General features: G+C 32.0%; 2 protein-coding genes across 2 annotated transcripts; one reads left to right on the forward strand and one right to left on the reverse strand.

Moving 5' to 3' along the window:
- Window positions 1–28,254: 28,254 nt before the first annotated feature.
- On the reverse strand, window positions 28,255–31,950 carry LOC140442428 (uncharacterized). The gene has a single exon (XM_072533500.1). It carries the CDS (start codon window positions 31,948–31,950, stop codon window positions 28,255–28,257), a length of 3,696 nt encoding a protein of 1,231 aa, XP_072389601.1.
- A 6,289-nt stretch (window positions 31,951–38,239) lies between these two features.
- LOC140442429 (uncharacterized) lies at window positions 38,240–41,935 on the forward strand. The gene has a single exon (XM_072533501.1). It carries the CDS (start codon window positions 38,240–38,242, stop codon window positions 41,933–41,935), a length of 3,696 nt encoding a protein of 1,231 aa, XP_072389602.1.
- Window positions 41,936–72,089: the final 30,154 nt, after the last annotated feature.

Raw genomic sequence — 72,089 nt, forward strand, 5'->3', positions numbered from 1 at the left:
ATTTTATTGACAGCTACTACAAATTACACTATACGATGATGTTAAGGTAACTCTCTTTAATAGACTGTGCTCACATGAGCTCAAATCCCCTTTTTATAATCTCACAAATAATTCATACCTCAACACAGGGGTTATTGCTTATATCATACTAACCAACTTTAAACTATTAGCTTATATTACATTTTAATCTAGGCCATCATTGCAACACTTAGGAAGTGCAATTGGAAAAAAATATATTATTCGACAATTCATTAACAGGTGAATGGACTTTAATTATTAAAATATTACTCGATATCTTCACAATGTTTGAATTATACACGGTGAAACTATAAAATGTTAAGAAGTTAAGAATAATGTGATTACAAATTAAGGGATTAATTTGTGATTGAACAATATGTCCAAACTTACGACAAGCTGTATAAATAAGTGCTTTTATGGCCTCAAATTAAAATGTTTTTTGATGGTTTCTTTAGTTTCTATTGCACAAAAATATATTTTTAATTTATATTAACCGTACAATGCTCAATTTTTAATTTTAGATTGAAAAAAATTATTTGTATAGCTATTTTATAAAGAAGTCCGAAAAAAATACTTAAAAATTTAAAGTTATTTTTTTTTTTTTCAATTTCAGGACATTTTCGGTAATGTATCAATTTTGATACAAACTGCATTTCGACAAAATTATATATATAGGAAATAAAATACTTAAGTACCTTTATAGTATAGGGCTTGCGTAGCGCAAGCGGTAGGATGCTTGCCTCGCATGCCGGTGGTCCGGAGTTCGAAGCCTACCGCCGGCAAGAACAACTAGACATTTTAAAAAATGTCTATAGGCCCCAGGTCGACTCAGCCTGAATAAAATGAGTACCTTGGGTAAAACCAGGGGTAATAATAGGCGGTTGAAGCGTAGCACTGGCCATGTTACCTTCCTTGTATACCGTAGGCCCTAGATATAGCAGACTACCCTGCTATACTCCCAAAGCTGCGAAGCGGTATAAAACGGGAGACTATTATAATATTATTATTACCTTTATAGTATAATATTTTTATTGATGAAATTGAAAGAAACAGTTTAAGCCTTATTAAAACATAAGTGCAAACCACATTTGTCACATTTAACATAGGTTAATTTTTTACAATAATTTTGCTTTTTGCATCGGATTCGATCGCTAGTGTAGATTGGCCAATGTCCTACAGCATCTGTTCAAATATCTTTTGGAAGAATACAGCTTGTTGGCTCTTTCTTTTTCTTCAATTGTATATCCTGTTCAATAGAAATTGTAGATGGTCGTCCTCGCTCATTTTCTGCTGTATCTACCAGTTCTGCTCCATTCAGCTCATCTTCAAATACCACTGGAATGTTTGATATATCTATATTTTCTAAATCTACATCGTTATTCTTCAATATCACTTACATCACATTCATCTTCACCATCATCCCAATTGTCGACTATAACTTGCAATTCTTTATCTGATAAAGGCCTCTTTATATACCAGCTAGATATCTAAAATAATACCCAAATTACATTATGTACCATAAATAATACAAACAAATTTTTTACCATACCTTTAAAAATAATAGTAGATGCTGAATAAAACTAATACTGGATGACTTGTGGACGTTTAATAACCAGAAAACGCAAATTTACACATTCAATTTTCATTAATAATCACCTATAAAAAATTTTCAAACTCAGACGACATTGCCAGGTTACAAAATGTGTATATATAATAGAGTGGTATATATCGAATATGTTATAGAAAATCCCAGAGGTACTTTTCAGTGCGTCACAGTTTTTCGATTTCTTTCTAATGTTTGGGTGTGACGGAAAAAGCGGTAGTTCCGCGATTAAACAGAACTATATTGCAGCGTTAGAATAGCTTACATACATAAGCGGTTCTTTCCTAACCTACGTTTGATTCGTTGATATTTAAATGCGCGCTTTCTCTAGCCAATCAAATACGCCTATTACTGATAGTTGACGTAAAACTTTGTCCATGCTGGCCATTCTTTCGAAGTGTTAAACAGCAAGTGACGGCTGTCGTTCAGGTCAGTATTTGTACATAGTATTGGGTGTTTATGTGTATTTGTGTAAGGCCAAGATGACAAGATATACGGAAAAAAAACAATTAAAATTACTTAGATATTTTCAGTTGGAAAAGGAAGCTGGACAAACATTATTACCAATTTCTGCTGTTCGTGAAAATAAAATTGTTTTATTTACTGTTTATTTCAGCGTGTTGCTGAGGCGTTAGAAAATTCTTCTCTAATTAATGTTTTGCTAGGTTATGGCTGAAACATTTCACCATGAATTCGTCTAAGGATATATATTTAAGGAATCTCTCCACTGGCAGTATTTTTCTATAATTTTCTATTACACTGATATTCAAATTCTACTTTTCAGTATTTTTAATAAACTATTATTATTACGAATTAGTAAATAAATAGTTTTTATGATTAGAATTATATTTTATTTATGTAATTAATTTATAAGTTACCTAATAAATTTTTGAAAACAGTCTTTTTTGTGTAACTTATATTATGGCCAAAAAGCAGTAGTTAGAATAGAAGACATAACATCAGAAGAAATATAAGTACAAAGAGTTATTCGACAAGGGTGTATACATTTACTAGTAGTATTTAATATATACTCGGAAGACATATTAAGTAAGGCAATGGATTAACGAAATGTAGGCATTAGAATTAATGACATGATCATAAATATCCTGAGATACGCTGATGATACAGTTCTTTTAGCTGAATTACATGAAGACCTACAGATACTTCTTAATTAGGTGACCGCAGTAAGCGAAAAAGAATATGGACCATCACTCAACAGAGCAAGAAATATATGATAATAACAAAGACAACTCAGGACATTCGTGAGATATATGTACAGAATCAGCCTATTGAAATAGTAATAGAATTCAAATACCTATATACAACTATTAATGAAAACAATGACAGCTCTCAAGAAATACGAATCAGAATCGAACAGGCCAGAAGCGCATTTACAAGAATACAGAGGCTTCTCTGCTGTAGAAACTTAAACCTTAAGTTAAAAATATGACTGCTTTGGTGATATGTGCTATCCTTATTATAATACGGTATGGAAGCGTAGACATTAAAGAAAATTGACGTGAGGAGACTAAAGGCATTCGAGATGTGGATGTACTGAAGAGTACTAGAGATCTCATGGGTAGATGGAATAACTAACGTTGAGGTAATGTGACGTATGCATAAGGAAAGAGAAGTACTAAAAATTAAGAGGAGAAAAGTGGGATATATGGGTCATGAGAGGAGATAAATATCTAATACTCTAGGTTATTATGCAAGGAAAATCCGGAGAAAAAGATCCATAGGAAGGAGATGTAACTCATGTAATAACGACTTATTTAGAGCCGCTGTTTTAAAATTAAAAATCGCTGTGATGATTGCCAACTTTCGACGCGCAGACGCCTTGACGCCAGATTGCCTTGAGAAGAAGAAGATACAAAAATTCAATAAATGAACCATTTTGCCTTCGATTTTAAATATTCCATATTTATAAATTTAATAAACAATATTGTTTACTTTTTATTTTTATTAATATACGGGATTACCCCCATTACAAAAAAATATATCCTAACATATTTTGTAATCTACTCCCCTATCTTCAAATCTACTCAGAGGACCTTGCAATAAAAATACTACTAATTCCACAAGCTTTTCACCTGTGGCTAAGTACGATCCTGGCATATGTCAGATTCTTCAATAATTACATGAAATAATTTTCGACACACCTAATTCATTCTATGACGTCATAATTAATGATGCACTGAAAAGTACCTCTGGGACGTTCTTTACATAGTGCTGTTTGGACGTAATATTCTTTCACTGTGTTATACATGTAAATTCTCGGTATATACTTGAGTTAGTGTAGGGTTAATGACAATTAATATATGCCATTTTAAAAACAAAATATTTAAAAGATTCGAAAAATATTAAAAACAAAAATACCGATCAATCTTGAAATCATAATTCAATATATGTAATTAAAAAAATAAATATTTTAATAGCCCGCAAAAGACTAATCTATTTAAGTGGCACACGACAACCAATTAACTAGTATTTGTCTTACAAGTCTGTTAAAGCCGCAAGATGAAGACGGCCGATCTAAATTAACTGCCAGGAGTCGTTACAGGGCCTTACCCAATGCTTCTGGCGTAGTCCGTTCATAAATTTAGCAGAGTTCTCATTGGCAGGTGTCGGAGGTGTCCCAAAGGGCAGTGCTAATTAGCGGTTACCAGTTCATTATTCAAGCACGTCCCGACGCTACCAGACGTTGCTTTGTCCAGCGTCGGAAGCCGTCAATTCAGAGTAAAATATTTACGGCGCTGTTAGCCGGGCCACGATGGACGTTGCTCGGCCCGTTCTAAATTGGTTCTGTCGTTTTTATTTTGCGGATAAAGTTAAAAAATTAACCGAAACATAGGCGGTACTAAAAGCTTTTTAAATTCAATTTAAATGGATGCAAGTTAAAGTGCATTTTTAAATTTAAAAAAGGGTTTCAATTTTTAGGTTACAAAGCGTTATTGCACATTATTAAGTAAAACGAAAAAACAATATTTAGTATAGTTCATTTAAATTTTTTACTTCAAATAACAGTAATAACACACTATTAAAAATAAGTATTATTACACAGTTTTTTAAATATAAGTTGAGCAAATTTATATAAAAATATTTTAATAATCGGGATGTCAACCTCACTTACCCATGCCACTTGCTTTATCCTGATCATTTAATGTACTCGATTAAAAACGAGGCTCTGGCTTCCGGGTGATTGTTGGTATAAGCAATTCCCCACTAGAAACCCCCACGTGAGACAAACACCTTGTGGTTGAAAGTCTAAATAGAAGAGCATCTTCCTGTCCCATAAATAAAATATCATTTTTAAGTTAAGTTAGGTAAGTAAGTTAAGTTAGTGTAAACTAGAAATGGCCAATGGTATAACGATGCATAAAGCAAAGGAAATCCAATGCATAAAACGCTTAAAGGGTATCCCTAGTTAATCATTAGACATAGGCAAATATGCAAATTGCATATTTTGTATATAATGCGTAAAAAATGAGCATAAAGTGTATATAATTTGAAAATTTGGTGTTAACTATATATTTTTATATTCAAACTTACAGATAAGATCAAAATGCCAATATTTAATTTTGTTTTATAATCACTTGGTATTCAAATTCTTGGTATAATAACTAATAAAAGACAGCGGCTTACAGTTTTGTCACGTTTTGTCCTAGAATTAAGGGTTTGTGTTTGCCAGTTTATGTCTCTAGCTAAAAATTTTTATTGTGAAGATCAGTTTCACTTGGTTTCACCTTTGTTGTAAAATTGGAAGCGTAAACAACGTGTATTTCTAATTTTGAATAATATTGTGCTTTGAAAATGCCGAAAATAAGCAATGTTTTCAACTTAGATAAAACCTAACAAAGAGCAATCTATGAGTATGGATAAAGTTTATTGCTCATATTGTGGCAAAACCGTAAGTACATACGTATTATTTTTTATTTTATTTTAAAAATTTACACGGTGGAACAAACAAAGATTTTAAAATTGGAGATTATGTTTAAGAAAAGTGCCGACACAAGGCTAGTTCGCAATAAATCGATGTATTTTTACGATGTATTTATAAAAAATGGGATACCCATTTAAAATTCAAATCATTCAATAGTCTACTGAAAGGTCACTAACACTTTTTTTCTAACAATAGCATAGTTTGCTTTAATTTTGCTAAAAACAAAAACATAATATAATATATTGGACTTAATTAATTAAGTGCTTTTAATTTATGCTCACAGTATTTTTTCTTTAAATGTAAACAGAAAAGACCAAGAGCCTCTGGTAAATATTTGGGGGTTCTTCCTTCTTGCACAGTCATTTCTTGACATTTTCAAGATTACTACACCGATTTTTATTTGATTTAATTTTAATTGTTATGCAAACACGGTTCATTTCTAGTCCATTTCTACAATCTTAGATTTTAAATGGGTACAACTATAGAATATTTATATTCTTTTTTAGATTTCATCTAAAAAAATTTTTAAATGGATCAGCATGTCAGAACCGCAAAACATTTAGCTAAAAAAGTAAAAACTACATCCGGTGAAAAATATAAACCTTCAGTGTCCAAGTGCTTTCAGTCAAGTTCCAAAAAACAAACCGAACAAGAAACTTTTAACGAAGACTTGTGTCGTGCATTAGTATCTTCTAATATACCGCTTTCAAAATAATTATCTAATGAAAACTTTAGTTCTTTTTAAAAAAAAATTTTGCAAACAAAACATTCCCAGTGAACGAACTCTAAAGAGAAATAATGAAAATTTGTTATACTACTCAGTTATTCACAACATAAAAGCCGAAATAAGTAAAAATTACTTTTGAATATGTGTGAACGAGACCACTGACTCGTCAGGAAGATACATTGTGCACTTATTGATTGGTGTACTTAGCGATGAAAACTTTCCAAAATCGTATTTAGTTTCCTGTAAGCAAGTGGAAAAAACCAACGCTCTAACAATATCGCGGTTTCTACAAGAAGCATTAGCAAACTTTTTTCTTCCTAAGATAAATAACCTAATGATAAATTATTGCTTTGCCGCATCATATATGGTGAAAGCAGGACAAAATTTAAAAATATTTTATTCAAACTTAATACATGTCACTTATTTAGCGCATGGAATAAACAGAGTTGCGGAGGAAGTAAGAAAAAAATTTCCACTAAATAACAATTTAATAGCGAGCATCAAAAAGGTATTCCTGAATTCACCTGTAAGAATACAATGTTACAGAGATATGCTTCCTGCTGTTCCACTGAAACCGCAACCCATTTTAACACGTTGAGGAACATGGTTGGAAGCAGCTAATTTCTATGCTGATCATTGTGTTGATTAGAAAAAATAATTAACCTTTTAACGGATGATAGTTGCCAATCTTTACTGCAAGCTAAGCAAGCCTTTCAAAATAACATCCTCCAACATCAACTGTCATTCATAAAATCAAATTATAGTTTTGTCCAGAAAACTATAACTCGATTAGAATCCTCCAAATTATCATTGTTAGAGAGTATAGTTTTAATAAAAGAATTTGAAAATCTTCTGATTTTGAAATGTTATTTAAAAATTACTTCTTCTGATAAATGACTGAATATATTCTTTATTCCAAAAATTCTCCAAATTCTTTATACCAAAAAATTGGTATCATATTCTAGAACTTCTGGCCGCTCATCTTGCAAACTTGCGTCCTCATCTTCTGGTTTCGGTTCGGAAATAGCAACAATTTCGTCAAAAAGTTGTTGCGACCTGGCTTGTTTTCGTTCGTAATCGATATTTACATCAAATTTCCAAAATTAATGATCTTTTTTTTGTTAATTACTATTTAATTTAAAATTAAATAGTAATTAATTTAAAATGCCACAAGAAAATAGCTTTTTTTTGTATTTATTACTATTTTTTAGCAAGGTTAATAAATTAAAACATTTCAATCATTTTATAGAAAATTCAATTGTCGGTATTTTGTATTTTACGACTTTAGGTAGTTAATTATCATTTATGAAGTTATCACCTAACTATTTCTGCAAAAATCCGAATGCCACCTCTCACATCCAAATTTGGTCGTTTTTTCACAGGTCCGCCCCAGTCAGTGATTTGCCTAGTAACTGTTTAATTTTGTGGGAGTTATTAATGAAAATAGACGTGAAACAGCGAATATCTGCAGAATTGCACATTATTATTGAAACCTTCAGTTCGAAGAGCCATATTAGAGTAAAACCACACCGATGTAACGAGAATTTCAGTTAGTTCATGAAAATAACCTCACCCATCAGGAATTGGGGTTATTGCTTTTACATAAATATTCTGCAGCTGTATCAACCCTCCATTAGTCAAACTCAATCGTTAGAAGGGGGTAAAAATGAGGGTAGTGTAAAGCAATTACCATTTTCCAATGACCGATTACGTCGGAAATTGATTCGGAAATGTACGGCATTCATTTTCCCTTTATTTGCGTATTAATTTTTCCCTTCTTTATCTTTTCTTTCAACTTTCCTTAATTAGAACCTTTTATAACGAAAAAAGGAACGGCTAGGGAATAACGCCAAGCCTCATTTTTTTTCTATTGATATTTAATTTGATGGGTAAGTGACAATGGAAATGTCTTACCAGCAAATGAATTGGAACAAAACGGCATCAAGCAAAAGGGAAATTCATTTTAAAAAATATTATTTTGCAGGTTTGGAAAAAATTCTTTAATTTCCGTCGCTACGGATTGTAATTTTGAATTGAACAATTGCTTTGAGCACAAAAAATTTAAAGCTCTTTAATTTTAAATTTGTTATCAGAATATTTTATTGCTATTTTTTATATCTTTTTTATATATACTAAACCGTTTTGAGTCATATTTAATTTATATATACATATTATATATATATATATATATATATATATATATATATATATATATGTAAATACTTTTTTCTTTTTGGGTGTGGTAGTCAATAAAAAATAGAGCTTTGCTAAGGCGTACTATTTATTCTGAATCCAAGCTTTCGGTGGTTTTTTGCCACCTTTATCAAGGTCTACAAAGAAAATTACTATGTTGTAACAAACTGAATGGTGCCAAAAAGGCTGTAAAAAACTATAAAAAACTTACCCGAATGTAAGATTCGTGGCATAAACAACAACGTTAAATAACATAATAAAACTGAGGTTGCAACTAAACTTAAAAATGTTACTGTTAAAAAACACTTTAAAAATTACTAAAAACGTTAAAAGTTAAAAACAAAATGAAGGACGACATGTTGAAACAGTCGTCGTTGCAGGCTTGATTTCAGTCACATTTCACGAGCAGAAAGAGAAAGTGAGTGGATAATTATTGTTTAAATAGTTTGGAGAAAATACAAAAAACAACTTTGAAAATAACGTCTAACAGAATACTGTTAGTGAATTTTTAGTACTGCCAACTGTATTACCAACTTGAAATTAAGCGGGAAATTAAAAATGTAAATTATAACATAAGCAATCGAAAGAAAATAGTATTTAGTAAATAGGTTTGGGAAAAACAACTCAAAACAAAACAAAACTGAATTAGTAATTGCAGTTTGATCGTAAATATTCAATTAATAATGATATTTCAAAAAAAGGAAAGAACCAAAGAAAACTCTGAGATGCAAAATAGCTCAGTCAAAAGTCAATATAAAATTGTAAATTTTGCTAAGATTCTGGATCTCAGATCTCTTATTAAGATTGTTATTATCACTCTTGCTGATATGTACCATCTCTAAGAAAGTTCTCTTGAATTTATTTTTCTCTCTGGCTAATATTTTTACATTGTTGAAATCTATCTTATGGTCTAGATCGATAGTATGCTCTGCCAAAGCACAAGTAGGTTTGTTTAATCTACAATCACTCTTATGAGAAATAATACGGCTAGACAGATTCCTTCCAGTTTCACCAATGTACGTGGATGGACATTCAGTACATTGAATGCAATAAACAACATCTGTAGTCTCTAGAGTGGTTAGGGGTTGTTTTATTTTGCTATACAGCTGACGTATGGTTTTGATGTTCTTGTTAGCTATTTTGATATTCTTAAAGTCTTTAAAAATCTTAGTGAGTTCAACGGTTAGTTTCGGAATATATGGAAGGGCATAAAAATACACACTTGTTGGAGCAGAAATATTTTGTGCTGAGGGCACTGATTGTGACATAGTAAGTATGTTGTTTCTATTAACAAAGGGGACATTAAAAATTAATTTATTTATCAGTCTTAGAGGATATGAATTTTCAACAAAAATATTGCGTAAGAGGTTGAGATCATGTTGGAGATAATCCGGATGAGACAACCTTTTGACACGTTCTTTCATCGCTAGGACTAAATTAGTTTTCATCCTCCTTATGAATCTATTGCTACATATGGGTTTTCTATACCATTGTGTTTTCACAACATTATCCTCACATCTATGCAAACTCATGTCAAGGAAAGGCAAAGATCCCTCCCGCTCCTCCTCGCATGTGAATTGCAAGTGTGGGTTTTGTTGGTTGAACACATTTAACGTAGAGTGTATGGAGTCTGCAGGTAGTGCCAAGATTAAGTCATCCACATATCTCTTTATGAACGGTATTTCAAAATTGATTTGTTGCAAACTATCTTCAATCAAATCATCTAAGACATAATTGCACAGTATTGGTGAAATACTGGAACCCATTGGAGTACCAAAGACTTGTTTGTAGTAACAGTCATTAAAAATAAAAACATTAGAGTCAAAAACAAAAGAAATGAGTTTTTTGATATTAGCTAAGTTAAGGGTTGTGTGTATTGATATGTCATCCCAGTGTTTCTCAACGCTAACCAATATTGTGTGTAATGGTAAATTAGTGAACAGAGACACTACATCAAAACTAACGAGCTTATAGTTCGTAGGTAATTTAAAGTTATTGCATTCAATGTACTGAATGTCCATCCACGTACATTGGTGAAACTGGAAGGAATCTGTCTAGCCGTATTATTTCTCATAAGAGTGATTGTAGATTAAACAAACCTACTTGTGCTTTGGCAGAGCATACTATCGACCTAGACCATAAGATAGATTTCAACAATGTAAAAATATTAGCCAGAGAGAAAAATAAATTCAAGAGAACTTTCTTAGAGATGGTACATATCAGCAAGAGTGATAATAACAATCTTAATAAGAGATCTGAGATCCAGAATCTTAGCAAAATTTACAATTTTATATTGACTTTTGACTGAGCTATTTTGCATCTCAGAGTTTTCTTTGGTTCTTTCCTTTTTTTGAAATATCATTATTAATTGAATATTTACGATCAAACTGCAATTACTAATTCAGTTTTGTTTTGTTTTGAGTTGTTTTTTCTAAACCTATTTACTAAATACTATTTTCTTTCGATTGCTTATGTTATAATTTACATTTTTAATTTCCCGCTTAATTTCAAGTTGGTAATACAGTTGGCAGTACTAAAAATTCACTAACAGTATTCTGTTAGACGTTATTTTCAAAGTTGTTTTTTGTATTTTCTCCAAACTATTTAAACAATAATTATCCACTCACTTTCTCTTTCTGCTCGTGAAATGTGACTGAAATCAAGCCTGCAACGACGACTGTTTCAACATGTCGTCCTTCATTTTGTTTTTAACTTTTAACGTTTTTAGTAATTTTTAAAGTGTTTTTTAACAGTAACATTTTTAAGTTTAGTTGCAACCTCAGTTTTATTATGTTATTTAACGTTGTTGTTTATGCCACGAATCTTACATTCGGGTAAGTTTTTTATAGGGTTTTACAGCCTTTTTGGCACCATTCAGTTTGTTACAACATAGTAATTTTCTTTGTAGACCTTGATAAAGGTGGCAAAAAACCACCGAAAGCTTGGATTCAGAATAAATAGTACGCCTTAGCAAAGCTCTATTTTTTATTGACTACCACACCCAAAAAGAAAAAAGTATTTACATATATTTTTTCCAAACTAGTCAAAAAACTTTGGACTACTTTTTCTTACTTTGTAGTATGGGTTTTTATGAGGACATCAGACTCCAATACGGACCATTACTTGTGTCGTATCTAAAGGAATGGGCTAATGTGAACACCAAACTGGCAGCGTTAAGGAACAGAAAGACTTTTTTAATTAAGTGTCGAAATGCAGATTGTTTTCCGAACCATATCACGAACAGCTTGACAAATGTGAATAATTTACTTCATCATAGGAGAGGAGAGATAGATTTTCGTGCTCAAGGACTTAGTAAAAGGTTTGGAAAAAATATTCTCAATCTAGAAATTAAGATTACTTTTGCTGATATTAATCATTTAGAAAATAAGCTAAAAGATCTCCAGGCCAAATCAAAATCTATACTTAATTATTACACATATGTTGAGTTCAAACGTAGACAACAAGTAATTTATAACAATCTTTTTCATAAAATTAAGAGAACCAATATCAATAAATTTAATAAGTTCAGATTAGATAGTTTTGACAGTATTGATTTCAGGGAGAGTTGGTTTAAAAACCTCACAGACTTAGAATTTCCTGTAGAAGTTAAAAAGTTGTTGGCTTTAGGCCCTAAGTTCGCTTTACTTCCTAACAAAAAAGATTTTAAAGTTTCCTCTTTGTTGGCAGACATCGAAAACATTTTAAGACCAATTGAGAATGTCGATAAGGACATTCTGAGGTCCAAATGCACTAATATAGTTACTAACTTTCTCAACAAAGATGAAAAAGACCATTTCTTAAATAAATATTATATCAAATGCAAAACTTTTTTGAAACATCACCCTGAGATCAAGATTGTCTAGAGCGACAAAGGCAATGTCACTGTAGCAATGTACACTAGGGACTATATACAAAAATGTGAAGACTTACTCACTGACACTAAATATTATAAAAAGTTGAACAATAAACCCGTGTGTACTTTGCAACAAAAGGCTAATAAACTAGTTTCTGATTTGGTAAAGGAGAATCAAATAGATCAATCAGTTGGTAAAAGTTTGAAAATTTACAATGCAATTGCTCCTAGATTTTATGCTCTCCCAAAAATTCATAAACCTACTCTGTCTATGAGACCAATAGTGTCCTCAATAGGTACACCTAATGGCCCCATAGCAAGTTTTTTAACTAATATTCTCACAGAAACGTACAGTAATAACAGCGAGTTTTGCATTCAGGACTCTTTCAGTTTCAGTTCTTATTATAACTTTAAATTACCTACGAACTATAAGCTCGTTAGTTTTGATGTAGTGTCTCTGTTCACTAATTTACCATTACACACAATATTGGTTAGCGTTGAGAAACACTGGGATGACATATCAATACACACAACCCTTAACTTAGCTAATATCAAAAAACTCATTTCTTTTGTTTTTGACTCTAATGTTTTTATTTTTAATGACTGTTACTACAAACAAGTCTTTGGTACTCCAATGGGTTCCAGTATTTCACCAATACTGTGCAATTATGTCTTAGATGATTTGATTGAAGATAGTTTGCAACAAATCAATTTTGAAATACCGTTCATAAAGAGATATGTGGATGACTTAATCTTGGCACTACCTGCAGACTCCATACACTCTACGTTAAATGTGTTCAACCAACAAAACCCACACTTGCAATTCACATGCGAGGAGGAGCGGGAGGGATCTTTGCCTTTCCTTGACATGAGTTTGCATAGATGTGAGGATAATGTTGTGAAAACACAATGGTATAGAAAACCCATATGTAGCAATAGATTCATAAGCTACCACTCCTACCACCCCCCGAGGATGAAAACTAATTTAGTCCTAGCGATGAAAGAACGTGTCAAAAGGTTGTCTCATCCGGATTATCTCCAACATGATCTCAACCTCTTACGCAATATTTTTGTTGAAAATTCATATCCTCTAAGACTGATAAATAAATTAATTTTTAATGTCCCCTTTGTTAATAGAAACAACATACTTACTATGTCACAATCAGTGCCCTCAGCACAAAATATTTCTGCTCCAACAAGTGTGTATTTTTATGCCCTTCCATATATTCCGAAACTAACCGTTGAACTCACTAAGATTTTTAAAGACTTTAAGAATATCAAAATAGCTAACAAGAACATCAAAACCATACGTCAGCTGTATAGCAAAATAAAACAACCCCTAACCACTCTAGAGACTACAGATGTTGTTTATTGCATTCAATGTACTGAATGTCCATCCACGTACATTGGTGAAACTGGAAGGAATCTGTCTAGCCGTATTATTTCTCATAAGAGTGATTGTAGATTAAACAAACCTACTTGTGCTTTGGCAGAGCATACTATCGATCTAGACCATAAGATAGATTTCAACAATGTAAAAATATTAGCCAGAGAGAAAAATAAATTCAAGAGAACTTTCTTAGAGATGGTACATATCAGCAAGAGTGATAATAACAATCTTAATAAGAGATCTGAGATCCAGAATCTTAGCAAAATTTACAATTTTATATTGACTTTTGACTGAGCTATTTTGCATCTCAGAGTTTTCTTTGGTTCTTTCCTTTTTTTGAAATATCATTATTAATTGAATATTTACGATCAAACTGCAATTACTAATTCAGTTTTGTTTTGTTTTGAGTTGTTTTTTCTAAACCTATTTACTAAATACTATTTTCTTTCGATTGCTTATGTTATAATTTACATTTTTAATTTCCCGCTTAATTTCAAGTTGGCAATACAGTTGGCAGTATTAAAAATTCACTAACAGTATTCTGTTAGACGTTATTTTCAAAGTTGTTTTTTGTATTTTCTCCAAACTATTTAAACAATAATTATCCACTCACTTTCTCTTTCTGCTCGTGAAATGTGACTGAAATCAAGCCTGCAACGACGACTGTTTCAACATGTCGTCCTTCATTTTGTTTTTAACTTTTAACGTTTTTAGTAATTTTTAAAGTGTTTTTTAACAGTAACATTTTTAAGTTTAGTTGCAACCTCAGTTTTATTATGTTATTTAACGTTGTTGTTTATGCCACGAATCTTACATTCGGGTAAGTTTTTTATAGTTTTTTACAGCCTTTTTGGCACCATTCAGTTTGTTACAACATAGTAATTTTCTTTGTAGACCTTGATAAAGGTGGCAAAAAACCACCGAAAGCTTGGATTCAGAATAAATAGTACGCCTTAGCAAAGCTCTATTTTTTATTGACTACCACACCCAAAAAGAAAAAAGTATTTACATATATTTTTTCCAAACTAGTCAAAAAACTTTGGACTACTTTTTCTTATATATATATATATATATATATATATATATATATATATATATATATATAAATATATATATATATATATATATATATATCTATATATATATATATATATATATATATATATATATATATATATATATATATATATATATACACTCATGGACAAAAATATCGAAGATTTTGGAATTTTCAAATTTTTGTTTTTTTAAAATAAATTCTGGTCAATCAAGTCGTTTATTGTAAAATAGAATTTATTTTAACAATGTTTAATGAACAATTTTAAGTTTTTATGCGGAGAAAATTGTAAAAAAAATAAATGTTTAATATTAGGTAAATAAGGTTATTTTAATCTAAACTTAAATGGTAATTTAAATTGCTTAAACAAGTGGTTTATACTAAAAGAAGTGCATGATCAGTAACGAGTATTCCCCCTCTAGCTCTTATTACTGCTTGCATCTTTCTCAGCATGCTTGCAAGTAAATTTTGGACATATCCTTGGAAAATTGCATTCCATTCATCCTGTGCAGCAAGCCGAAGCTGCTGTATCGTATTTAGAACGGGATTTGGGAACTTTCCAAAGAATTATGCCATCAAACCAAAACAAAAAAAACGACCATAACTAATGGTCTGGGAGAGACTGCAGCTGGTGAATCGTTCTGCAACTCTTCTCTAGACGTAGTTTTGACCATCTGGCTTCCATAATAGGATTCTGGTCCCATCAGTGAAAACAACGTTTTTCCAGTTTTTCCAGTTTTTCCACTAAATATGTGTTCTTGCAAATTCCAAACGACAAGCTTTATGATTTTGGAGAAGACGTGGAACTTTGGTGGAGCGTCTGGGCTTTAAGTTTGCTTCTTTTAATATTCGTCTAACTGTTTGTAAACTAGCATTAACTTGTCTAACATTTAATAGCTCATTTTTGAGGTGCATCGATGTCAATGAACGATTTCGTGTAAAATTAAGAACCAAAAAAACGGTCATCAATTTCGGTTGTGCACCTTGGGCGTCCTTGACCAGGTCTTAGTAAAAAATTTCCTGTTTCGCGGTACCTTTTTAGAGTATTTAAAACTATAGATTCAGTTCTGCTGAGACGTCGTGCGATACCTTTTTGTGCATATCCTTCCTCGTACAAAATTACAATATGCGCTACATGGACTTCATCGCAGTACTGAATTGGTGGGATACTTGTTTTAAACTTAGTTAAATCAAAACAATATTTAATTAAACTTAATAAATCAAACTAAAAATAACCGAATTAGTATGATTTTTCCTTTACGTGAAGAAGGATTTTTATGATAAAATGTACGAATGACACTAACCACTGAATAAACTTCAAAATAAACATCAAAATATTTCAAACCATTTGAGTACATCAGCCTGCTATACGAGTATTATCAGTAATCTAAAATTATTTTGAAATAATAGTGACTACAAAAAGAAATTAGAAAATTCCAAAATATTTGATATTTTTGTCCATGAGTGTATATATGTATATATATATATATATATATATATATATATATATATATATATATATATATATATATATATATATATATATATTAAATAAATACATGCTTTAATAAAATGTTGATAATAAGAAAGATACAGGGTGTTAAAGTGGAAATTTAAAATTTTATTTTTCGCTATAACTTTTATGTTTGTAAACATTTATGTATAAAAATTCACAACTGGGTGTTCTTGAGTATAAAAAATTATAATTTGATGCATAATTTGATGTAGCTAATAGGGGGCTCTACATATGCTATCTATCTTGTATACATGTCTGCTTAACTCTTTTGCTCTTTAAGTAAGCGCTGTTTTTGTTAAAAAATAATAATGATACAGTTTTCGAGATAATCGCATTTTACAAATAAGATACATAATTATGATTTAACCCTATTACTCCAGGCAACGAAGGAAAAATAGACAAAAACATCAATATTTCTGAATTTTGGTATAAAATACCTTTAACTAAAGTTAATAGTCAACGAAATATTTAATTTAACAAAATAATAGAATAATAGGATTTTACATCAAACATTTTACGTTTTTATTGAATTAAAGTCTTAATCAAAACATTTTATTTACAAAACAAATTAAAAAATGGTTAAACTAAATACCATCATACTTTTTGTCAAAGTATTTGATATGTCCAACATTTTCTTCAATGCATTTAGAAAAACGTTCCATAAAAGATTGTCTTATTTTAAATAGCATCATTGGTTCAAAAGAAACTACTGTAGTGTTTATATCTTCATTAAACTAATTGCGAATATTTATGGAATTCTTGAAGACACGTTGATTAATACACCAAAATGGAGCGGATTAGTTTCTGAGCTACGTACTGGCCAAGGAAAATGACTACTACGACCAATCGACTGCCCTCGTATAATGTGGTGGTGCATCATCCTACATAAACCACATATTTTGCAATAAATTTATTGGCAAATCAATAAAATTATTTTGTAAAAAATGTAAATAGTTTTCACCATTCAACGTACGAAGTAACTCGCATCATCCTAAAAATTTATTACCAATTATTCCACACCATACGTTAATCTTAGGCGCAAACATAGACTTAGACCATTGTTTAGTGATCTTAACACTAAGGGCTAGAATTTTAAATTCCAACAAAGAAAAAAAAATAGATAGAAAGAAATGGAATGTACAGAAGCTGAGAGATGCAACTGTTGCAAAACAGTAATGGGAAAATATTACCAATAGGTTAAGGAATTAAAGTCTAAGCGAAGAAGACCAGAGAGATATAGACTCCTACTGGAACAGGATAAAGGAAGATATTGAGTCAGCAGCATAAGATGAAATAGGAACAGAAACTTGTACCCGAAAAAATCACTGGTTTGACGATGAATGCAAAGACGCAACACAGAAAAAAAAATAAAGCCTATGCAAAAATGGTTACCCGCCGAACTAGAACAAGTATAGAGAATTACTAGGCAAAGAGAAGAGAAGAAAAGAAAATACACAGAATGAAGAAACGAAACCACTTAAAAAAGGAACTTCAATATATAGAAAACTTCAATAGAGAGAAAGAATTCAGAACACTCTATAAAAAAGTTAACATCAACAGAAAAGATTTCAAGGCAAACACAAATTAAATGTAGAAGTTTCAATGGCGATCTATTGACAATAACCGACGAATCATTTTAACCAGATACTTAATATAGAGAAAGAAGAAGACAATCCGAAAGACGAAAGCTGTGAGGTAAGCGGAGCAGACGAGAGGGAGGAGGATCCACCAACGATCCTGGAAGTTAAAGACGATGTAAACAAACTAGCCAGAAACTGTACCACATATTACCAACTATACTAGCCAGAAATTATATACACATAAAGATTATATGCCCGGTAGAAATATGCCGAAAGTATGCTTTCTAAAATAACAAAAAAGTAGTTATTCATAACTCAGGTTGCTTTACAAATGGTGAACGAATGAGCATAAAAGCACAGCTGTTTTTAAAACTAAATATTATTAGACGAATTGTGAATATCCATTTTACACGAACTTAACCGCTTGTCTATAAAATAAATCATAAGACTATGCTGAAATATGATACGGCAGGAAAAACAGCATTTACTTTGATCGCCACATAAATATCATGAATCACGATTTTACCACAGCATAAATATCGCGTAACGCAAATATCATGAATCATGATTTTACCACAGCATAAGAATATTGCCTCGTACTGTTATATATAGGAAATTGTTGTCACAAGTTTATAGTTTTTCGAAAAATAAACTCCGATTTAGAGATTAAAACGTCAAATAAAATATAAAAACCCATTGATACTTATTTTGAGCATTATTCTTCAACAGTGACATAACGCCACAAGAAAATTATTTAAAAAATCATAAAAAATCATTGCGAAATTCAAAATTTCTATTTATACCGGTAGCTCAAAAAAAATATTATTTGTATAAAGCACAGTTATATTTTGAGATAAAATCTTCAATTCAAAGATTGGACATTCTTAACCCGTAACTGCTACCGACAGGGTCAGCGTGACCCATCAATAGTTTTAAACCGCCCTACCCATTTAAATTTGATAGTGGGGGAGCTGTCTGTCCACCTATTCTCTGGCCAGTTAGTATTTTATAAAAAGGCAAAGTGAGCAGTGATCGTGTCAAATTCGAAATAATTACGTAGTTGGGTCACGGTGACCCGTCTATAGTATTTAAGTAACATAATATTTTTTGGTTATAAAGGTATGTACCTATTTTTATTATTATTCTATATATATATATATATATATATATATATATATATATATATATATATATATATATATATATATATATATATATATATATTATTATGTTAACGGCTTGAATAATTTAAATATTTATATCATTTGCTTAATACACATTTTTTGTTTTAGATAAAATGGCTTCTTCAAGCATTTAACTTTGTCTGAGATGGAAGCCATTCTAAACAGTGAAGAGTTTTGGAAAGATTTGGAAGATGCCGATGAAACGATAGATACTCTCCAAGAAGTAGAAAATAAGGAGCAAGCTGCACACAAATTATTTAACTATTCAGGTGAAAGTGACAGCGATGAAATAGACAATGAAATTTACAGTGAACACGACTCTGATAGTGAATTTGAGGTTGAACTATTGCATGAAAACACCTTAGACAGAGATGATGCCACGAATAACGCTTCAAGTAACAAAACAGCTACTTTGAACATTTCAAAATTAGCTTGGTATGGAAAAGATTCTACAAAATGGGCAAAACAATCGCCAAAAAGGTTCAAAGTAAAATCTCATAACATTATAAGAGTTTTACCAGGACTGAAAGGTTCTACCCGTCAGAATCCACCACTGTGTCCTAAAGAAGCTTGGAAATTATTAATCACTGATGACATGTTGGAAATTATTGTTGAACATACCAACACAAGAATTGACTTAGTATCCTCAAATTACGCTACATTCAAACGACTTCAACGGCTTCAGATAGAAGCTTTTATTGGACTTTTATTTATGCAAGGTATATTTAAGTCTAAACATGAAGATTTAAAATCATTATGGGCAACAGATGGTACAGGGAGAGATTTGTTTAGATGTTCGATGTCACTTGCACGATTATTATTTTTGCTAAGCTGTTTAAGATTCGACAATCATCTTACAAGGTCTGAAAGAGTGAAAACTAATAAATTGGCAGCTATATTCAACCTATTTGAAACATTTGTAAAAAACTCCCAACAGAACTATGTTCCAGGTCCTCACATAACAGTAGATGAAATGCTGGTACCATTCAGGGGAAGGTGTGCATTTAGAATGTACATACCTAATAAACCTGCGAAATATGGTATAAAAGTGCAGATCTTAGCCGATTCCCAAACACACTATATGTATAACGCGGAGGTCTATACAGGAAAAATTCTCCAACAGAAACAAAAATCGCTATTTTCACATCCAACTGAGGTTGTTCTTCGAATGATAAAATGTATTGAAAATTCCAACCGTAATGTCACTGGGGATAACTGGTACACATCAATGGAATTAACCAACGAGTTAAGAAAACAAGGAATTACATATGTAGGTACAGTGAAGAAAAATAAAAGAATGATTCCTGCAGAATTTATGGCCGACAGAAAGAGACCTGCTAGTTCTTCAGAGTTCGGATTTACATCAGACAATACTCTGGTATCATATGTCCCAAAAAAGGGAAAATCTGTTGTTTTAATATCATCAATGCATCACGACAGTACTGTTGATTAGAGCACTGCGAAATAATTATGTTTTATAACCAAACCAAAGCAGGTGTAGATGCTTTGGACGAAAAATGTGCAACATATTCCACTTCTCGAAGGACCCGTCGATGGCCTATGGCAATTTTTCACTGTATTTTAAATGTGTCTGGTGTAAACAGCCGAATAATATATCAGTTTTCATGAGGAAAAGAAATATCCCGTTACAATTTTTTAAAAGAACTAGGCATTGCACTGTACACGCCACATATGAAGAAAAGACTTTACAACGTAAATGTACCCCGGAAACTTCGATGTCGCGCAGCGAATATCCTTGGAGTAGATATAGATGACACACCTGCACCATTGCCAATACAGAATATATCTAAAAGGAAGAGATGCGCAATTTGTCCCGGAAAAAAAGACCGGAAAACAAATACATACTGTTTTGTGTGCAAATTACCTATATGTTTACAATGTGCTCTAAAAATATGCCCAAATTGTAAATAGGAATTTATTTTACATTAAATTAGTTTACTGTTGTATAAAAAAGTGTTTATGACTTAAAGTAAATGTATTAGCTAATGTTTTTTCTTTATTTCAGAATTTTAAAACTGGGTCATAGTGACCCGTCAATAGCAGCTGCGAGATAACTTTTTGTCGGTAGCAGTTACGGGTTAATAAATGTATAATCTAATATGGAAGCCTCTTTATGCTTGACAGACTTAGAAAACACAGAGCACACAAATATTTATTCTTTTATGTACTATGTTGTAAAATAAGTATACTCAAAACAAATAAATATTATCTACAAAGTACTCTACTCCAGTTTAATATCAATGCATAAGAAAAATTTCGTCATAGTTGTAAATTAATAGGAGATAAAACCAAATGTAGAGCATATAGTGAAATCTGAATATCGTAGAATAACTATAACGATCGAGAACATTATTGATGAGGAAAATGAAGACCTATCGCTGAGAAAGTAAGAAAGTAGTTGGCAAGAGCAAAGGGTACTTTGTACTAAAGTAGCCGTACTCTACAGCATAAGAATGTTTTTTTATACTCCTTTAGTAAGTGATGGATTCGACCGTTACTTGATGGAAATTCATTTTATCTAACAATAAAACAGGTATGCGTTTACACGTTATAGTTCGTAACTGAATAAGTTGAGGAGAGGATAACTGTTGGTCTTAAGTTGGTCATTTAGAATTATGTCTGTATTTTTTAATTTGATAATTTCTATAGATTCTAATTTTCGAAGAGTCTAAAGATAACTTAAGGCCTTTATTATAAATATACTGTTTTAGTAATGAATAATAAGTAAATAGAACCTGGAATATGCATGATCTCTGGGATAAACCCATCTCCTGAACAATGACGCCAATATATATAGTCAAAATTTCGTACACTTATTTTAACCGTTTATTTCCTTATTATCCATATATGAGTTGTGGCCAATATTACAAACTTATTTACTTTTCACAAAGAGACTCTTTATTAACTACAGTTATTAGTATACAAATCTGATCAAAGTATCGTCTAAAAGTAACAATATGTAAAATTTAAATTTTTAATGAAAAGTAAAAGATTGGCCATTTTTTATGGGGTTTAAAGAAGAAGCCTTCACGAAAATTGAAGTACTAATAAGACCACCGCAATCGGGCGTATCCTGGGTATTGAATAATTAATTAATCGGCTAATTCTTCAATCACCCGTTCAATACGATTTTTGTCAACCCGGCCCTTTTAGGCGGCCAACTATTCTAATTATGTATAAATATTAAGGGCATATCTAGAGATAAAGATACTTTACTTTACTTAACCTTATCAGACATATGCGCTTAACACAAATGTGACGTATTTCTAGTGCAGAAAAGACATAGAGGGCCTAACATAGGGTATTTGGTATTAAGCAGATCGCTAAAAATCACATAATAAATCCCGGCAAAGAAGCAAAGAAAAACTTAAAATGAGAGAGGACAAAATCAGTCAGCTGAGGGAACCTTTCAACGGTGTTGAGCTTGGATCCACTATCTACGTATTTAATGAAAAATATTACGGCTCCTGACTAATGATCTGAGCTCAAAACTAATTATAAAATTTAAATCAAAAACACAACAATGGCTGATATTCAAAGTCTGTAGACAAGAAAAGCAAAGACAAAATTGTTGCCTTACTTAAACCTGGCAAAAACTTCCCACCACACATCCACCACAAAAGCTATCAGCCAATATATCTATTTATTTTTTCAGCTATAAAAATACTTCTGCACGTGATCCTTAATATAATTGTACTGACAATAGAAGAAAAACTCAAATTAAAAGACAAAAGTGGCTATAGACAGGGAAGATCATGTACGTTACAAATACTAAATCTTGCCCAATACAGCGAAGACGGGTACGAAAGATATCAGGTATGAGGAGTGGTATTTGTCAATCTAAATGCTGCTTACGACACTTTAAAATAGAGGGAATTTCCAAAATATATGTGACATCCCCTTAGGTAGTAAACTCACTTGTAGGTATTATCCGCTTATGCCTACACAACAGAAAATTTTTCGTATTACTCAACGGTAAGAATAGCAGATTGAGAACGCAAAGGAACAGTCTTCCTCGGGGTAGCGTAATGACACCTACACTGTATAACATTTACACAACCCATACCAGTAAATACTAGGACTTTTATTATGTAGACGATACATCTATTGTTTCACAATCAAAAACTTTTGTTGCTAAAGTAGAGAAAAATCTAAATTATACCTTAAACGCAATAAAAATAAACTATGAATTAATTTTAAACTAAACCCCGGAAAAAATTAGGTTTGCTCCTTCAATGTCCCTAACAGAGACGCTTTCATAAATCTGAACATCCAATAGTGTCATGAAATTCTTAAACTCTGGACTTGCTATAAATACCTTAAAAATAGTTTTTATCACACTTTGTCACTCACAGAACTTTGTTTAAAACTAAAAGGCAAACTGAGGATCAGAAAAATAATCTCCGCAAACTTGTCAGCTAAAAATGGAAAGCACATCTTTCCACCCTTAAAACGTAGACGCTTGCACTCTATGCTTCTGCTGCCGAATATACCTTGCCAGTATGGATGACACCAACACATACTTAACACGTAGATTTAGCTATAAATTAGTTAGCCAAATTCAGCGGATATTAAAACTCACATACATACATAACCTCTACAATATCGTAGCTAGAAATCCACCTAATATCCGAAGAAGTGGCGAGAAAACGAAAGAAACAAAGTCTAGATTCGCAACATCCACTCCACGAATACCAGTTTATTTTATGACTAAAATCAAGAAAAAACTTGCCAGATCAACACATATATTATATATATATATACACTGTAAGATATACCAAAAAAAATAAGCTGCTCCTCGCCATCTGAACCCTCGAGAGGAATTTCCTTATAGTAGTTATCTTCCTAAAATCTTCTAGGAGGACTCTTGCCTACAAACACCGGTTAAACTGTGCGAATGTGGGGTGGTACAAGATTCATCACACCTTCTTAGTTGACTTTGCCATTCAAATCGCTCTTTTCTGAAGTGACAAGGTTTAATTATTTGAACAACATGTAAAGTACAAACAGTCAGTAAGCTATTGCTTATAAAGATTATTACAAATTTAATACTAACTCCACTTATATTGATTACATATTACCCCTAAAAAGAAGATAAAACATTCAGAAGTATGTAATATTGGTGAAGTGGTATATTCTTGTTAGAGAAATTAAGTATTCTTTCCTTTTTTTTACACTACTACCCATTTTTACAAAAAAATATCTATTTTAGCACTTAAATATTTATTTTAAGATAACCTATCCAGAATTATATGTAGTACACAGATAAAACCAGAAATAAAATAATAAAGAAGCTGTACCTATACAAGATATCGTAAAACAATGGATGAAATAAAAGAAGTTCTTATTAATCGGATTCTTAAATAAAACGTATAAAGATACACTCACGTTAACTAAATACATTAGGAAATTTCCGCATATGAAAAACACATCCAATTTGGTAATGAAATCCCTTTGTATCTATAAAGCTATTTTTAGAAAAGCACGTACCTACCAAAAACAAGTATTTGGTATTAGACATATCTATTACCTACTCTAATGCGTATGAGTGATAATAAAAATAAGGAGTCCGTATGAACCGTTTATACGACTTATCGCATAGTTGCCAAACTATCAGAGCTTACTTAAACCGATATACTTATGGTTCCAATATACAATGAAAAAGATCTGAACGACCAATATAATATATACACGTGAACTAACCAATATACATTCACGATACAGATACAAAATTATAAAACTATACATGTTAACGAATCGACAGAGCCAATATTATGGAATGGTCAAGTGAGCTCCGTATATAGGAGGCCACTTGACCACGAAGCTCACTTGAACCTGAATTTTAACATGAGCGGAGTTCACTTTATGCCGTATATATATATATATATATATATATATATATATATATATATATATATATATATATATATATATATATATATATATATATATATATATATATAGATGAATGGTATCGGGAGAAAACCATGAATGTCACAAATTAAATTAAGTACGCCATCTAGTAAGTTTTGTTAATATCTATGTTTGGACATTTCAAATAAGGAAGAAAACAGTACGTGTCGTGTCACGAGTTATTACAGTTTTTAAATACTCTATATCGGTAGAAAATAGTGCATGTCCGCTCGTAAAAGGCTGAAACACTGAATGTCCACTCAGCAGCGCCAGAAAATGTAATTGGCATCCTTGTCTTGCAAACGGTCATGTCAGTGTTGTAAATACATCGTTATAACCACGTGCTTGTGCAATTCTGTTTGGTTAGTAGTAGATATTGCTGCACTTGGCGCTGGGAAAATTTTACCGACCGTGGGAAAAAGCGGCATCCTTTGATGTTTGCACCTGCTCAGGTGTTCGGGTGACATCACGCTTACTGACAAGTCGAATCATTTTTTCTTTTCCTTTCTTTCCTCTTCTTCTTTTTCTTTCGCTAATCTGTTCATCTCATGTTACCTTCTTCTATTCACTAATTGAACGTTCACTGCTTGACAGGGGAACTCAATATTTTATACACTGTTACATATAAGCTTTCGTTCTTTCGTCTAGTGCTCGACACATATTTTTTCGCCCAGTACTCTACATAGGTCTACGATTCTTTCCTCCAGTGCTATACATAGGTCTACGATTGTTTCCTCCAATGCTTTATACAGGTCTTCTTTTTTTGTCCACGGCTAGACACAGATCTTGTCGCAAATCATCAAAGTGGTGTCCCACTGCCCAAATTAGATAACCAATATTTTCTTCTTTTCGTCCGTTGCCTACTTTTATATTTAGATGCTGATATATACAAGGTAAGGTGAGAAAACACAATTCATGTTACAGTGATAGTGGGGATATGATCACAGACGGTTCTTCGATAACCATCAGACAACAATTCCCCGATGCATATTAAAACATACAGAGAACACTTTACGTACTCAACTCAATAAGTGACAGCCCGGTTTGTAAGCGAGTCTGACAGACACCCTAAGTTTACAGTACTACTCCCACAATGTGGTACCTGGCGTGTTTCTGTGCGGCAAAAGTGGACCATCCGTTTATACTATAAAGGGGCCACCAAATATTCAACGTTGAAATGTGATATAATGTATCAATATGATCAATTATTAAAGAATAGTGACCAAAACTCTTGCGAGTTGCATACTATATTTTATCTACGATCATAAGTTAATTATTTTAAAAAATCCAGAGTATATAATATACAGAAGAAATTTAAAAGGACAGTTTGAACAAAAATTCAGTCTTATCAGCAGTCAGTACGGAGAAGGTGCTACTGACAGAAAATGATATTAAAATGGTAGGTAAGCGAAGGAATGAAATTGAGTGAATATATTATGAAAAAAAAAACATATATTGAAGGCAAACGTAACCAATTCGGTTCGAACAAATTTTGTTCTTAACAGCATCCACCGCTAGTCGGTACGGTTACACGACCGCCGGAAGAGGTTTTGTTAGTATGGGACAAACAGTCAGTATGAAAGCGAAATGATTGTCTTTTTTCCATCACACACTTAAATAAACATTTTTATTGATTTTATTAGAAGATACTTAAACTGAAAACTAAACTCCTGTTGGGTAACTGGCCATTAAAAACATACTTAAAAATTAACTCAGGAAAGCAGACCATTAAGATTTGTCGATCGATTTTCTTATTATTATTTTAGGTGACAACACGAACACTAGATCCTAATTTAATAAGATCGGTTCATAATTCGCCAATGGTCCATATCACATATCTTTGTGAATATTAAGTTTCAGTAGATGTTTTTTACGATCTAATGCTAGACAACTTTGTTACATTTTATTAAAAAGATGGCAACATGAACACTAAATCCTAATTGAATAAGATCGGTTCCTAATTTGCCAGTGGTCCACATCAGATATCTTTGTGAATAATATGTTTTAGTAGACGTCTTTTTACAATCTGAGGCTAGACAACTTTTTTTTACAATTTAGTAAAAAAGTGGCAGCACGAACACTAGATCCTAATTTAATAAGATCGGTTCATAATTCGCCAGTGGTCCATATCAGATATCTTTTGTGAATAATATGTTTTAGTAGACGTCTTTTTACAATCTGAGGCTAGACAACTTTTTTTTACAATTCAGTAAAAAAGTGGCAACACGAACACTAGATCCTAATTTAATAAGATCGGTTCATAATTCGCCAGTGGTCCATATCAGATATCTTTGTGAATAATATGTTTTAGTAGACGTCTTTTTACAATTTGAGGCTAGACAACTTTTTTGTTACATTTTATTAAAAAAAGTGACAACACGAGCACTAGATCCTAATTTAATAAGATCGGTTCATAATTCACCAGTAATCCATATCAGATATCTTTTGTGAATAATATGTTTCAGTAGACGTCTTTTACGATCTGATGCTAGACAACTTTTTTTACATTTTTATCAGATAAAAACGTAACAACTCGAACACTAGATCCTAATTTAATAAGATCGGTTGATAATTCGCCAATGGTCCATATCAGATATCTTTGTGAATAATATGTTTCAGTAGACATCTTTTACGATCTAATGCTAGACAACTCTTTGTTACGTTTTTATCAGAAAAATATGGCAACACGAACACTAGATCCTAATTTAATAAGATCGGTTCATAATTCGCCAATGGTCCATATCAGATATCTTTGTGAATAATATGTTTCAGTAGACGTCTTTACGATCTGATGCTAGACATATTTTTGTTACATTTTTATTAGAAAAAGGTGGCAACAGGAACACTTGATCTTAATTTATTAAGATCAGTTCATAATTCACCAGTAGTCGCTAACGGATATCTTTTGGTAGTCTTAACATCTTCTAAAACTTAATGAACAAATTTTATGATATTTAACCCTAATATGCTATACATCGTTTTAAGATCTTTAAATTAATCAGTAACTCATAACAGATACCTGGTAACGTTGTTTTACTATAAAAATTTTAAAAGCCAACTACAATATGTGATAGAAAAACAGACAACCAAATAGACGCTGGATAATAGAGAACGGAAAACTAATTTATGAAAAATTCTTAAAAGACACATTTAATACTAATATAAAATATGTACATATAACTAAATAATAAAAAGCCGTGTATTAAAACTACAATAATCAATAATATTAACACTATAAATAAATTTATACATATTTTTAAATTTTCATTTTCTTATAACCAAAAGGAACGGAACTAAAATCTTCTAAAAATTTTCTTTTTGTAGAATGTGGTCGATAATTTTTATGGATTTCCTGTGTTATGACTTGATGTTCTGTTGTTCGTCTAACTTGTTTACTTATGATTTTAATACCTTCCGACTTTACAAGTACCATCTTTTTAATAGTATCAAAATTAATTAATTGCGAGTTTAAATAATTAAGGGAAATTCCCTTAACTTTGCAACAAAATTTTTCGTCACCATTAGGAAGTATGTATTTATAAGCATAATTTTTGGGGCCTCCAGAAACGAACTCCGAAATATGACCACCACTTAGCTCATCAGTTAAATCACCAATACAGTCACCGGTAGGAAGATCAGGCAGACCGTCTCTGGAAATGTACACAATTGAATCGGTATCATAATATAAAGTACGCTCGCCCACCATGTCTAAATAGGAATACAGTTTGAGGCGGGCTAGAGCCGTAACGTATGAGGCCAGAACGACGTTTACAGTGGAAGACATTGAAAATGCTTCTTCCACATACTCCCACGTAACAACCAGTGTTTCCTCGTTTACAGGAACCACAGTATTTACATAGATCGAGGGATTAATCATCATAGCAAAGAATTCTTTAGGATTGTTTACAATAGAAGTTTTGGGAAGATTTTCTCGCTGTGCAAATTTACCCCAGAACGAATTAAGCATTAATTTAGCTAACGATCTAAGGCCAGGATTCGCCGTTATTTCGGTAAACTCTAACCGAACGTCTTCTATCTGGAGAAACTGTTCGATGTATCGGTTTTTTTCTTCGGCTGTTACACAACCACGGGGCCATCCTGAAGCTTGCTGCTTGATTTTGATGAATTTATTCATCATGTCGGAAAAGAGACCATTTTGATGTTTTGACAATTCACGGGTTTCGTACGACCAGATTTCGTAGGTCTCAACTATTTTGTAACCCTTTTCCAAAGCTTTTACAACTTCTTCAATTACCCATGTTCCTGTAAGTGACTTCTGTTCGTCGGAATGCTGACATTCTCCTTGCATAAAGTCCTCGCTGCATTTACGACAAAGAACAAACATGCATTTATTGTTTATTTTTGCGGGTAGAACAGGATGATAAAGGTTTGAGGGAGGAAGTACTTTACACTTTATTAAACCAGATACTCGTGATAAATCTATATGCCGGCATTCATCTCCTACAAAAATTTTAGGATGACCTAGAGGAAATTTTCCACGCTTACATACCCAAGGGTATAGGGAACAAACATCGACATATTTAATCTTTTCATTTTCTTGAGCCTTATAATACTCCACGGTGTTACCAGTACGACCACCATACAAAGCATCCCTAGCATTTATAGGTTGAGTTCTCATTAAGGGGTGATCCTCAGTAAATGATTTTATCTCAGGCGTCATAGTTTTTCTGAAGGCACACTCCCAGATTTCAACGACTTCATATCCCAGAGATTTTAGATATTGATTTTTGGCAGCAGTTCTGTCATAACGATTTTCCATGCAGTGTGAAGGATCGTCATGAAGAGGAGCCAATCTGTTTTCGGGATAACATTGGGGACAACCATGATAGTAACAACCCTGAAATTCAAACACGATATTTTCGTAAAGACCATCCACTTTACAAGTATTAATAACAGCCTCAAATCCTCGTGCAGCATGCTGTATTTTAATATTACGCTGTTTCTCTTCCCAAAGTAGCCACTGCAGAGCTATTTTTGACTGATTATCTTTAAAACGATAACCACCTTTAGGAATAAGACCTATTGTGTCAGATTGTAGAAAATTTCGCCTAAATACTTTACTACAAGTCGAGGCTACGGTAGTAGCTTCCATAAAAGGACAGACATTTGACGTATTCAATAATTGTTTCCTAAATGTAAGACAAGCCTGTGTTAATATCATGACATCGGAAATACAATAGTCAACGATCTCTTTCTGAAAATCAAAAACATAACCGTTAGCAACTTTAGCAGTATGCCAATTTATTAACTTATCACGTGCATCCTTCTTCAAATTATCGATATCATAGAATTTTAGAGAAGGTATAGGTCCGAGATAAGATTGATTTTCCCCTTTATTAAACAAATGTGGGAAATAGCCCTTTTTTAACTCTGTTAAACCAAAAGCTTTTGGTAAAGCTGACAAGGCCATAGGAAAATAATTAAGACTGTCGAGAAAACGGACATTCCCAACACTCATCGAAACTAACTTCGTACCCCGCATGATAAGATCAGGGGTTAAATCGGTCTTTGTGAGGATGTAATTCAACACGAACTGATTATCGAAACCCCCTCCGTTATGTGCCAAAACGACAACATTCTTAAATTTTTTCCTAATTTGAAAAACATATTCAATAAAAATAGAAATAACATTTTCGTTTAAAACATTTAGACGAAAACCGCATGTTTGACAAAACTGTAATTTTTCTTCCTGAAGACAATTGTAACATCGCTGACTAAATACACAGAGATTTGGTTCTTGAAGAAGTGAACCATCTAGCAATATTTTTTCCTGACGAGTCTCAAGATCATAAAAAATGAACAAAAAATCTTTTGAGGGAGGTTTACCAGAATCAGGCTGCATGTAACAAAGATGATCTGATGGGTAATTTTTACCACAAGTTTTACAGAAGATCTCCCCACAGATATGACTTTTAGTGTAGATTTTGTAACATTGCTTACACCTTTTAATTTTGTCACATATGTCGTTAATGTGAACGTTGAAACATACCTCACCATAAAAGTCCCGGCCGCATTTATCGCAGGGAACTTTAACAGCTTCTTTGGAACAAGCTGGTGAACGACGACATGCAAAGCACGTATCAACGCAGCTGTGTCCGTCTTTATGGTCGTAGGGTTGATAACATTTATCACAGAAATACGTACTGATAAACGCACTGGTCAGTGACCGAATTACATTAAAATGACCTTTATGAAAGAGAAGGTTTAATTTTGGTCCGTAAGTGTGCCCCTCATAAATGACATCACGTCCCTTAGTTCCATATCTATAGACCACAATCTTATAGTCTGTTAGATATGCCTGAAACTGTTGCAACTCAGGAATTCCAGCTCCCTCACTAGGAATAACAACACCAGACCTATCTATTAACTGCAATGCTCTTTCCCGTTGTATTTTCCCTCTATCGCGACATATTTTTGTAAGTTCAGGGTCTTTGTCAACGTAAGCTTTGGCTACAACCAAAGCGTATGCAAGACATAGGTTATCGTTGTTTTTAATAACAACAATTCCTCGCCGTTTAGAACACTCCTCTTTAAATGAATTGTACTTACGACCTCTACCCTTTCCAGTAGGCATTTTTACGGTAGTAATACCAAGACAAAACGTTTCGGTGTTTAAACCGGTGCTGTTGCTCTGATATATGGAACTTATGTGGTTCCATATATCGTCAACTGTCACCTCTGAGGCTGGTTTTAACCTCATCCATCCCTGACCTCTAACGAAATCCTTGGAGCAAAAAGTGAAACCGACCTGATCATGTGGCAAAATATTTACAGTACCCTTTCGAACAATATCCTCGATGGCCTTTTTAATCCAACTTACGGGTTCCTCACCTGGCGGTACATCCTTAATTTTAAATTCCAGAGTTCGTCCCTGGACACCAAATTTACGGATTTTTGTGGTTTGATCTCTGACAATTAAAAACTTTTCCATTTTACGTATAATAAACTTATAAATTATTGTAAAATCAAAAAAATCAAAAAGTCAAATTTTTCAAAAAAAAATTATTATACTCACCAAAGTACGTCTGAACACTAGAAATATCTGGAACAGACTAAATAAAATACTTTAACGTAGGGTATAAGGTAGACTTCTAGCTGGACGGAAAACTGAACGATAATTCCAAAGGCCCCAAAAAGGTTTAGATTTATGTAAAAATGTGTAAGAATCAATCTAAAAGAGTAGATCTGTTTAAATTTATAAATTTGGTTACACCTTAAAAGTGGGTAACAGTGCTACACAAAACCAAACATGAAAGTAGTGGAATAAGCGTTGTATTAATAAAAAAAAACTATACCTCACTTGATCGTTTATTGTAGCGGCCACAATGCCTAAACCGTGCGATTGAAGAACGGCGTGAGATTGTCAGGATGTACTGCAGAAGTTAAAAACATGTGTGAAGTATGCAATATACCTAAGGCATATGAAGTAAAAAGCACATCAAAAAAAAAATTGTAAAGATATTAAATACTATGGACTTAATATAAATGTCATATGCTATAAATATCACAAAAAAATTATGAGCCGAGAAAGAAGCCATTTATAACATGTTGCTAAAAGCTTTGAAAAAGGTTCAAAGTTCAAACTTTCCCGAATTATGTAATTTTAAATAATTCGTTAACAATTTATAATAAAAATACTAAAAAGTAACCTTTTGTAAAATATATGTAAGCATCAACACAGAACCCGGCACTAATAACATTAGGTCAAAATCGGGGTAAATGGATACCGTTTACCACTAAATTCTGGTCTATTAGTTATAAGGCATTTAAGAAATAGCAGTATCAATACGACAAAACTTGGTCCAGTATGAAATTTATGGTAAAATTACGGGGCGGTTTGTATTTATAAACAATTTAAAAAATTTAATAGAAGGTGCATGTAAGAAGGAAAAGAGCTTTCCCAAAAAGTTTATTTATAGTGATTGTTAGAATTAATTCGGAAGTTTTAATTTGGTATCTTTTCTACTTAGAATTTATTTATTGGGAACAATTATTTACACAAGTAACACATCTCGAGAAAATTTATAAATGGACACTTTCGATAACCCTTTAAAATATATATTTACACAAGAATTTTCGCATTTAATATTTTGCGGTTTGTAGTGTATATTTCAATAGATATAAAGGACAAAAACGTTTATTAACATGTAAGTATAACAAAGTTGTAAAAGCACAGTAAAAAAATTGTCAAACTTTTCCGAAATAAAAGAAAAATTAATAAAAGTATAGTATTTCTTGAAGATATATTTAAAAGATTCGTAGCTTACTTGAAAAATGTTAAGATTTTTCACTAATATTTTCTCTTTTTAAATTTGTTTATCTATACATACCAATAAAAAACTGCATATATTTTAAAAACTATAACGATTTACCTTATGAACTCCCTAATAACTGTTAAGTATTTTCATGTATATAATGTATATAAAACAAGCAAATTTTCATGTGTGATATCATACAGCAAAATTAAAATACATTTACCGATTTACAAGAAATTAATCAACAGTTTGAATTTTTAAATTAAATCTTATTTGTGTAACCTGCCTTCATAAATTTGACACATTTGTAAAGAAATCACTATAAGGTAAAAAGTAAATGGCCTATAAATCAAATATATACACTTTGTAATACCTGTGACAAGATTTTCTCATCTCTGAGGTAAAACAGTTAAGTAGCATAAACGCCTAATTTAATTACGAATATTTATAAAAATCACGTTTTAATACAGTTAAACTAAATATATTTAACTGTCTCTGAATAACTTATTATTTTGTGACATGCATGGCCCTAACAACCCTATTATGCAATTTCGAAAGGGTTAAGACAGCTTTTTTCTTTGATCGTATTTATTAATTTTCTCGATTGAACGGTAACGTAGAAAAACTATAAAAAATATATCCCTTTCTTTCTAACTCCTTTGTATACGTACAACTACTTTAAAGATTTTTCAAATATAAAAACCATCTTAGTCAAAAAAATTAAAAGCAATATTTTTAATTATGTTTTAACAGAACGAAAAATTTTTAATATTAAAAAAAAAAAATTTCGTTCATTTTAATTAATTCGGTAGTACTAATATAGAATACCAAATAACGAGTAAACTATAATAGGTATCTAAATATAAAACCCAAGACCAATTTCAAGAAATTCCTATATAATTTTAAAATGTTCATTTCCAAGATCCATTTATAGCATGGTTAGAACTAATTAAAAATGTATAATTTAATATTATCTTCAATTTAATGGTTAGTTAGGTATTAGGAATAGAAATAGGTACCTATGGGCGATAATTGAGAGATTTATTAATAAAGCTAAACTTTTGGGAACTCCACTACGTATGACCTTTTTAGAAGATTTGGTTACAAAAGAATTTACACTATTTTTATAGTCATTAATTTATATATATATATATATATATATATATATATATATATATATATATATATATATAAATAAAAGTATCTTAACTTATTTGAAGAAATTGATGGATGTATTAGTACTTTTCAAAAGTTGTAACTGCAAAGTTAAAATTTGGCCAAATTACCGAAATAAAAGAAAAATGTTGAAAGTATATAATTTTATGAAGATATACTGAAAAGATTCAAATCTTACTTAAAAGTGTAAGATAATATTTTTCTTTGTTTTATAGTTTATTAAAATTTATTAACCTTTACATACCAATAAAACAAACGGCATACTCAAAAAAAAACTATAACAAAGATTTACCTTAACGCACTCACTAACAATTATTACCAAGCAGCCACAAATAAAATAAAGATATTTTAAGTAAACAAAAAAAAATAAGAACAGTTATCATAGTCAACGCGTTAATTATTTCTACAAAACCAATTATTATTCGAAGTAAAATATCATTTAGCTTACCTTTAATAAAAAATTCAAATAATATAAAAAATACTAATTTGAACTCATACCAAATATCGACTATTATTTTATATATAGGTTAAGAATACAACTTGTTATGACAAGAAAAGTGGGGTGAATGTATTAAAACGCACCTGCTCCTTAAAATGCGAGATGCAAAAGTAGTGTGTATGGGCAAAATGAGGAGGAGGTCAATGGCATGGATACTAATACTTTTGTATCCCGCATTTTGAGGAGCACATGCGTTTGAATACATTCACCCCAGTTTTCTTGTCATAACAAGTTGTATTCTTAACCTATATATAAAACAATAGTCGATATTTGGTATGAGTTCAAATTAGTATTTTGTGGTAAAGTAACAAACCTAGTGATTTAGTGAATTTTTTATTAAAGGTAAGCTAAATGATATTTTACTTCGAATAATAATTGGTTTTGTAGAAATAATTAACGCGTTGACTATGATAACTGTTCTTATTTTTTTTTGTTTACTTAAAATATCTTTATTTTATTTGTGGCTGCTTGGTAATAATTGTTAGTGAGTGCGTTAAGGTAAATCTTTGTTATAGTTTTTTTTTGAGTATGCCGTTTGTTTTATTGGTATGTAAAGGTTAATAAATTTTAATAAACTATAAAACAAAGAAAAATATTATCTTACACTTTTAAGTAAGATTTGAATCTTTTCAGTATATCTTCATAAAATTATATACTTTCAACATTTTTCTTTTATTTCGGTAATTTGGCCAAATTTTAACTTTGCAGTTACAACTTTTGAAAAGTACTAATACATCCATCAATTTCTTCAAATAAGTTAAGATACTTTTATTTATATATATATATATATATATATATATATATATATATATATATATATATATATAAATTAATGACTATAAAAATAGTGTAAATTCTTTTGTAACCAAATCTTCTAAAAAGGTCATACGTAGTGGAGTTCCCAAAAGTTTAGCTTTATTAATAAATCTCTCAATTATCGCCCATAGGTACCTATTTCTATTCCTAATACCTAACTAACCATTAAATTGAAGATAATATTAAATTATACATTTTTAATTAGTTCTAACCATGCTATAAATGGATCTTGGAAATGAACATTTTAAAATTATATAGGAATTTCTTGAAATTGGTCTTGGGTTTTATATTTAGATACCTATTATAGTTTACTCGTTATTTGGTATTCTATATTAGTACTACCGAATTAATTAAAATGAACGAAATTTTTTTTTTTTAATATTAAAAATTTTTCGTTCTGTTAAAACATAATTAAAAATATTGCTTTTAATTTTTTTGACTAAGATGGTTTTTATATTTGAAAAATCTTTAAAGTAGTTGTACGTATACAAAGGAGTTAGAAAGAAAGGGATATATTTTTTATAGTTTTTCTACGTTACCGTTCAATCGAGAAAATTAATAAATACGATCAAAGAAAAAAGCTGTCTTAACCCTTTCGAAATTGCATAATAGGGTTGTTAGGGCCATGCATGTCACAAAATAATAAGTTATTCAGAGACAGTTAAATATATTTAGTTTAACTGTATTAAAACGTGATTTTTATAAATATTCGTAATTAAATTAGGCGTTTATGCTACTTAACTGTTTTACCTCAGAGATGAGAAAATCTTGTCACAGGTATTACAAAGTGTATATATTTGATTTATAGGCCATTTACTTTTTACCTTATAGTGATTTCTTTACAAATGTGTCAAATTTATGAAGGCAGGTTACACAAATAAGATTTAATTTAAAAATTCAAACTGTTGATTAATTTCTTGTAAATCGGTAAATGTATTTTAATTTTGCTGTATGATATCACACATGAAAATTTGCTTGTTTTATATACATTATATACATGAAAATACTTAACAGTTATTAGGGAGTTCATAAGGTAAATCGTTATAGTTTTTAAAATATATGCAGTTTTTTATTGGTATGTATAGATAAACAAATTTAAAAAGAGAAAATATTAGTGAAAAATCTTAACATTTTTCAAGTAAGCTACGAATCTTTTAAATATATCTTCAAGAAATACTATACTTTTATTAATTTTTCTTTTATTTCGGAAAAGTTTGACAATTTTTTTACTGTGCTTTTACAACTTTGTTATACTTACATGTTAATAAACGTTTTTGTCCTTTATATCTATTGAAATATACACTACAAACCGCAAAATATTAAATGCGAAAATTCTTGTGTAAATATATATTTTAAAGGGTTATCGAAAGTGTCCATTTATAAATTTTCTCGAGATGTGTTACTTGTGTAAATAATTGTTCCCAATAAATAAATTCTAAGTAGAAAAGATACCAAATTAAAACTTCCGAATTAATTCTAACAATCACTATAAATAAACTTTTTGGGAAAGCTCTTTTCCTTCTTACATGCACCTTCTATTAAATTTTTTAAATTGTTTATAAATACAAACCGCCCCGTAATTTTACCATAAATTTCATACTGGACCAAGTTTTGTCGTATTGATACTGCTATTTCTTAAATGCCTTATAACTAATAGACCAGAATTTAGTGGTAAACGGTATCCATTTACCCCGATTTTGACCTAATGTTATTAGTGCCGGGTTCTGTGTTGATGCTTACATATATTTTACAAAAGGTTACTTTTTAGTATTTTTATTATAAATTGTTAACGAATTATTTAAAATTACATAATTCGGGAAAGTTTGAACTTTGAACCTTTTTCAAAGCTTTTAGCAACATGTTATAAATGGCTTCTTTCTCGGCTCATAATTTTTTTGTGATATTTATAGCATATGACATTTATATTAAGTCCATAGTATTTAATATCTTTACAATTTTTTTTTTGATGTGCTTTTTACTTCATATGCCTTAGGTATATTGCATACTTCACACATGTTTTTAACTTCTGCAGTACATCCTGACAATCTCACGCCGTTCTTCAATCGCACGGTTTAGGCATTGTGGCCGCTACAATAAACGATCAAGTGAGGTATAGTTTTTTTTTATTAATACAACGCTTATTCCACTACTTTCATGTTTGGTTTTGTGTAGCACTGTTACCCACTTTTAAGGTGTAACCAAATTTATAAATTTAAACAGATCTACTCTTTTAGATTGATTCTTACACATTTTTACATAAATCTAAACCTTTTTGGGGCCTTTGGAATTATCGTTCAGTTTTCCGTCCAGCTAGAAGTCTACCTTATACCCTACGTTAAAGTATTTTATTTAGTCTGTTCCAGATATTTCTAGTGTTCAGACGTACTTTGGTGAGTATAATAATTTTTTTTTGAAAAATTTGACTTTTTGATTTTTTTGATTTTACAATAATTTATAAGTTTATTATACGTAAAATGGAAAAGTTTTTAATTGTCAGAGATCAAACCACAAAAATCCGTAAATTTGGTGTCCAGGGACGAACTCTGGAATTTAAAATTAAGGATGTACCGCCAGGTGAGGAACCCGTAAGTTGGATTAAAAAGGCCATCGAGGATATTGTTCGAAAGGGTACTGTAAATATTTTGCCACATGATCAGGTCGGTTTCACTTTTTGCTCCAAGGATTTCGTTAGAGGTCAGGGATGGATGAGGTTAAAACCAGCCTCAGAGGTGACAGTTGACGATATATGGAACCACATAAGTTCCATATATCAGAGCAACAGCACCGGTTTAAACACCGAAACGTTTTGTCTTGGTATTACTACCGTAAAAATGCCTACTGGAAAGGGTAGAGGTCGTAAGTACAATTCATTTAAAGAGGAGTGTTCTAAACGGCGAGGAATTGTTGTTATTAAAAACAACGATAACCTATGTCTTGCATACGCTTTGGTTGTAGCCAAAGCTTACGTTGACAAAGACCCTGAACTTACAAAAATATGTCGCGATAGAGGGAAAATACAACGGGAAAGAGCATTGCAGTTAATAGATAGGTCTGGTGTTGTTATTCCTAGTGAGGGAGCTGGAATTCCTGAGTTGCAACAGTTTCAGGCATATCTAACAGACTATAAGATTGTGGTCTATAGATATGGAACTAAGGGACGTGATGTCATTTATGAGGGGCACACTTACGGACCAAAATTAAACCTTCTCTTTCATAAAGGTCATTTTAATGTAATTCGGTCACTGACCAGTGCGTTTATCAGTACGTATTTCTGTGATAAATGTTATCAACCCTACGACCATAAAGACGGACACAGCTGCGTTGATACGTGCTTTGCATGTCGTCGTTCACCAGCTTGTTCCAAAGAAGCTGTTAAAGTTCCCTGCGATAAATGCGGCCGGGACTTTTATGGTGAGGTATGTTTCAACGTTCACATTAACGACATATGTGACAAAATTAAAAGGTGTAAGCAATGTTACAAAATCTACACTAAAAGTCATATCTGTGGGGAGATCTTCTGTAAAACTTGTGGTAAAAATTACCCATCAGATCATCTTTGTTACATGCAGCCTGATTCTGGTAAACCTCCCTCAAAAGATTTTTTGTTCATTTTTTATGATCTTGAGACTCGTCAGGAAAAAATATTGCTAGATGGTTCACTTCTTCAAGAACCAAATCTCTGTGTATTTAGTCAGCGATGTTACAATTGTCTTCAGGAAGAAAAATTACAGTTTTGTCAAACATGCGGTTTTCGTCTAAATGTTTTAAACGAAAATGTTATTTCTATTTTTATTGAATATGTTTTTCAAATTAGGAAAAAATTTAAGAATGTTGTCGTTTTGGCACATAACGGAGGGGGTTTCGATAATCAGTTCGTGTTGAATTACATCCTCACAAAGACCGATTTAACCCCTGATCTTATCATGCGGGGTACGAAGTTAGTTTCGATGAGTGTTGGGAATGTCCGTTTTCTCGACAGTCTTAATTATTTTCCTATGGCCTTGTCAGCTTTACCAAAAGCTTTTGGTTTAACAGAGTTAAAAAAGGGCTATTTCCCACATTTGTTTAATAAAGGGGAAAATCAATCTTATCTCGGACCTATACCTTCTCTAAAATTCTATGATATCGATAATTTGAAGAAGGATGCACGTGATAAGTTAATAAATTGGCATACTGCTAAAGTTGCTAACGGTTATGTTTTTGATTTTCAGAAAGAGATCGTTGACTATTGTATTTCCGATGTCATGATATTAACACAGGCTTGTCTTACATTTAGGAAACAATTATTGAATACGTCAAATGTCTGTCCTTTTATGGAAGCTACTACCGTAGCCTCGACTTGTAGTAAAGTATTTAGGCGAAATTTTCTACAATCTGACACAATAGGTCTTATTCCTAAAGGTGGTTATCGTTTTAAAGATAATCAGTCAAAAATAGCTCTGCAGTGGCTACTTTGGGAAGAGAAACAGCGTAATATTAAAATACAGCATGCTGCACGAGGATTTGAGGCTGTTATTAATACTTGTAAAGTGGATGGTCTTTACGAAAATATCGTGTTTGAATTTCAGGGTTGTTACTATCATGGTTGTCCCCAATGTTATCCCGAAAACAGATTGGCTCCTCTTCATGACGATCCTTCACACTGCATGGAAAATCGTTATGACAGAACTGCTGCCAAAAATCAATATCTAAAATCTCTGGGATATGAAGTCGTTGAAATCTGGGAGTGTGCCTTCAGAAAAACTATGACGCCTGAGATAAAATCATTTACTGAGGATCACCCCTTAATGAGAACTCAACCTATAAATGCTAGGGATGCTTTGTATGGTGGTCGTACTGGTAACACCGTGGAGTATTATAAGGCTCAAGAAAATGAAAAGATTAAATATGTCGATGTTTGTTCCCTATACCCTTGGGTATGTAAGCGTGGAAAATTTCCTCTAGGTCATCCTAAAATTTTTGTAGGAGATGAATGCCGGCATATAGATTTATCACGAGTATCTGGTTTAATAAAGTGTAAAGTACTTCCTCCCTCAAACCTTTATCATCCTGTTCTACCCGCAAAAATAAACAATAAATGCATGTTTGTTCTTTGTCGTAAATGCAGCGAGGACTTTATGCAAGGAGAATGTCAGCATTCCGACGAACAGAAGTCACTTACAGGAACATGGGTAATTGAAGAAGTTGTAAAAGCTTTGGAAAAGGGTTACAAAATAGTTGAGACCTACGAAATCTGGTCGTACGAAACCCGTGAATTGTCAAAACATCAAAATGGTCTCTTTTCCGACATGATGAATAAATTCATCAAAATCAAGCAGCAAGCTTCAGGATGGCCCCGTGGTTGTGTAACAGCCGAAGAAAAAAACCGATACATCGAACAGTTTCTCCAGATAGAAGACGTTCGGTTAGAGTTTACCGAAATAACGGCGAATCCTGGCCTTAGATCGTTAGCTAAATTAATGCTTAATTCGTTCTGGGGTAAATTTGCACAGCGAGAAAATCTTCCCAAAACTTCTATTGTAAACAATCCTAAAGAATTCTTTGCTATGATGATTAATCCCTCGATCTATGTAAATACTGTGGTTCCTGTAAACGAGGAAACACTGGTTGTTACGTGGGAGTATGTGGAAGAAGCATTTTCAATGTCTTCCACTGTAAACGTCGTTCTGGCCTCATACGTTACGGCTCTAGCCCGCCTCAAACTGTATTCCTATTTAGACATGGTGGGCGAGCGTACTTTATATTATGATACCGATTCAATTGTGTACATTTCCAGAGACGGTCTGCCTGATCTTCCTACCGGTGACTGTATTGGTGATTTAACTGATGAGCTAAGTGGTGGTCATATTTCGGAGTTCGTTTCTGGAGGCCCCAAAAATTATGCTTATAAATACATACTTCCTAATGGTGACGAAAAATTTTGTTGCAAAGTTAAGGGAATTTCCCTTAATTATTTAAACTCGCAATTAATTAATTTTGATACTATTAAAAAGATGGTACTTGTAAAGTCGGAAGGTATTAAAATCATAAGTAAACAAGTTAGACGAACAACAGAACATCAAGTCATAACACAGGAAATCCATAAAAATTATCGACCACATTCTACAAAAAGAAAATTTTTAGAAGATTTTAGTTCCGTTCCTTTTGGTTATAAGAAAATGAAAATTTAAAAATATGTATAAATTTATTTATAGTGTTAATATTATTGATTATTGTAGTTTTAATACACGGCTTTTTATTATTTAGTTATATGTACATATTTTATATTAGTATTAAATGTGTCTTTTAAGAATTTTTCATAAATTAGTTTTCCGTTCTCTATTATCCAGCGTCTATTTGGTTGTCTGTTTTTCTATCACATATTGTAGTTGGCTTTTAAAATTTTTATAGTAAAACAACGTTACCAGGTATCTGTTATGAGTTACTGATTAATTTAAAGATCTTAAAACGATGTATAGCATATTAGGGTTAAATATCATAAAATTTGTTCATTAAGTTTTAGAAGATGTTAAGACTACCAAAAGATATCCGTTAGCGACTACTGGTGAATTATGAACTGATCTTAATAAATTAAGATCAAGTGTTCCTGTTGCCACCTTTTTCTAATAAAAATGTAACAAAAATATGTCTAGCATCAGATCGTAAAGACGTCTACTGAAACATATTATTCACAAAGATATCTGATATGGACCATTGGCGAATTATGAACCGATCTTATTAAATTAGGATCTAGTGTTCGTGTTGCCATATTTTTCTGATAAAAACGTAACAAAGAGTTGTCTAGCATTAGATCGTAAAAGATGTCTACTGAAACATATTATTCACAAAGATATCTGATATGGACCATTGGCGAATTATCAACCGATCTTATTAAATTAGGATCTAGTGTTCGAGTTGTTACGTTTTTATCTGATAAAAATGTAAAAAAAGTTGTCTAGCATCAGATCGTAAAAGACGTCTACTGAAACATATTATTCACAAAAGATATCTGATATGGATTACTGGTGAATTATGAACCGATCTTATTAAATTAGGATCTAGTGCTCGTGTTGTCACTTTTTTTAATAAAATGTAACAAAAAAGTTGTCTAGCCTCAAATTGTAAAAAGACGTCTACTAAAACATATTATTCACAAAGATATCTGATATGGACCACTGGCGAATTATGAACCGATCTTATTAAATTAGGATCTAGTGTTCGTGTTGCCACTTTTTTACTGAATTGTAAAAAAAAGTTGTCTAGCCTCAGATTGTAAAAAGACGTCTACTAAAACATATTATTCACAAAAGATATCTGATATGGACCACTGGCGAATTATGAACCGATCTTATTAAATTAGGATCTAGTGTTCGTGCTGCCACTTTTTTACTAAATTGTAAAAAAAAGTTGTCTAGCCTCAGATTGTAAAAAGACGTCTACTAAAACATATTATTCACAAAGATATCTGATGTGGACCACTGGCAAATTAGGAACCGATCTTATTCAATTAGGATTTAGTGTTCATGTTGCCATCTTTTTAATAAAATGTAACAAAGTTGTCTAGCATTAGATCGTAAAAAACATCTACTGAAACTTAATATTCACAAAGATATGTGATATGGACCATTGGCGAATTATGAACCGATCTTATTAAATTAGGATCTAGTGTTCGTGTTGTCACCTAAAATAATAATAAGAAAATCGATCGACAAATCTTAATGGTCTGCTTTCCTGAGTTAATTTTTAAGTATGTTTTTAATGGCCAGTTACCCAACAGGAGTTTAGTTTTCAGTTTAAGTATCTTCTAATAAAATCAATAAAAATGTTTATTTAAGTGTGTGATGGAAAAAAGACAATCATTTCGCTTTCATACTGACTGTTTGTCCCATACTAACAAAACCTCTTCCGGCGGTCGTGTAACCGTACCGACTAGCGGTGGATGCTGTTAAGAACAAAATTTGTTCGAACCGAATTGGTTACGTTTGCCTTCAATATATGTTTTTTTTTTTCATAATATATTCACTCAATTTCATTCCTTCGCTTACCTACCATTTTAATATCATTTTCTGTCAGTAGCACCTTCTCCGTACTGACTGCTGATAAGACTGAATTTTTGTTCAAACTGTCCTTTTAAATTTCTTCTGTATATTATATACTCTGGATTTTTTAAAATAATTAACTTATGATCGTAGATAAAATATAGTATGCAACTCGCAAGAGTTTTGGTCACTATTCTTTAATAATTGATCATATTGATACATTATATCACATTTCAACGTTGAATATTTGGTGGCCCCTTTATAGTATAAACGGATGGTCCACTTTTGCCGCACAGAAACACGCCAGGTACCACATTGTGGGAGTAGTACTGTAAACTTAGGGTGTCTGTCAGACTCGCTTACAAACCGGGCTGTCACTTATTGAGTTGAGTACGTAAAGTGTTCTCTGTATGTTTTAATATGCATCGGGGAATTGTTGTCTGATGGTTATCGAAGAACCGTCTGTGATCATATCCCCACTATCACTGTAACATGAATTGTGTTTTCTCACCTTACCTTGTATATATCAGCATCTAAATATAAAAGTAGGCAACGGACGAAAAGAAGAAAATATTGGTTATCTAATTTGGGCAGTGGGACACCACTTTGATGATTTGCGACAAGATCTGTGTCTAGCCGTGGACAAAAAAAGAAGACCTGTATAAAGCATTGGAGGAAACAATCGTAGACCTATGTATAGCACTGGAGGAAAGAATCGTAGACCTATGTAGAGTACTGGGCGAAAAAATATGTGTCGAGCACTAGACGAAAGAACGAAAGCTTATATGTAACAGTGTATAAAATATTGAGTTCCCCTGTCAAGCAGTGAACGTTCAATTAGTGAATAGAAGAAGGTAACATGAGATGAACAGATTAGCGAAAGAAAAAGAAGAAGAGGAAAGAAAGGAAAAGAAAAAATGATTCGACTTGTCAGTAAGCGTGATGTCACCCGAACACCTGAGCAGGTGCAAACATCAAAGGATGCCGCTTTTTCCCACGGTCGGTAAAATTTTCCCAGCGCCAAGTGCCGCAATATCTACTACTGTTAGTTAATTTATTTAAAACAATTATGGCAGATAGTGGAAACATTATCCACTAAGAAGAGGGTGAAAATGGGCAGGTTATACGAAGTCATGAAAAAAATGAAGCTTCAGTCACATGAGTTTGGTGAATTCTGCAAATGCAAAGGCTTGAAGTGTTGTAACACAGTAAATAAAATGAACAGACAAAGAATTTTAAATCATTTTAATTCATTGATATCTCATAATGAACAAAATGCGTATTTGTGTTTTCTTATATTATTAGTAAACGTATAGAGGCGGCGGTCTAGTGCAAAAAATATACATGATGCAATAATATTATGATGCAGCCTATATGTACAGGGTCAGAGTTCAGCCAAGGTCAACTGCTAATGCTGAGGATGAGAAAAAACATTACGAAGAAGTACAAGTTTATGCCAAGTTTTTTCGTGCAGTTCATGGTATTACAGGCGCAAAACTTCAACATCTACAGAAAGAGTTAAAGCAGTCTGGCACGTCTACTAAAAATAAAAGGAGCAGAATAAATTATAACAAACTGAAGCCGAGTAGTGTTAATAGTGTTCACGAGAGTTAATATCCACTAATTTAAATGAAGAAGTAGTCACTATAGCTTACATGATAATAAAGGTAAAACCTACTTGCCTCAAAATTTAAATATAATGAAAATGTTTTCCCTGTTTAAATAAGAATATCCGGAAGTTAAAATTTGTTATCAAAGTTACAGAGAAATTTTTAGACAAAAATATAACATTAGTTTCGGTTATCCGCGATCGGATACCTACAGTCCATTTGAGAAAATTACTGCAAAAATAAAAGCAGCTGAAACAGACCAGAAAAGTGGACGTACTGAAATAACTAAATTAAAAGCACTTAGAGAGCTTCAGCTTCGTAGGACTTAAGCGTTTTATGACAAGAAAAAGTAAGACAAAAGAAGGGCACGAAAATAATTGTGAAGCTATAGGTATGGACTTCCAAAAAAATGTTTCCTTGCCGAATATCTCCACCAATGATGTATATTACCGCCAACAGCTCTCGATTTGCTCTTTTAACATCCATGTGTTAAAAAACGCTGATTCTTATTTTTATACATATCCAGAGTTTATTGCTAAAAAGGGATCAGATGAAGTGTGTTCGTTCCTTTTTGATTTTATTAGGCATCATTTGTCTCCAATTGTTCAACATCTACACATTTTCTGTGACGGAGCAGGTGGACAAAACAAAAACTATACAGTGGTAAGGTTTATTCATTACATGCTATCAGTAGTAAAACGTCTTCAATGCATTACAATAACATATTTCGTTAGAGGCTATTCGTAGCTTGCATTTTACTTATATTACATATATTTAATAAAATGAAAGTGGGGTTTTTAAAAATTTCAAAAATAAAAAAATAAATTCATATTGGGATTCGAACTCACATACACCAGCGTATGAACCAAACACGTAAAACATTTGCCAATTAGACATGACACAAACTAGGCTACATAGATTAACACATCCTGATAACAAAAGCGATCCTCTTTTGTTACTTAGAAGTATACTATCTGACAATTCTTACCCTACTTCTCACATAAATAAATACCTTTTTTCAACAAGTTTTGGGTCTTCTATTGATGATTTACCTGATGGTGATCAACTAAGGATGATTTTTAATAATATTATGAACAACAGTAGGTACTTTACTTTCTCCTAACATTGCAACTTCCACCACCCATTACTCTTCACTACCCTATTTCCCATATGTTACTGAAAAGCTTATTAAATTATACAAACAGAGCAATATCCCGGTTAAGATTCCTATCAATAATGCTAAGACTGTCAGGAACTTGTTTTCTAAAATTAAAACACCTCTTTCCTTTTTGGAACAAGTGAATGTAGTCTATCACATACTCTGTTCTGAATGTGATGCATGCTGTATTGGTCAGACGGGCCGTTCCCTTAAAGGACGCCTTACTTCACATCGTAGTGACATTAAACTTTCTAAACATACCTGTGCCCTTGCACAATATGCAATCGACACCAAACATACTCTGAATTTTGATTATGTTAGAATTCTCTGTAGAGAACGTAACCTTAATAAGAGACCGTTTATGGAGATGTGTCATATTTTGAAACAACCTAATGCATTAAATAAGAGAACTGATATCAGCAACTTGAGCCAAATTTACCATGCACTAATACTACAAAATTGATTCTTCCGTATTCTACTTTTAATTATTGGTTTCTTCTTCAGTTGCTTTTATTATATCATCACCTTTATGTTGGCACCTACAAAACTTTTCCTTCAATCTCACCAGCTGATTGTCAGTTCTGACATTCGAGCTTTCAAATACTTCATTTTGCATGATATGGTCAAAAAAGTCAAGAACCCTAGCCGTGCCGTTAATAATATAACATTTCAAAATTGACAAGTACATTTTTTGATAGATCTTATAATCAATCAATGTTGTCAAAACTTAAATTAAAAAATTAATATAAAATTACGTAAATTGGGAATCTTCCGGCGTTTTGTGTTGCTGTGTTTTTTTTGCTGATGTATTTATTAGATTAATTTTTGATGTTTGACTTTTTGATGTTTCTTTACATTAATACAATTTTAACGCTACAGATCTTTTAAAGGTAAGATCATTTACTTAATTGCTTCTCATATTGATGTATCGCTAATAACACTCTTTTAGATGAACTGATGATGCTCATTAAACAGTGGGCGAAACGTCTTCATTAAATAGATAAAGTAGCACAACTCTTGTCTTTTTTATCTCCAAATTGACCGAAAACATCCCATTCACTTACGAGTGCACTTTTTTTATATTAAATTAAACGGTCATATTCCTTAAAGATATATATATATATATATATATATATATATATATATATATATACTGTATGACGTATGTTATACACGTACAATTTCTGAAAATAGAATTGTGTAATTGCTGTTGCATAGGCATAACTACAAAGATAGTGATGATAATTTTTATCCATACAACGCGTTATGAATTAATTTTTTGTTCCCATTAAAGTTAGTAAATTTAGACTAAAAAATATATTTCCATAAAATAGTTTAATTATTTATTAAAGCATAATACAACTGTCATACGCGTATATTTTCTCTAAGCCGAAAAATAACCAAGTAATGCATTTCCATGATTTAGAAATATAACAAATCATAAATGTGTTTGCTTTAATTAATCAAAATACAAACCCTCTTGTCAGTTGTATAACTAACAATGCTAATGTATTATAAAAGTCAATATCATAAATCTGGATATTTATTTCATTTTATGATTATAATCGTGAATAATTTCGTTATACCAGTAGCTGTGGTTTGATCTATGGATCAGATATCTCACTGTGTACAACCAGCAATTTAAACATCTGTTATTAATTGGTGGTACTTTATATATTTTAAAATGTTGCAGTGTGCTATTACTATTTTTAAAGACGCATAAATATAGTCGCACAGGTTTGGACCAAGCCAAAAACGTATACAATAAAAGTCTTTGTTTTTAACAATACAGTTTGACCCTAGAATAAACTACCTCTAAACAAACGAAAGAAATTTACGATAATAAATAAAATGTGACTTCTAAAAGAGCCCGCTATAGAAGGAAACAAACCACTTTACATTTACATATTGCCTAATTAATTTTTTTTAATAATAAAACACCCCTTAAGAGGTGTCTTTTATACTACAATTTGATAAAAAAGACCAATGAACAGTTCTCTTCCATTCTTAATTATTACTAATAAATAATTAAATCCATAATTGAAGAGCTTAATGTGAAACAATGACAAGCCACACATGAGTTCCAAAAGAGTTAGTGCTATGATCGGTTAAAGTAATAGTATAACAAGCCACTAAAAATTTATTTCAGCCCGTCGTTAATAGATGACGCGACAAACCTATGGTAACAGTGTTGCATAGATCTAGTTTGTCTTAGTATCTACTCGACATAATGACAAGCCACATCAAAATGGCGAACATGGGCGAAAGCGATTTAGATGTTTCTGTGAGTTCTGACGAGTCTAGTAAGACAAATACTGAAGTTCAGTCGACATTCGATGACAATGACCGTGATCCTGACTATGTACAATCTAGAAGTGACTCAAGTGATGAAAATACAGCGGTACGTAATTTTTTTGTTAAATGTGGCTTGTCACATTATTACCATTAAAGATTAAAGTATAATTGTTGTGTCTTGTGACATGGCTTGTTATATTATTGCATTTTGTTGTAGGATAATGAACAAGGTCCATCAAGAAAAAGGACAAAACCAAACACACCCGACCAAACTCCAACAAGTCGATGGAGACAAAGCAATGAACACTGTTATTCAAGATCAAAAAGAAAAATTTGACGAAATTTAGGGCAACCGTATGTAAGCGACAAAACGAAAAAAAATGTGCCTGGTCGAGAATTGGGACCGCCTTGCAGTTGCACTAAGAAGTGTAGGGAAAAGCTTCAGGGCCACGAGAGCAATATTTTTAACGAATTCTGGAACCTCGGTTCATGGGAGTTACAAAATAGCTACTTATTCGGATGTATAGATATTGTTAAGAAGAAAAGGTCCTACCGAAATAAGAAAAAACATCAAGAATCGCATAGAAAGAGCAATGCAGTCTACTCCATTAATGTTAATGGTGATACTACACGTGTCTGTAAAACAGAATTTTTAAATATCCACGAACTTTAAGCTTCTAAGGGCAGAGTAAATAACATTGTTCACAAAAAGATAGAAGGGAATCTAGTGCCAGAAAGAGACAACAGAGGAAAGCATACAAACCGTGTGAACAAAATATCTGATTCTGAAATACTTCGTGTTAAAAACCACATACATTCGATTCCAAAGTATCAAAGTCACTACAGTCGACACAAGAACATGAATAAAGTTTATCTGGATCATAACATGAGTATAGCCAGTCTCTATTTGGATCGATATGTCCCTTGGTGTACAGAAATGGGAATTGAATCAGTCAAGGAGCATACTTACCGTAAAATATTTTGTACCGAGTATAATATTGGATTCAAGCTGCCAAAATCAGACACTTGCAAGACATGCGACGAAATTAATATTCAAATAGTCAGCAAAATCAGAAAAAAATGATTATAGCGAATTAACAACAAGACTTAACTTGCACAAGTGTAAGGCTCAGGCAATGCAACAACTACTGAAGAGCGAAACAGCCCAGTCCAAAATTGATAACAGGACATGTGTTATATCGTTTGACTTGCAGCAAGCGTTACCGATTCCCAAATTAACCACTGGTCCTGCATTTTATTGCAGGAAAATCTGGATGTATAATCTAGTAATCCATGATTGTACGGAAGACGCTGGTCATATGTTTGTCTGGACGAAAAACATTGCAAAAAGAGGAAGTCATGAAATTGCATCAATACTCATAAAATTTCCAAGCTCAAAGATAGGTGAAGTAGAGCATCTCGTTTTCTTCATGATTAATTGTCTCGGGCAAAACAAAAACTGGCTTTTAATGTCATTATGGTTCCAGCTAGTGAAGGAACAAAAGTTTAAGTCTATTACACACCATTTTTTAGTCAGCGGACACACTCACCTTCCCTCCGACAGGGATTTTGCTCTTATAGAAAAACGACGTAGAAAGTGTGCTCCGCTTGTGTACTCTCCTGATGAATGGCAAAAAATTATAAAAGAATCTAATAAAAAGAAGCCCTTCAACTTAACTGTTATGAAGCAGGAAGATTTCCTCAATGTACAACCACTCTTAGAGAACATTAAAAAGAGTACTCGCACTGATGACCAGCAATCTTTGGATTTTTCCAATGTTTTTTCCTTTTTGTTCAGGAGTGATAACAGACAAGCATTTTACGTTAAACATTCTGTGAATGGTACCTACAACCCCGTTAGTGTTGTCAAGAAGGGACGTCCTAATGTGCTTACTGTATCTGCTTTAAAACAGAAGTATATTGAGCCCATTCGGATTGCAAAAAAGAAACTCGAAAATGTAAGATCATTATTACCCTACATACCTTCAGTGTATCATCCATTCTACAAGAGTTTACAAGAGGATGTCAGCCCTGATGTTGCTGATGAGGTTGCCGAGTTGGTTGATTAAATAAGATTTTGGGTACTTATCATTAATGTAATAATGTAACAAGCCACATTTTTTTTAAATAAAGACTGTTTTTATCTCAACTTTGGAGTAATTTTATTAATATTGTTATAAATATAGTTCCATAGCGCAACATGCACCCACATATCTAAATTAAAACGACAAAAGTTGTTACTGGATTTTATAATATTATTTTTAACATTGACAAAGTCAAAAATCTCACTTTTGCCATTTTGAGCCTTGTCATTGTTTCACATTAAGCTCTTAAATTATATTCAATAATATTTCTACAGAGTCTTTTTACTTACAGTAATTATTTAAACAAGCACTCGTATACACTAAGCTCCACTATACTTTGCTTTTAAACTAATTACTACACCAACTCGAAGAGCTTCCACCTTTTCAGTCTTCGTAATAACTCTGTATTATTTGGTAGTTAAAGAACCCAGAGCAACGTATAATCATAAGGGTCTGAGTATTTTTTTTTTAAGTTATACTTCTATACGCGCGCTCCACGTTGAAAATTTGTATGGGAGTGAATCTGTGAAATCATTACATATGTAAGATAATGAGTAAGAGAGAGACAGAAGATATATTTTCTTTCTCTTTCTCTCTCGAATATAAAAATGTTCCTTTTGTATATAGTATAGAATTTAATATTTTATATATATATATATATATATATATATATACATATAATATTATACATATAATAAAATATTTATTAATATTATTATTTATGTGATATGTTTTGTATTATTTATTAAATGTTTATAATTATATTAGTCTTTTGTATTTCAAAATAATAATCTCAATAAATCACTGTATGATCCAGAACTGTCAATTTTGAAATACATTTGTGTCATGTCCTCGGTAGTATAGTAGTTAGTATCCCCGCCTGTCACGCGGGAGACCGGGGTTCGATTCCCAGTCGGGGAAGACTTTTTTATTAATATTATTACATCATTGTCATTTTTAAATACTTATGAATATTTCAGTTTAATTTGTATTGTATTATTATAATGATAACAAAATAAACAATGAATTTTACTGCAGAGTATGTGTAAAAAAATTTTTGCATTCAACTGCTTTCATACATATATGAAAATAAAAATATACATTTTCATCAAAATATTGATTCAATCCTTCATTGTTAGTAAGTTGTTATTAATTCTGTTTCTCGTTCTGCTATGTCTTACCTATATAATTACATATGTAATGATTGTGCAGATCGACTCCCAAATAAATTTGTAATGGCGAATGCGTGTATAGAAGTGTAACTTCCACCGGCAATCCCACTGGACTGCCACACCCGTTTTTTTATTAAGTAAACCGCGTCAACCACGTAAGGTTATTGACGGGAAAGGTTATTTATCGTTGGAAGGAGTATTTTCCTGTGATGCGTCAGTATCTTCAGAGGTGTCATCCTGAATATTAAAATCTTGTTTTATTTTACTAATAGTTTTTTCTTGATTTTTGTAATTCTAGATTTAATTGCTCTTTCGTTCAACATGGGATATATTTCAGTTAGCATATGTCCCAATCCGTGTATATCCTGTGTGTATTCTAGGGCCAGTTCTACTGGGGTGGAAGAACCGTGAACATCTTCTAAGCATGCTAGTAACTGGGTGTAATTTAGTACATATGGTGGTGATGCATCCTGGATAAATTGTTTGACTGGTTGTGATAACGACTCAATATTAGTAGTTTCTGAAGTGAATTTGTATAATTTGATATATATTTTTTTTAATTTGCACCGGTTTTGCTTTCGTGAATTCTGTTGGTATAGTTTTTGTAGGAGTGAAGCAAGTTGGGGATGACACTTCCGATTATGATCGTTTATTTTTATTATCGGTATCAGTGCTGACTTGAGCACCATTTCTGCTCAAGATTAATATATATAACCATTGGAAGATATTCAAATAATACCGCTGGTTATGCAGCTTACAAATATCTTGCCATTGCTTCCCAAACCTTGCAGACATACTTGAATAGTATTTCCTCTTGGCTTAAAACCTGGCAAATTAAAGCAAATAAAGTTAAATATACCGATGTCACCTACCCCCTACGAAGGAGTGCCCGTCCAACTGTGGTATCAAATAGTAAGTTCCTGCAACAAAAAGAAGATGCAAAATTTTGGGGAATCCATATGTGATTCCAAAAAAAAAAAGCAACTGTGCTTAAAACTTAGAAACTTATACTAGTTTTTAAGTCATATATCATAAAATTAACAGTTATACTTCATTCACAATTATAAGAACTGACTTATGCAGAATTTAAAAGTATCCCGCTGATAAAGTCGACGCCATAAAGAGATTTGCCTCTTCAGGTAAATAGTAAAAAGGGCCGGCTTAATGAATTTTATATTTTATTTGGCATTTACATTACATATTTAATTTAAATAAATATCTAGATAATTAAGGGAAAAATACATAAACTGATAACTTATTCAATACACAAAATCAACAAATGCAAAAGTATTTTTTTATTTACTTTTTACTTTAAATGTATTATTTAATTATTAGAAGGCCATGAATCTAAACTTGGACGTAATTTTGAATACCTACAAACATTTTAAAATAACATTTTCTTGTATATCTAAATTTAAAATCACTTCAGTATTAATTAATAATTATGATTTTCCCTATCTACCACTTAATATTTTATAAGATTATTGATTAATAATTTTATATGATGCACAACCTTTAGTGAAGAATAATTTTTTTTTCGTGAAATTATTAATAAAGAAATTTATCATTTTTTGCCAACTTTTGCAGACATGAAACGGAAAAGTTAAACATAACATGTCAACATGAATAAATATGAATCTTTTAAAACGAGTAAATCGGTACCTCAAACGTTCGGATACAATTAGCGTCCCTTTGTAAAGACAATGACGTCGACTTTACTAAAGTAACAAGACATTTACTTAACACAGAGACTACACATTACTCCCCTGAGTTAGTGATAAGTTATAGTCTAAAAAAATCATTATAAAATTGACTGGCCAGTTGGTTGTGAAAACCAGTGCCAATAAAACACAAAACACACACACACACACACACACACACACACACACACACACACACACACACACACACACACACACACACACACACACACACACACACACACACACACACACACACACACACACACACACACACACACACACACACACACACACACACACACACACACACACACACACACACACACACACACACACACACACACACACACACACACACACACACACACACACACACACACACACACACACACACAAAACGAGTATAAATATTACATCACATAGATATTATGTTAAATCTGTGTCACTATCACTGTCGTCTTTTAAATTGATGATAATATTTTGTATATTATATGTAGGAAAATATGAATTCTCAGCTTTCATAACATATGAGACTGCATTTTTCCAACTATTCGCATCAATTTTGAGTACTACCTTTTCAATTAAATGCAGGACAGATGCATTTAAATGTGGCGAAGTATTATTTCTTCGAACTCTTGACTTAAGTTGGTGCCACATATGTTCGATTGGGTTAAATACACAGTAATATGGTGGAAGTCTTAAAACCGTATGACCCATGTTTTCGGCATAATTATCACAAAAGTATTCTTTTTTCAATGCGAAACTTTATAAAATGTCCAATAAATCCTTCTTAGTATTATCTATGTGAAAATAAATATGTTTGTCATACAAGTTATTCTGTATTGTTATTTTCGTATCGCTTGAACTGGTAATTTTATTTAATTGCCTGCTATGATATGTTGCATTGTCCATAACTACAACACCATTAGGGGGTATGTTGGGTATTAACTTATTTTTGAACCAGTCTTTAAATATATCTGAAGTTGTGTTGTCATGGTAATCGAGACATGAATCACTGATGTTTTTAGCTGATAGAGATAAGGCATTTGGAACCCATCCATCGACTGATCCAGCATGGAATATTGTTATTCTTTTTCCTCTATTAGAAGGCGCTTTTGTTCAATAAGATTGACTATTTTCTACCCAACCTTTAGATGGCGTATTGTGTGTATCAAACCACGTTTCATCTAAATAAATAATAGGTCGATTCTCTCGACGACACTAATTAATTTTGTTTAAATATTCCATTGGATTGGATTCCATAAGTACCTGTCTTTTATCTACTTTTTTGTATTTAAACCCTATACGTTGCAAAACACTTCCAAACAGTTGTTCTACCGCACTTAATTTCAGTGTTGTCGACGTGAAGCCTGTCAACTAATATATCTAGTGTGGGTACAATTTGTTCTTCATACAAGGCATACACTTTGCGACGAATAAGATCTTCATCTGCACGATCGAGCTTCCGATAAATATTGTTATCCCGTCTTATTAATCTTGGTATAATAGGATTAGTTACAATTTTTCTTACTGTGGATAATGGTTTTTTAGTCAAAGTTGCCGTTTCATGTAAGGCTTCGTTACTGTCCATATTTTTTTCGACAAGAGTTTGAAAAACATTAGCAATAATTTGTTTTGCATCAGTAGATAAATGCATTCGTTGGCGCTGTTCAGGTTCTAATACTTGAATGAGATCACATCCTTGTCGATTTGCTTCCGGTTCATTAACTGGCAGAATTGCCCTATTATCCTCTGGACTCCAGGAACGCCACATTGTTTCATATAATAAAGGTAAATTTGACTACGTGGATTCACCGGCAAGTGTACACACTCTAAAAAAATAAACACTTTTATTACAATACTCAACTAATTTTTTGCAGAAACTGAACACTCAAACGACTTTACAACCAATTCCGTCGAAGCAGACTTTTAAGTGTTAGTTTGTCATCGTACAACTCTCTTCAAATTAAAAAACAATTAACGATAAGTAACAGGTAGAAAGTTATATAAATTCCAAGTAATTTGTTAATAGGTCAATTAAGTTAAACGTTTACTCATTATAACTGTATATACGGGTTTGTCAGTTCTAATGTGTTTGGGATATTACCCGTTTTCTCAAAACTTAATAATTTCCACCACCGGTCCAGTCAATTTAACTAAATTGAGATCTTCATAATTTTGGGCGCTTTTATTTCGTTGAGACTTAAAATAATGATTAATAAAAGAATACAATAATTATGGGAAATTTGTATGTTTATAAAAAGAGTTTTTTGACATTACGCTTGAATGATAATATTTGATCTGATTATATCGCACCCTCAGTGCAAGACTGCAGTAACTCAAAATTTTATGAAAATGAAGTAATCATGGAATTCGATTGTAAACATGCATATCTATCCCCTGTAAAACTTTAGTAACTTTCAAATGCTTAACCGGCTAAATATTACAACAACAACAGTTTAACTATTTTGCGTTTTTGTACATAAGTTCCGTGCAAAACTGTTGTAATTCTAATGTAACAGAGTTACAACAGTTTCGCACGGAACATTGCAATGGTTTCGATAACAAGCAATGAAAGGCACGAAAAAAGTAAGATATTTGTTATTTAATATCTATATCTGTGGTGTTTAATTTTAATATACAGCGTGTCTACGTAATCCATTAACGGCCGAGACAATAAACAAAGATTTACGAGACCAATCTATTCATGTAAGTTTTATGTCCTTTGTGTGACATTATATTTTCCATAAAATGTGTGCGATATCGTTTGACCATTTATTTATTAGATTGGATTAAAAACACATAAATTAAGACTAATTATTTACAGCCAAAAAGTATTTTTTCTTATGAAAGGAAAAACAGTTATCTTAAAACTTGTGTAGTAACAATATTGACAGGTTAAAAATATCTATTCTCAGAAAAGTTGTTCTATAAAAACTAAATCCCAAATTGTATTAAATCTTCATGTAACCTTTCGGGGCGATTGTCTTATCATATTGTCCCCCCGTAATTCCCAACTTTTACTAAGGTAGTGAATTTCATTCCTTTTGTTAATCACTGTACTCAAGGTAACGTGATTTGCATATTTTTATTATAGTAATTTTGTTTTGAATTTAAATAAAAATATTGAAAAATTCAAATGGCCAAAAAGAAAGATTTGGTATACTTATGCCATTTGGGTATGATACCAGAAGCTCAACATAGTTTTTATAAAAATATTTTGGCCCAAGATGATATACGAGAAGAGGACAACAACTAACACAAAATGTGTCTACAGTTTTTACAATTTTCTCCGTGCAAAAGTGTTGTAACTTTAAATTTCTAATACTAAATGTGTAGTGATTAACAATTTTCTCCGTGCAAAAGTGTTGTAACTTTGAAATTCCTAATTTTTTGGCATTAGTATTATTTTATTTAAATTTCTATTTTTGGTTAATGTAATATAGGCTGAAAAGCATGCAAAATCATAATTAAATGTTAATTTTTCTTAAAACTTGTGTCTAATTTCACCGATATTAGCACGAAAATTAACAAAATCGTCTTTAGCTCGAAACTTACTTATTCTGACTTACTGCAGTCTTGCACTGAGGGTGCGATATGTACTAACCTACAGTTGACTTGGCTATATGCCGGTCCTGTCAGCTTGGATAGCTGTGATAATTATACAACAATAGAGACTTACAAGGGATTATTCAGTTTTACAGCTGTTATTAAAATAACTTTTATAATGAGACACTAAATTTCTGGATACAGTATACCTATAAATTGCTAATTTACAAAGTTATCTCACTCGCAGCATCTCACTCAAATATTTTACAAAGATTCCAGTCCAAAGTACTTAGGATTATTGTAAATGCTCTATGATACGTAACTAATAGTGATATTTCCCATGATCTTGAAATGAAATTTATCAAAGATGAAACATCGTGCTTCTCCCAGAAGTATGACGAACACATAAAAAATTATTCAACGCATTGGCTTAACTCCTCATCCAGCGAAGTCTCATAAGGCATCTTCTATCTGATGTGCCTATCAGATTTTAAAACCTTATTATCATTCTATAGTGTAGTGTTGTGTGGTAGTTAAAACCCAGCCTGTTTTCCTGGACAGATGCTTGAATATAAGGTTGCATAATTTTCGCTTCTTTAAAAATTGAATTTTCTAGTAAAAGAATTATGCAGTATTCTAAGGTTTAGTTTTAAATTGAAGAAATTAGGGTGTTCTCTACTTGTGTGTGTATATGTATGTCATTGCTCCCGCTACTCTCTTTTCCTCTCTTTCCTGTATATTAACAGGGAAGTTGGAAGCACGAAAATTTATAAATCTTAGCACAAGTATAAATTTAAAGTAAAATAAAATAAAAAATATGCCTTCCTTAGAGATAGTTTTAAAACTTTATTAAATGAAACCTTATTACTAGCGATAAAAAATAAATTAAAAATAAGAAGAAAACTTTCCGTTCGTTTTCGTCGCTACATTTCACCGGCCACGGCCACGCCAGAAACACTTTCAGGAGTAGATACGTTCAAGCTCAATTAAACCTTTTTAGTGTTCATCATGGCGCTCACTTGCAACTACAAGAAATAATTTTTAATTTTGTGTTGCGCAACACAGAACAAACACTTCTATTACGAGATTGCTATCTTCAGAAAGAACTTCTAAAAACGGTATATGTCAAATAAAACGTTCCGAGAATTTTACACCAAGAAAAGTATATGTACAATATCACCACACAACAACTAATGCTAAAATTCATTTAAAAACTAATTCAAAATCTTATTAAAAAGCTCACGGTAAAGTGGTTAATTTCAAGAAAACTGCATATTAATAATTACATCAAGAATAAATTTATTGGAGCAAATTGAACAGTTCTGATCTTAGAACACCGTTAAATATAGTCAGATTAACACTCAGCTACTGTAATCTGGGCTTATTTAGTCTGATAGTTATCTAAAATAAGATAGTAAAGAGTGTATAATTTTTGTTTGGAACTAGCGCCTTTTATGGACGTAGCTGGATGTATTAGACCCACTTAGAGCAATTACGTGATTTTTACATAATTATTGTGTTTAAGGTAAATATTATTTTATTTTAAGTTAATGTAGTATATCCTAATTTATTTTATTTGTAATTTGTTTTTCTTTTCGCTTTTTTTATTAATATAATATGTATTTTCTTCTTTTCAGTTTAAAATGGCTCGAAATAAACCTCTTAACGTCGAAGATATTGATGCCTTATTTTAAAGTGAGGATTTTTGGGTTGGCGATCCGGAAAATGTTGCGTCAATGTCGGTGTCGTCTTCAACATATGTTTTAGTGAGTTCTCAGGAGATACAAGTAGGAGACAATATCATCCAAATGACCGATGGCAGCGATCAAAGCGATAGTGATTACGAAATTTTTAGTGATCATAATTCGGTCATTGATATCGACTGAAATCCATCAAATGATGAGCAGATTCAAACTTTATCTAGTGAAAAAACCGACCAATCTAAAAATAAAGATGCAATGGATAAAGAAAAGCAAAGAATTTACTACTACGAAAAAGACAAAACAAAATGATCAACAATTTCTAAAAAAAAACTAAAGCTCTCAAAGATAATATTGTGACAGTTCTGCCTGGGTAAAAAGGCGACATTCACGCTAATACTCCTGATAGTGTTATAGACACTTAAAAATTTCTGATTACTCCAGATATATTAAAAGAAGTAGTGGTTCGGGCCAATAAAAGAATTGAAGTTATCAAACAACAATACGGGACATTTAAACGAAATGAAAATTCCAGAAAGTATTTCTGTCCTGCTTTTATACGTTCAATGTAGGCATCTGATGGAATAGGTCGCGATCGGAATACTAGCAAGATTTTGCTTTATAATGTCATGTCTCCGATTTGATAATGATACGATAAGACTTTAGAGACACTAAATTGGCCCCAATAATTAATATATTTGAAAAATGTGTACAATATTTTTCCAACAACTAAACACCTGGATATTTTTTACTATTGATGAAATTTTAGTTCCATTCAAGGGACGGTTTGGCTTGAGAATGTAGATTTTGAATAAGCCAGTTAAATATGACTTAAAATACAAATTTTGGTGGATTCCAAGATGCATTACATGTATAACGCAGAAGTTTCTTCTGCGAAGAACCTTCTCTCATCCTACCGAAGTGCTTTTATGGGTTACTCAACCAATTCGTGGCATAAAACGTAATGTGAACGGCGATAACTGGTACACTTCGGTAGAAATGGCTCGTGAATTAAAAAAAACGATAGTACTTACGTTGACACAATTAAAACAAAAGAAAAAACGCAAAATTCCGCCAAAATTTCTACCTCAAAGAAAAAGGCCAGTTGATTCTTTTTTGTTTGGATTTACTTCTGATATTACCACGGTATCTTATGCATCTAAGAAAGCCAGAAGTGTAATACTGATATCTACAATGCACCATGACAATGTTCTCAATGAGAAAACAAACAAAAACCGACATTATTTTATTTTATAATTCAACAAAGGCCGGTGTGGATGCCTTGGAATTTGAATATTGGAATACTTTGCACCATACACAAAAAAGGATATATCTTTGAATGCTCTAACCACAGATGAATTTTTCTTCTAAATACAGCGTATAAAATATTTTCCACAGTACTATGTCACCGTATGGCATCATACTCAGAACGGATAGTTGGAAAATACGAGGCTGGTTTAAGAGGTGGTAAATCGACAATTCATCAGATCGCAGCCCTGAAAGAAATTTTGGAAAAAACAATAAAATATGGCATTGGTACACTCTTGAAAAAGTTGAATGTAGAGTACGAATTCAGGTGAAAGGGAGACCATCTCACCCTGGCGCGAAAAAATGATACGTATGTCACAAATAACAACCATTGGTTTAATATATAATAAATTAGTCCAGGCTTACGCTGATGATATCAGTATTATTGGGAAAACGGAAAACGCTTTACAAGAGATTTATGTTAAAAGAATTAGCTCTAAAAATGGGTTTAATAATAAACAACAAAAAAAAATATTTGAAAATAAGCACGCAACCACAAATCCTGCGCCCACTTATTATAGAAAACGATGTCATCGAAGCAGTGAGCGAATTTGTATACCTGGAACTGAAACTCCTTAACACTGAAAATAATACTACCGCAGAGATAAACCGCAGAATTTGCATAACCAACAGATGCTATTTTGGGCTCAATCTCCTCCTTAAAGCCACAATTATATCGAGAAATACAAACATTAATCTCAACAAAACAATAATACGCCCAATTCTAACATATGGTTCAGAGACCTGAACTCTAACAAAAAATAATGAAAACATGTTAGGATGTTTCAAAGGAAAAGTATTAAGGCGACTCTCTGGAGCATGGAATAACAATGGAGTGTAGAGAAGACGTATCAACTTCGAAATTTATAGAATATACCAGGATCCTTATATCGTAAAACATATTAAGATCGGACGTCTGTGCTGGATAGAAAAAAAAATTGTATTTTCTTTTTCTTTTTATGGCTTAAATTAAATGGTTTTCTTGTTGATATGGATTATAACCTACAGGAAACAGAACCCCATTTTCTATGGTGATATTCTGAAATACTGCTGTTGTTACTATTACATTCATAGTCACTAGCAAATTAAATCTCATTTGATTTTAAAAATTGAGAATTGTTCCCATATCCTGTATTGCCTTTCCACAACATTCCTATTTCGTATGAAAGATTTATTATGAAGATTATCTGCTTCTGTTTTAGCATCTTGTCTAGCCGTGTCATCAAATATGATTTTAAACTGTAACCACGCTGATCAACTACAAAAAATTGTACAAACGTAATAAAATCTCCAGCTTTAAATCTTTGTATGCCACTATTAATAAATATTGTTTAAACATGTACGGAACACAGCCATTTTGCAAAAATATTTCTAATTTTTAAACTGGTCACTGATTTCTTTAATGCAAAAATTCTTTATCTGAACAATATATTTCAGCATTTGCACCTCCATAAGAATCAATTCCTTAGGCACCCGAGAGGCTCTATTCGCTGTTCAAGTGCTTACGCAAAGATGCAGGGATGTTAACTGTGATGTGTATATTTGTTTTATCGACTACAAAAAGGCATTTGATAGAGTAAAGCATGATAAACTTATAAACATCTTGAAAGAAGTGGGGTTAGATGATAGGGATTTAAGAATCATCTATAATTTATATTACAACCAAACAGCCAATATTAAAGTGGATGACCAATTGACAAAGGCAGTCTCCATAGATAGAGGAGTGAGGCAAGGATGCATTCTATCCCCGGTGTTGTTTAATATATACTCTTAGTATATCTTCGAGCAAGCGCTAGGCGAACTACAAGAAGGCGTATTAGTCAACGGAATACGTCTAAATAACATTAGAGATGCCGACGACGCAGTAGTTTTTGCAGATAGTCTGGACGGTTTGCAAAGAATAATGTCATGTCGCGTATATCAGATATAAGTAGAGAACACGGACTTGATCTTAATACGAAGAAGACAAAGTAAATGGTAGTCAGTAAGCGCGAAATATTAAATACACAGCTTTTGGTTAACCAACATCCAATTGACAGCTACACATACCTTGGTACCAACATTAACAGCCAATGGGATCACTCCAGTGAAATAAAACAACGCATAGGAAAAGCGAGATCGGCGTTCATAATGATGAAGTCTCTTTTCAGCAGTCACGATTTTCCACTTGCTACCAAAATCTCTCTCATTATATGCTATGTATTTTCTAAGTTATTATACGGAGTAGAGGCCTGGACACTTTCCGAAGCTTCTTTAAGAAAACTCGAGGCATTCGAGATGTGGTGTTACAGACGTATTTTAAGAATTTCATGAGTGGATCGTGTGACTAATGTTGAGGTCCTACGTAGAATAAGCAAGGAATGCGAGTTTATTAACACCATCAAAGAGCGCAAACTAGAATATCGTGTCTATGTTATGAGGAATGAACAGAGATACATCTTGTTGCAACTCATTCTTCAGCGCAAGGTATTTGGAAAGAGAGGACCAGGGAGAAGAAGAATATCTTGCTTCAAAACCTGAGAAAGTGGTTTAATACATCGACAACCGGACTATTCAGAATAGCAGCATGCAAAGTTAGGATAGCCATATTGATCGCCAACATCCGGAACGAATAGGCATCGTAAGAAGAAGAAGAAGAATCAATTCGTAGAAAAGTACAAATAACTGCAGTTATACATTTTAAAAATCATATAATGGTATAAAACCCTTCTTCAATTTGGAGCCTTTTATCATTTGTTTGGTATAATTTAAATCCTTTAAACTGTTGCCTTCAATATACTCATATAGTCAGCTATAGATATTTACATTGTTCTAGAAGCAAAAAATAATAATATTAAAAACAACTGTTGGACTGGTGTTCAGCTGATTTGTTTAAACTATTATAAACAGTTCAGCCAGTCTAACGTCTGGACAAAGTATGACCGGAAGTTCACAAATAGTTACCTATACTATAAATTTTTGACTATAAACAGTTTTTCTATGAAATAGTCCGTCTCTGCCTTTGAAACCCCGTTGTGTAAACAAATAATGCCTATCGACTTTGAACGATAATAAATCTCTTTAGATGTCTTAGAGCACTATAACTAAAAGACTAACTTATCGTCTTCTATTTTTAACTTTTTAGTTTTTTGTACTTCTCTTTAACTCGATTTACAAAATATCGGAAAACATCAGTTTATTAATCAAAGAATCTAAGATATATTTTACGTACATCTATATCTGAGTCTGTCAAATAGTTTTAATTTTCTTTTATACATTTTTGAAACGAATCACCCAACTGACTTCTAAATCGACATTTATTTCAGCAATTTCAAAGTGTTAACGGCTTTAAACGTTGTTAGGATCATTAGAGTGAAATATTGCCCCCTTTCTGCGATTATATTTTGATAGAGGAGGGTCTTGCGATGCTTGGTTTAGATGGGGTTGCTTAAATGGAGAAACTGAGCTACTCAAATTAGATTACTTTATGTTTCGTTACATATTCTGATTATAAATTGGTGTTAAAATGGGGATGTAGTCATTATCATTTTATTGCCGAATCAAATCATTTTCGCTTTGAAATTTGAATCTATGTATGCTCAAAATCTATTATAAAGTGAAATGTGTTTAAACTTAGGGGAAATGTATCAAAAAAGTTATCTACAAAATGTTTATCAGGTCTCTCTTCTCCAGTATTGTGTTTATTTATACAGATTGAGTTTCAGATATGTAACTCTTTAATTGTCCCGGTTTTTGAGAGTATAACGTTTGGTCCTAAAGTTTTGGGAAAAAATTTCACCTGGTCTGATTGAGAAGTAAAATGCATTAACAAAAAAGCCCATGGAATTGAAATGTCATCAGTTATTGACATTTAATAACAAAGCAGAATATTTTGGTTTATGCTCTGCAAATGTCTTATAAAATTGATATTCATCGAGGTGTTTATAATATGGTTGGGCGAATGTCGAAACGAGATATTGTTAATATTTATCGAGATCAAAACATAAGCAAATCGACAATTTATCGCATAATCAGAGAATGTGAAGAACGGATACCATGTCTTAACTTGCATAAAACTGTCCGACCGCGGATTTTGAACCATATGAGAGAGGCAAGACTGATTGAAGCAGCTAAGAACAAAATTGGGGTCTCACAGCGGAAACTGGCTAGAAGATTTCATGTTGGAAAGACTATAGTATACAGGACCCTATCGAGTAACAATATTATCTACCGGAAAAGAAGGAAAGCTCCAAAATACACAGAGGATCAATTAGAGAGAATTATAGTCTTTTGGCCAGATCTTGCTTCATGTCATTACGCGAGGATCACAAGGGACTGGTACGAAACTAACAACATTACCTTTGTACCGAAAGTAGACAATCCCCCCAACCTACCTCAGGCTCGACCAATTGAAGAGTTCTGGGCAATATTAAGTCGAAAAGTCTATAATAACGGATGGAATCACAAAATCAGGAACAGTTAAGACGCCGCATATATACAAAAATTAGAGAAATTGACGCCGAGGTCGTCCAAAGGATGATGCAACGTGTCAGAGGAATTATTAGGCAAATCGAAAATTATGGTCCCTTGTCTGTCATTTGAATTTTGATTTATAATAAGGATAGTTAAGTTAAACTGTTGAATAACTGAATAAAAATATAAGATTATTGTGGCCAGAGTTATATGCTTTTGAAATTTTTCCCAAAACTTTAGGACCATACGTTATTTTCTATATCAAAATACCATAACTACGGAAATATCTTTAATAATTTATATTCTGAAATTCCATAAGATCTATTGTAAGTTTGGTAAGGTTTTTGACAATTTGATATAAATATATTAAATATGTTACTAATGGGTGGTGCTGGATCTATCTTTCTTCTTTCCTCTCTATCCAGGGTTATCAAAACGTAAACATTTTAGAAATATTACAAATCTTTCTTTTAACATAGCATATCTGAATATATCCCTACCAGTGCCATATTTAGCAAATATAGAGCTTATAACTTCTTCATTAGATTTAAAAGCTGATGTGTATAAAAACAATCCCAAAAAGGCTTTCAGTTCTATTTCATCAATTTCATTTAGTTCTGGTCTGTTCATTTTTCTATAGTTTTCACGAATTGCACGTAATTTATTATTTGTCCATTAAAATATTTTTTGTTGTTAAAAGACTGTGTAACGGAGTTCTAACATTTTTTAGGGTTCTGTAGTAGCCCACTTAAAACGAGTTTTGCCGTACAAATATGACTTATCAGTCGTATTTAAATCATATTCGTCTTCAGAACCTTCCCATTGCTCACTTCCGGTGTCGTGTTGACTTTTAATGACTACTTCTTTGCTTACATCGTCAATATCACTATCACTAAAATATGCTAAATCGCTAGGTACTTCGTCAGCCCATTGAGCTAAAACAGCCCCAAAATCATAATCTGAAGGTTTTTAACTATAGAAACATAAACTCTGACATGCGGTACGTGATACCGAAAGAAAACTTTACGCCAACGTAGCTCATAGACTAAACCCATACTAAAACTGCAGCAAGCGGGGGCAGGTATAATTACACATCCCTTGAAGGTACACAGATGGTTTTCTAGGAAACTCTAATAAAACACGTTTTACGTCAAAATATATTTTCGGCGCGGTATGTTATACCGCATGTCAGTGATTAAGAGTTAATCTAGGAATGGCAAGGACTTCATCGTTTATTTTAATTTATTGTTTCATTTAACGTTTGTAAGAGGTCATCTACACATTCTTTTGTTGATAAATATACGCCTATTCGATTATTTGTAAGTAGCGAAGAGAAAATAGTATTAAATGGATAAATTAGGCTACCTACAGCTTCTAGGTGCTATTCCGGTTTTGGTCTATTAATAGAATTTATTACTATTATTATTAGCTTGTTGCTTGGTTGGAAATGATGTTGCCTTTTGTTGTTTTGTAATTTGTGAATGTGATTTTAAAATTATAGTGGGTGAATTAGATATACCATTTTTCAGAAGTAAAAACGTTACAAGTCACAATTTACATAAAGTTTACTTCACTTATATTTAAAATTTCTAGAACATCAACCTTAGCGTTCAAATTTTCATAACACAGTTAATAATACGAAATGCATACGGAAGTGCTCGATCTTTCATAGACGTCAACATGGTATAATAATCAGAAAAATGTATTTATAATTATATTAGGAATTTTAGAATTATATTGATTTAATAGCCAAATGCATTTGTTATTATTAATAATATAAATTTTATGAAATAACTGTTTGAGTCTAATATTCTACAAAATAATAATTTTAAATAAATAGATTAGACAGTCGTACCCAACTGATTCGGAAATACTTCAAATTTCAATGACAGTTCAGCGTGTGGCAAAATTGTTTAAAGTGTTGCCGCTTTTTTATAGTAAGAATTTTGTTTATGTTTTGATTTCTTACACAATTTGATCACAATATATTATATATTAATAAATTGTATTCATAAATACATATTAAATTTAGCTTAATAGCCTTAAAAACTAATTATTGTTTTGTATTGTGATTGTGCTATGTCAAAACAACTAAATAGTCTATAGAAAGCTGATAAGCTTTAATAGATTATTTTGAACAAGAAAGTAGTCTTAAAACTATCTACTGTTAATAATATTTATTTTCTCAAGCTGTTAAAAATAATTAACTTTTTAAATCAATTTTGAAAGTCTGGTTATTTTCTTTATTTTAAAAATCCAATTGACTATACTGAAAATCACATTCAGATGGCAGTGTACGGATATAGGATAACAGCGTTGCCAATTCCACTGCCAGTGTAAATTTTGCTACTCTTGTAAAATAAGCATTGCCAAACTCAGGGTAGACTAAGATATGTCTAGGTAACTTAAATGTTTAATACTTAGTATATTCGTAATTAAATAAATTAACCTAATTCCTAAAATGCTTTTATACCTAATAAAGATAATATGTTGGTTAACCACAGCTATTAAATTATATGAACTACATTAATAATCTTAACCACATAGTTACCTTTAGTAAACATTTATTAATAAGTATTTGAGAATACCTCAGAAATACAAGTTTTAATTATTTTTATTTTCACAATCTAGTTCATCCGAGTCATCTTTTAATGAAATTATAATAGATTTAATGTCATCTTGCATGTTGTGTACTGTTCCAAAAATTATTGTAAAACTTTATAACATGACTGAGGAAATTCCTAGAGGAGATGTACCGTTTCACTTCACTCCACATTATTTCTATTAGGTTCAGTTCACAGTGATAAGTCTTGAGTAATGGACATTTACGTGGCATTGTTCGTGACTATGATTCCTGTGTTTGTCAACAATACAATCAATTTTGTATTTGTCATAAATATTTTAAAATGCATGAGCAGTTTCCAGAAGTTTTTTTTTTAAATTAATGTTTTTTAGAAAACATCCTAATTTTTAATAACATATAATGTAACATATTTGTAAATTTATAACATTTAAAGGGTTTTCACCCATATACTTTAGTGGCTCATAGCATGTACACTTTGTTACACTGATGATGGAATTTACATTCCGAAAACGTTCTGTATTTGTGATATAGCCCGTTTGGGTATTTTATTTATACCTTTTACTAAAGATTTGAAATAATTTATTTTTCTTTTTTTAAGTAATCTTCTTCAAAATTAATATCCTTTTTAACTAAGCTACTTCTTAATTTGACTTTTCACCCAATATTGTTTGGAAAAATTTAGTTTCCTAGAATATTAAGATGCAGTATCCATTATAATCACATCCATTTCTTCATAGTAATCTTCAGCACCTTTTTTTGACAAGAAAAGTTATGTCACCACCTTTAACAAATCCATCTTTGTTTCGTGCATGGAATAAAACAAATCTTGGTACTTTTTTACGCAGAGTTTTTAAATCTGTAGTAAGTCCATTTACGAGAGCCTGTCGTCTATTTTTTATTGATGTATCTTGTCATACTGTGATATCCGCTCCTTGATACCCCAGTTTCTTTATTCCCATGAGAAAGTCGCTCCTCCACTATTTCTTGTTTTTTTATTAATATTGAATGTCTATCCTGCTTGCCATATATAAAACAATGCAATAGTCACTCAATGTACTCTTAAAAAAATTCGGAAGATGCTCCGTTTTATTATTTTTTTTCTAATACTACTTCAACGTTTAGAGGAATATTATAGATAGGGAAAGTAAGGTGTCATTAAAACGATATTAAGATCAAAATGGGATTATACAAATAATAATTATATTTTCAAGAGTTACAAACAATTTTGAAGGGAAGATATAAAACTGAAAAGACCAGATACCCGAAATATAACTTTCTATTTCAAAAATACCAAAAGAAAAATTATATAAAAAAAAATTTCACAAAACTTTAATATTTTTCCATTTTACATTCATAAATATTTCCCAAATTATAATCCTTTTATAGGAACCGGTCCATACCGTACGATTAAAAACTTTGGCAACATTGTAGTTATTTCTGACATATAGATAGCACAGGCCTATCTCTGTAACGCTGCCATCTGAATGTGAAGTTCAGTATAGTGTATTGTATTCTTAAATAGTTAACATTTTAAAAATTCCTTACTTATTAACTAGTCTGATGTTTTGGCAACGCTGTGGGATTCTGACGTCGTAAATTTTGAATAACGTACAATCATTTTTATATGAAAAATTCTATATATGACTTGTACTAGCCATTACTATCAATTATTTTAATAACTAACATACTCAATTCTTAACAGCCGGTCCTATATCCCATCAATAATTACCGATTAGTGACAGGTTTTTCGGTCCAACTTGTTTAAAAATTGAGATTTTAATTTTGTGTATGTATTACGTATAAAGATTGGAATGAATTTATGCTAATAATAAATAAAAATCGCTTAAACAGCACAGATAATTTAGAACACTTTTATCACTTGAATATTGTTAAAATTTAAATATAAATAAAAAAAATTCATTTACCTTACATAATATTAACTGCTTTCAATACTTTTCCAAAATTATTTATCACCAACTGTAATTCTAAATAAATAGAGTACTAAATTAATAACTGAACTGCAAACAAACAAATAATAATAAAAACAAAGAAAAAGCAAGAAGAAATTTCATTATCTCCCTCTGGCTCGCTTCTCTGAAAGAAAAAATTGAACCAAACAAGCTTAATTATGAACTTCGGTAGCGTGTTAACGTTTTCCCCTCTCTTAGAAGGCCACAACGCCACCAGTATTTATTTAAGAAAGTAATTAAAAAAGTAACCCAACTAATGATGGTGCTCGATGCTGCAATCTCTTTATCGAGGGCTTGCTCTCGACATAGTTTACTATTTTCGAGATGGTTTGGGCTGTTCTTTTTATTCTTGGCACGTAAATGCTCGTTATTTAATCCTAAATAAAACCACTGCAGTTGGAAAGCAAATATGAGAAAGGGAATGTGATTGTTTTAAATGTGTAAAGCGGGAAGTTTAGTCAAAGCATAACCAAAAATGAGCAATCCTTGGGATTTTTACGATATTTTGAGAATTTTTCCTACTTAAGTATACAGGGTTAGGAGCACAAAAAATTTAGTAATAAAAAACAAATATTGAAATATAGGGAACGGTAGTAATAGTGACAATTAAAATTTCAAAAGCGTTTTCAATATATTAAATAAACTTTAAACTCTAACGTCATTTTTTTAAAACCGAAAAGTGTCTTAATGTCTCGTTTCATTTGGAGAAGCTTATTTCAGATATTAACAAGCATTTTTTCCTATTTAGTCGAGGCAACGAAGCACAAAATTTGGCTTAACCTTCGAAAATCGGCGCAGTTAGACAGATTGAGATGCAGTTTGACGCATTCGATTTGTGAGAGCGTCAGGAAAGTTTATAAATCTATGGGATCATGAAAAAAATGAAAAATTGCATCTCCTAAATGCGTTTTCCAGAGATTTACATTTAAAAAATTTTGACAAATATACAATATACAGAAGCTGTTGCTAACGGACGTCTTATTCTAATTTATGGTTTTATTTATGCTTGGCACTTCAGTTAAAGTATGTTTTCAAGCATACAATAGTACTGGTCTACAATTGTAGACCACGTGTCCACTGACGAAACAACATCCCCCTACAGATATTTGATTCTATTGTTTTTAAAATTCAAGGTTATTTTTATTTATTACCATTTGGTACACTTTTAGTTACTGTGTCTATTTTAGATAATACTTTGTCTGATAATAAAAGAAGACGGGTGGAACGAGGCAACGACCCGGAAGTTTGGTCTCGATAGTTTGAGGAGATACCAAGTGGGGAAGAAGAAGACTGTGATGATGAGTCCGAAGATGATCTCGGTGTGAATATGAATTTTGCTAAAAGGACTGATCGCGAAACAGGCTCTTAATTAGAAATATCAGAGCAAGAAGAATTGGCCCAAGATGAAGGGACGTCAGACAACTCTGATAAAGCACGTCCTTCAAATTTTTACATAGGAAAAGACTAAATGGAAAAGAATAGATCCATTTTACAAGTTTGTATGCGTTCTCAGAATCTCATTAAACTTATGCCTGTTAAAACTGAAACCAGTTTCCCGCTACAGGTTTTATATCATCGGTCCATCTAGTCGGTGGTCGTCTTCGGCCTCCATTTCATAATACGTCTTGTATACCGTTCATCTTGTGTTCTGGCTAAGTGCCCTGTTCAGTTCTACTTAAGCGTCGTGGTTCTTTAGATGACGTCTTGAACTCCTGATCTTTGTCTGATTTGTTGGTTTGTTATGTGGTCTTGAAGGCTCACGTTTAGCATTGCACGTTCCATGACTTAATGTGTAACTCTGAGTTTATTCGCAGATTTTTTCGTGAGTGTTAAAGTCTCTGCTCCATAAGTTTGTACAGGCAAAACACATCGGTTATAAACGTTTCGCTTGAGACACATGGGAATTGAACTTATTTCAATATGGCTTAATATGCCAAACGCTGCCCATGTCAGGCCTATTCGCCTCTGTATTTCATGTGTTTGATTGTCTCTGCTTATTTTATCTCGTGTACCGGGTATTTGTAAGTGTCTGTTTATTGTATGGTATTATTGTCTATAGTTATATTTCCACTCATTACGAGATTTGTCATAAGTTTAGTTTTCTCAAAGTTTATCTTTAATCCTGCTCTTTCAGGCAGACTTTAAAGCGAATGTATCATAGAAAGTATATCCTGTAAGTTATCTGCGATTAATATAACATCATCATCAAACCTTAGATAATTTAATTTTTTTCCATCTATATTGATGCCCATATCTTGCCACTAAGTGTTCTTAAATATTGACTCTAGAGCTGCCGTGAACAATTTTGGTGAAATATTGTCTCCTTGTCTACCTCTCGACCTAAGCTGAATTTGTGTGTGTCTTCGTGTAGTCGTATGCTTAATGTAGCGTTCTCGTAGATGTTTTTGATTAGTGTCGTGTACCTGTAATCTATTCGGCTTTAATTTATGGCTTCCAGTACTGTTTCAAACTCTACAGAATCAAAAGCCTTCTTGTAATCGACAAATGCAAGAACCAGTGGTATGTTTTCTATTAAGATCTTTATGGTATGCAAATGGTCATTTGTGCCATATCCTGCCCTGAAGCCTGCCTGTTGTTTGGGCTGATAAAAATCAAGTTAGTCCTTTTCTTAGGATTTTTATAAAGAGTTTGTAATTTTACATAAGTTTACATGTGTACAAAATCAAGTTAGTCCTTTTCTTAGGATTTTTATAAAGAAT

This window comes from Diabrotica undecimpunctata, chromosome 5, assembly GCF_040954645.1.
Source record: "Diabrotica undecimpunctata isolate CICGRU chromosome 5, icDiaUnde3, whole genome shotgun sequence".
In the NCBI taxonomy this organism is placed as follows: domain Eukaryota; kingdom Metazoa; phylum Arthropoda; class Insecta; order Coleoptera; family Chrysomelidae; genus Diabrotica; species Diabrotica undecimpunctata.

What these genes read in the sequence shown, in the direction of transcription:
- LOC140442429 (XM_072533501.1), top strand. Translation starts at nt 38,240, where the DNA reads ATGGAAAAGTTTTTAATTGTCAGAGATCAAACCACAAAAATCCGTAAA.
- LOC140442428 (XM_072533500.1), bottom strand. Translation starts at nt 31,950, where the DNA reads ATGGAAAAGTTTTTAATTGTCAGAGATCAAACCACAAAAATCCGTAAA.